The following is a 72,089-nucleotide window of genomic DNA, read 5'->3' as shown; positions in this document are numbered from 1 at the left end:
TAAATATGAACATGATTATGAATACATGAAATAAATACGAATACAAGGGAATATTAGGACAGGAATGGAAGGCATGATGGTGCGCTTATGCACGCCCCTTAAAGACCTCTTAGGAATGAGATGAGGTTGACAGTAGACAGTCTAAGGTTAAAGTTTTGGTGGTTTGGGGAAGAAACCACAGAGTCAGGTAGTGCATTCCAGGCATTGACCACTCTGTTACTGAAGTCGTATTTTCTGCAATCAAGTTTGGAACGGGTCACTATAAGTTTGTATCTATTGTGTGCTCCTGTGTTGTTGTGGTTGAAGCTGAAGTATTCATTGACAAGCTGTCTAAGCCCAAAATTTAGGACAAACTTTTTGTTTGTCCTAAATTGCATTTCATTTATTTCTTCAGTAGAGCAGCATTGACCAGTTGGGGTAAATCTCCCATGCATATTATGATTTGTGATTTTGATTATCAGAAAAAAAAATGGCTAAAGAAAAAACTGAGCTTTTTAAAATCATACAGTAAGAGATAATTTTTTAAACTGCATTTAAATTTGCTGCGGAAAAAAATTGAAAGCTTCTTTTTTTTTACTTTTTTCTTTCTGTACTTTGCCTTTTCTTTTCTTCTTTTTCTTCTTTTACTTTTCATTAGTTTATGTTGGTTTTTTATGCTCTTTGTAAAACCTTTAACAAAAAATCATAAAAAAGATAGATGATGTTTATATCTCACCTGTACAAAGGTGAGATATAAAACTAATGAATAAATAGCAAATTAAAATTCATCAAGCTTTGCTCTAAAATTCAGCAGAAATGGGACCTTTAAAAATGTCAGCATAAGAGTGCCATTTTATTTCAGATAAATTATAATAGGATAGAAATGATATATCTAAAGTTAGGAGACCTGAATAAAATGTTTATTAGCAGCCGCCGCCTTTAGCTTCTTCTGAGAGTTAAGGCGTTTTTATTTATCAACCATATATAGTTGCTCATTTCATGAGTGTGATTTTAGGTGATATACAATACAAACAGAACAATTAAAAACAAAACTTTAAAAATCATTGAACAAATAAAACATAAATAAAAATAAAACACAGGAGAATGCCTTCAATAACTTACATATGTTTTATAACTATTTCATGGGCTCCCCATTTCCATGACATTCCCAACCAAATTTTAAGGGATTTCTGGAAAATCAGGATGGTTGGGGTCAATCTCCCCTTGGAAAGTTATAGTTCTACAGGGTGGATGCCACAGAGAATATTCGCCTCCTGAGTCCCATCAGATGGAACCATCCCAGTGGTGGGATTCAAATAATTTAACAACCGGTTCTCTGCCCTAATGACCAGCTGGGTAGGTGGGGCTCGGTGGTCAGGTGACTGGTTGGACATGGCCAACTCAATGTCAAGGTGCTTCGCTTTAGCTGTTACAATGTAAAAAGGGTTAACTGGAGAGGCAGTTTCTGTAAACAGGGCAATAAAGATTTAGCCTAGAAACAGCACCAGAATGTTACTTTCTGCCTTCCTTACAGGATTAGTAAAGTGGAAATGAGATTTCTTCCAACAACCAGTTCTCCAAACTGCTTAGAAAGTTAACAACCAGTTCTCCTGAATAGGTGCGAACTGGCTGAATCCTACCACTTGATGGAACCCATCACTTTCTTCTCCTGCCAGAACTGATGGGATAGGTAGATATAATTGGGAAAACGTGGTTCCTCAAATTTTGGAGATAGATAGGAAGAGAAAAATGGGTTTTAGAAGGTAGGGATGAAATATATTGTGGAATGATTAAATGCCATATATTTCTTTTTGCATTGCTTCCAAAAAAACCACTATTTCTACAGGGATACGTACTTTAGATCTATGTCATGGAGAAGGCAAAATTATAAGAAATACATAATCTAATATTTCTCCCCAAAACCCAATCTGCGTTTCTTAAGTGCATTGTTGAACATCAGTGAATTCCAAGCAATATTCTGAAGTATCATCTTGCTTCGGCTCTATTATTAAATGGGAAGTTTGCTAGAACTCAAGCTGATAATATTTATATTATGGCAAAAACAGGGGAGGGAGAAAATAGTATTCTCATGGCACTGTTGAGGCATAAGAGCAAGACACTTCGTGCATAATGTGCTGCCATGAATTCTGCATGCTCCAATACTTGAGCAAAACCAAACATGTGAATACATTATCATGTTCATGTCTGCTCTAGTGATAGACTGAAAAAGAGAGCATTATGGGAGTAGTAGTGGCTTGGAGACTAATCCAGAAAGCTTAAAAATTAAGTTTGCTTTCTTCAAAATTTGATGTACTGTACATGAGGCAGATCATGAGTGACTCAGTTTTGGGAGAGTCATTTATTAAACATCTGATTGGGGTATATTCTTTCTTCTGTATGTACGAAATTAGCACCCACCCCTCTCCTAGAAAAAGGAAATATTTTAGAAAATATTAAAATGACAGAATATTTCTTCTAAAAGGGGAGGCAGAAACTCATCCCCCCACCTTTGTCAATGGACCATTAAGGCCTGAACCAGTCTATTCTACATAACAAAGATCTACCTCCTTCGGGCAGAGCCATACTAGGAATCCCAAAGCCCTTTCATTACATCATCACCCAGCAAAGGCTCAACCAAGCTTGGGACTCAAAAGACAACTTACAGAGTTGCCCCTGCATGGCCCCATGGGAGTTTGACAACCAATCAGAATACAAGCTCAAATTCAAAAGCCCAGAGAGGGCATAAAACCCAGGGACTCTCAGCCTATCTGCCCTTTTTTTCTTCAAGATCTTCAAGGCATGTGATCCCCTTCCCCCCCCCAGGACCTCAAACCATGTAGTCCTGTCCACCATTAAAAACCATCCTTCCAATCAGCCTCCATGTTTCCAGTGTCTTTTTCCCCATTTGGAACTGAACCCAGAAGGACATTTCTTCGAACCTACAAATCAAGACTTTGTACCTATGAACTCCAAGACGAGCTGTTCACAATAGGAATCTGATAACGCTGCCAACATTTTTGGAGATGTGATGGTCACGTCAGAGAGTTTCAGAGTGCAATCCTTGTATTCAGGCATGCCACTGTTGCTATGAAGAAAAGGCTGCAAAAAAACCAACAACCTTTATTTTCTCATAGACATTGACAAAATTGAACTACTGTTTTTCCTGGGTGATAGTCTCACTGTATCCTCTCAAAAGCAGAAGAATCTTCTATTTGTCTTAGGTCTCATCCTCATAGCCAAATTTCCTGAACTTTCCTCCAACCCATCTCCTATTCCACAGAATTCTATGCTTCCTACAATACACCTTTACTATATTATCTGGAACAGATCCATGCTATGCTGCTGTTAATACAGATTTACCACATGACACTGTGAAGATGGTGATTGGTAGTTTCCCTAGCCGAAATTCAATTATTAGTGAAAGGTAATTATTTGTTGGCATTGATCTATTGGTTGTCAGAATTTGTGCAGCTGAAATTCAGCCATTGGATAAGTGAGTGAGTTTGAGAAAATGGTTTTGTTGGACAAGTGTAGTAGATGTATTGTCGTAGTCTGCAAAACGTAAGAAATAAACTTGCTGTGGAAACCAAGGTTCCAGTTTTTCCCATAGCCACAGCCATAATAAACTCAACTCAATTTCTATCCAAATGCCTACATAAAATCCTCTGGATCACCTACTCCATAAAGGTAAAGGTTCCCCTCACACACATATGCTAGTCATTCCTGACTCTAGGGGGCAATGTTCATCTTTGTTTCAAAGCCAAAGCACCAGCGCTGACTGAAGACGTCTCTGTGGTCATGTGGCTGGCAGGACCAAATGCCGAAGGTGCACAGAACGCTGTTACCTTCCCACCAAAGATGCTCCCTATTTTTCTACTTGCATTTCTACATGCTTTCAAACCGCTAGGTTGGCAGAAGCTGGGACAAGTAACGGGGGCTCACTCCATTATGCAGTGCTAGGGATTCCAACTGCCGACCTTTCTGATTGACAAGCTCAGCATCTTAGCCACTGAGCCACCTGCTCTATAGCAGAGTACAAATGAAATTGATTTGTGTATGCAGTGTCATCTGTCATGTGTTTTTAGGTCACTTGGTCAACATACCCACATAGGGGGGAAAAGTAAACATAAATGACGTGACTGCAGAGCTTCGGGTTCTGGTGTCCCTTGCAGCCAGAAAAACCACAACAAAAAACCTAGAGCTCTGTAAAAGATGGAAGGAAAACCATGTCATAATAGACCTGCCAGTTCAACTGGAGCTGAGCAGATTACTACACTCTTACCAAATAACTGATTTTGTCTTCTCCATGCATTCTAAATTGTTCATATGGTACATCATGTGATGAGATTTCAGGGAAAATATTTGGACAGCTTTATAGTACCACTTATATTACCGCATTATAAAGCTTTAGTAAGGCCATACTTGGAATACTTGGAATACTGCATCCTATTTTGCTCAGCAAATTACAAAAAAGATGTTGAGACATTGAGAAAAGTACAAAGAAGAGCAACTAAGATGATTAAAGGCTGGAGACAAAAATATATGAAGAAGGGTCACAGAAATTGGGTATAGCCAGTCTAGACAAAGAAGGACTAGGGGTGACATGATAGCTGTCAGAGTTCCAGGTATCATGTAGAATTAAATCAGAGTCCAAGACAAGACGATCCTTAAAGTTCCAATTTAATAAATCAGACATCTTAGCACATCTGTGAAATCCCAATTCTGGAAGTTACATCCGATTCCCACCCACTTGAAAGTTCATGATCTTGTCCCCACACCCACAAATCCATCACATGGTCCAATCTGCTTCTTCCACTCTGGCATCTCCACCCAGCTGGTTCCGGTCAGGTGCAAACGTGCGGAGACAAAAGATGATCTTGGGCTTCTAGAAAAGAATGACAACAACATTTTCCACAATTCTACTCCTTTCTATTTCCCCCTCCCAATTACTATACTAATGAAACAGCATAATGAAATAAGAGAGAGTGTGGCAGGCCAAAGATCCTAAAAGGGATATAACTGCAGGCCTGACAATAGCATTATTACAATATTTGAGAAGCTGTCACAAAGAGGAGGGGAGCCAGCTTATTTTCCAAAGCTCCAGAAGGCAAGGCAAGAAACAATGAATGAAAACTAATCAAAGAGAGAAGCAACCTGGAATTAAGGAGAAACTTCCTAACAGTGGGACAGATTGCCACCAGAAGTTGTAGGTGTTTCATCACTAGAGGTCTTTAAGAAGAGACTGGACAGTCACTTATCTGAAATGGTATAGGGTCTCCTTGGAATAGAAGACCTCTAAAGTCCATTCCAGCTCTATTCTGATTGATTGATTGATTGATTGATTGATTGATTGATTGATGAATGCCTACTCTCTCTGACCTATTGGGACAGGCAGATATTCTTAGGAAGAAATGATTCTGTAAATAACCAAAATCACCAGGATTATGGGAGAAGAAAGGGGGCCCAATGGCTCAGTGATTAAATATGCTGAGCTTGTCAGCTGAAGACCTGTCAGACCAAGTTTGAGACCTGAGTTCCGTGCAAGAGGTTGAGCTGCAGTTACTTGCCCCAGCTCCTGTCCACTTAGCAGTTTCAAAAGCATGCAAATGTGAGTAGATTAATAGGTACCACTTTGATGGGAAGGTAACAGTGTTCCATGTGCCTTTTTCATATAGTTATGCTGGCCATATCACCACAAAAAATGTCTTCGGACAATTGTGGCTCCACAAATGGAGATGAGCACCATGCCCTAGAGTCGGACATGATTGATAGGGAAATCTTTACTTTTACTTATGGGAGAAGTGGTAAAAGTGAGCCCATGTCCATCTTGGACTATAGTACAGTTAGGTGTCAATTTCAATCCATACGTTATCCAAAAATATCTGAGAAATTCTGAACATCTTGTTCCCCAATCCCATTTTTAGATCTGTAAAACCTCCTTGCAGCATGTTATACTGCCTCTGCACTTCTCATCCACCATTATAATTCTCATCATTCTCAATCATAGCTGAGGTGTGCGGATTAATTGAGCAAGCTTGGATGTGATTTCTTCCCCGCCCCCATGTACCCCATAGCCTGATAATTAACCTTTGGCCAGGATTAGAGACATGAGAAATGTTGTGCTCCATGATCTTTCTGCTAGTATCATTTGTTATGTGGAGTTTTTGCAAGGTTTCAGAACTGCAACTTGAATTCTAATAACAGTTGCAATCATATCTGCTGTACACAATATTATGTGCTATATTTCAACCTTACAGATGGCACAACAGCAGCATGTATTCCTTTCTTTCTTCCTTTCTTCCTTTCTTCCTTCCTTCCTTCCTTCCTTCCTTCCTTCCTTCCTTCCTTCCTTCCTTTCTTTCTTTCTTTCTTTCTTTCTTTCTCTCTTACACATGCTGTCATTTTTTTATCAAAGCTGAAGCAAGCCAGATCATAAGAAACAGGAAATAATGTACTTTGAAAGTTCTTCTTCAAAACCTGAAATCCAAATTCATGTTGGATGGAAACTAATCAAGGAGAGGAGCAACCTAGAACTAAGGAGAAAATTCCTGACAGTTAGAACAATTAATCAATGGAACAACTCCAGAATTTGTGAATGCTCCATTTTTGGAAATTTTTAAGAAGATGTTGAATATCCATTTGTCTGTAGGGTTTCTTGCCTGAGCAGGGGGTTGGACTAGAAGACCTCCAAGGTCCCTTCCAACTCTGTTATTCTATTCTAAGTTGATATCCTAAATTGGAAATATGCAGAAGAGATCTTCATTCTTTAGTGGATAGACAATGGCTTAAAATAATGATGATGATCTTAAGTTAAGCAAAATATGTGCATGTGTGTATTAATGATAATGATAAAATTAGAGCATCTTATTCAATAATATGCATATGTGAGTACAATGAAATCAACAACAGCTTCTCAAGAATGAAGGCCACTTTACTCATGTTGGCAAAGGTCAGACAAAACTCTGTTATTATGCTCTGTTATTGTGTAAATTCTCCAATCTATACAAAGCAACGTGTTCCTTTTTCACACTCAACTAATCAGTTTTTGGTGCCTCATCCACTTTATGTGCATCTGCTTTATTTAGAGATGGTTTATATTGTTTACTAGTAATTGGAATACCAGCCTTGTTTTCTGGTCCATAAATTCAGCCATTACTTCCAGTTATTGCTTGAAATCCTTTAAGTACCAGTGTAAATGAGAACGAGTCTATAGTTTCTGCAATGTAGTGTTTAAATTTTTAGACCAGATTATGGACATTTTAGCAGTTTACCATATGGCAGTTATGCTATCTTCTGCAATAGCAAAGCCCATTTAAAAGGGTGGAATTATGGATTGTGTTATTGAAGTAGCATTTAGCGGGAGAAATGTGTAAGTAACTATTGAAATTGATTCTGATTCAGCACTTTCCACAATACAGGTCATCCTCTCCTCCGTAGGACTAATTGAGTCCAGAATTACAGTAGTAAGCTGTTGAGGTCTGAAGCTGAAGCTTCATGTGACTGGACCTGATCTTTCAGCAATTTTGGGGGCAGGAGTCTATTAAGGAAATAAAGCTTTGTCAATGTGTGTTTTTTGTCCTATACCAGAATCCAGCAAAAAATGTTGCAAATTGCAGTCAAATGACTATATGTCAGAATATTCATGAACTGGAATAGGACATGGTAACAAAGGTCAGCCAATGTATAGGCATAGCAACTAAGTCAGCCAAGGAGGGTGTTTGGCAGCTGAGACAACAAGGAGCCTGGGCGTGGCATAGGCTTAGCTTAACTGCCCTGTATAGAACAAACTTTTGGGTTGCCTGTTGGGCTGTTTTTCTCCCTCCAGAGGCTTCATGAGACTTTCCTGAAAAGCCGTGGAGGCAAAAAACAGTCCAACAAGCCTCCCAGAAGTCCAGAGGCTTCAGTGAGGCCTGTGAGCATGCGCAGGGGGGGGGGGGTTCATCCACAGGGGATTATTAATATATGTAGTAAATAATGTTACTCTATACAGTAAAAAGGTAAAAGTTTCCTGTGTCTTATTTTCCTGTGTCAATTGTCACCCATGTAAAACAGCACACCTCCAATTCAAATGGTACTGTGATATGTTTCCCTGTCCCTGATTAAAAAGGGAGACCAAGATTAAAAGAAACATTTGCCATACAAAATTGTCTATGATTAGTTGAAAGAAATACAAGTGCAAACAAAGTGAAAGCATAAATGATCTTAAAAGCATGTTTTTTAAAAAATATATATAAAAGGAAGAAAGGTATGAAAAGCAACAGAGTGGAAACACAGCATAAACAGTGCTATCTTCTGGTAAAATATAAAATAAAAGTAAGTTGCCTTCTGATTATACTCTTCTGTCTCACTGGAGAAATTTCAATTCATTTGAATAAACGAATGTCATTGTTATTCTTTTCTTCTGCTTTGTTACACATACTATTGGAAGGTGTTTTCTCCTTCCTGAAGCTTCAAGATGGTGTACTTACCATTCTGTATGGCTTAAACCAACCAGGGGTGTCAAACTCGATTTCATTAAGGGCCGCATCAGGGTTATGTTTGATCACAGGGGGCCGGGTGGTGGTAGCCGGAGGTGGGCATGACCAGAGTGGGCATTTGATCCAGGCTCAAGATGCCCCTTTTTCCCTTCTCTTCTTTGTTTTCATAGTACTCCCTGGCCTCCAGCAGCACTCCTCTGGCCAAAAATGGGCTACACAGATCCTGTGAAGCCCCCGCATGTCGCATTTTCAGCCAACCTGGCCTCCAGAAGCACTCTTTTGACCAAAATCAGGCCAAGAAGAGACCCCGTGAGGCACATTTGTGGCCTCCCCAGCCTCCAGAAGCACTCTGCTGGCAAAAAAATGCCTTACAGAGGCCCCATGAGGCCTCCACACAGCCCATTTTTGACTGGCAGAGTCCTGCTGGAAGTCGTTGAGGCCAAAATGGGCCATGCGGGAGTCACACATGCCACCCCCATGGCCTGTTTTGGCTGGCAGAGGCACCATGGGCCTTTCCTTTGATATTTCCAGGCTGGCCCTGTGGGCCAGATTTAAGCACCCTACAGGCCAGATCCGGCCCACAGGCCTTGAGTTTGACACCCCTTACTTAAACTTTAAATCTTAATTAAATGAGCTGGTTCAATAAGTTATCTCTCTGCAGTTCTTGAGATTCATTGAACTGTACCATTCAAGGATATTATTACACAGCCTTGTTCCTTGTACCTTTAAAAAGAGATCAGCAACCTTTTCAATTTCCAGGTACCCATCTTCCACTGAATGAATGAATGAGCCACAATAGCAGAATGTTTCCATATTTCCTGAAATTTTGCCAGCCTCACTGCCAAGCTCAAAACTGCAAAATCTTATGCATGCTCATTTGTGGTTTTTGAGTTTAGGGCAAACTCACAAGAAAATTCAGGAAATGCGAGGATATGCAAACTGCCCAGAGTAACATAGGACAGTGAGATGGGCAACATATACATTTGATAAATAAAACAAGCAAATAAATAAAATATTACCATTGAAAGTGATTAGTTTATCTCATAAGGTTACAACATCTTTGATATTTTTACAATAGATGTTTAATTTTAATGTTTAGCAGAAGTGATAGAGCATTCATTAAGATAAAGGTTCCCCTCACACATACATGTTAGTCGTTCCCGACTCTAGGGAGCAGTGCTCATCTCTGTTTCAAAGCTGAACAGCCAGTGCTGCCCGAAGACATCTCCGTGGTCATGTGGCCAGCATGACTAAATGCCAAATGCACATGGAATGCTGTTACCTTCCCACCAAAGATGGTTCCTACTTTTTCTACTTGCATTTTTACATGCTTTTCAATTGCTAGGTTGGCAGAAGCTGGGATAAGTAATGGGAGCTCACTCCGTTACACGGCACTAGGGATTTGAACCGCCGAACTGCTGACCTTTCGAATTGGCAAGCTCAGCATCTTAGCCACCAAGCCACTGCGGCCCTCGCTACTACGGACCTAAAATAATGTCTCTGATCTAAAGCAATGTTCAATTATCAGGCAAACGCTAATCAGCTTCTTAGTGTGTGAAACATTGCTATAAAACTGATTCCTAATAAAACATCTGTATTCAGCATGTTCAAGCATTTCACTTGACAAAGAAATGCTGCTAGTCCAGTGGTGGGTTCCGGATCCCGTTGCATCTGGTATGGTGCAATGGGGCCCGGCGTCCACCACATGAACGCACGCAGCACGGGCATGCGTACTTACCACCTGCGACGCTCCATGTCGCCTCCGTGATGCTGTAGCTGCTTGTCAGAGTGTCGCACAGAGTGTCGCACAGGTGCCATATGCTCATGCGTGGAAGTCCCGAAGAGTTCAAATACAGGTAAGGAGTGCAGGCTGGCGGGCGGGCCCTCCTGAGCACCATACTGGAACAGTACCTGGTGCTCCTGGCGGCACCGGTACGCCCGTACCGTGGCATACCGGTCATAACCCACCACTGTGCTAGCCTCATGGTAATGTCTATTTGAGGCCTATGGAAACTTTTTTTGGCACCCAAATCACACATTTTTACCTTGGGCACACATTTACCACAGAGACTAGATAGCCGTTTGGATATCTAGACTGAGCAGGAAACAACGGCTTAAAAAGCCTTGTGTCTATAATTCCACATAAATTTGATTTAAAGTAAAGTAATTTAATATATACCCAGTTCAATAATTAATTGTATACATTAAAATTAAGTAATGATTAAGTAGTATATATCATATATTTACCATGTATTCACAGAGAGAGAGAGAGAGAGATACAAACACACACACACACATACAAATACACAAAGGAGAAAGGAAAAAAAATTCAAAGTGAACAAGTGGTTTGTTTACCACATATTTTTTCTTGATTTAGGTATTGTCTATTCTTTCCAAATGTTTTCTTTTTCTGCTCCTACTGTCTCAGTCGCACACAAAAGGTAGCAGCTCTTTATGTAACCAAGCTGCAGGCTTCACAGAAGTGCAATGACCTTCAAATCTCCACAGATATTATATTTATATTTTTCATCCTAGCTCTTTTCCCCAAACTTGTTTTGTGTTCTCATATGACTCTTTCATGTTCACAGCATGGCCAAAGACACAGAGAGTGTTTTGTTTGGATTATGAAGAAGGACAGCTTTCAAGTTCATTTCTGAGGCGTCAACAAACAAGTGCCACTCATTTACATGGTGTTTATGGCCAAAAATCTCCATAATCAAACAAGCATCTCTACTGTAAACTCTGGCACCAGACTGACAAGGAATTGTTCCCCACATGTCCAGACCTGATGTAACCTGTCCCTGCCTTCTATATTTCTATCTTTTGTGATACCTTCTATATTTACCCTGAGGTTATTTTTCTAGAGAACAATAACAACTAGATTTTAGTTAATGATTCTAACAAATACACTACTACCATTGTTAAAATATAATACATCAATGTCATTAATTCAACAGAATGAAGAAGATAGAGCCACATGAAAACTAGTGAGCCAATTTGATCTAATTAATAAAGCACCAGGCTGGAAACTATGAGATTGTAAGTTTTAATGACACTTTAAACATGAAAAGCTATTTTTATGCCATCTCTACCCATTTCTTTACCCTGGATTTACCTACTTTGAAGTATAACTCACCCAGGATTCTTTTCAAAGACTAAGTAGCCTACAGCCTAAACATTGGTATGTCCTTGCTGTGGTTGTCTATGGAGATTCTCAGTCATCCAGGTCAGGGTTGTACCAAAGGTGATTTTTCAAGAGGCAATTGGACTTTCTTTTTTCTTTGATGATGTTTCATGGTTGAATTGAATGCATTAGTATTCAATCAGTCTATAAATGCTCCAAAGTAACGGCATCATGGAGGCAAGGTGCCTCCTGCCCAGTGATGGGATTTAGCTGGTTCGCACCTATTTGGGAGAACTGGTTTGTAACTTTCTAAGCAGTTCAGAGAACTGGTTGTTGGAAGAAATCTCATTTTGTTTTTTTCCACTTTACAGGGTTAATCCTATAAGGAAGGCAGGAAGGAAACATTCTAGTATTGTTTCTAGTCTAATCTTTATTGCCCTGCTTACAGAAACTGCCTCTCTGGTTAACCCTTATTACATTGTAACAGCTAAGCGAAGTGCCCATCGACGTGAGTTGGCCATGGCCACATTGACATATGACCATCGAGCTTTGCCTACCCAGCTGGTCATTATGGCAGAGAATCAGTTGTTAAATTGTTTGAATCCCACCACTGCTCTTGCCTCATCCCGTCTTCCATTAGAATTTCACTGATCACATGTAATAATAGAACCTCATTATATGATGACCTCTAATGCAGTGTTTCCCAACATGGGGGCTATGCCCACAGGGGGGCAATTTGATTTTTAATGAGGGCAATTTGAACCTTGTTTAAACCAAGTTAATGGCCTTTTAGGCTTCCTCCGCATGAATAGAGTTCACTTTTTGAGTAAAGTAAGAATTATATGTCATGGGGGGAGGGCAATCAGGATTTTAGCAATGCTTAGGTGGGGCATGGCCAAAAAAAGGTTTGGGAACCGATGCTCTAATGAAAGGAAGCAATAATAGCAGTTAGACTTATATACCGCTTCATAGGGCTTTCAGCCCTCTCTAAGCGGTTTACAGAGTCAGCATATTGCCCCCAACAACAATCCGGGTCCTCATTTTACCCACCTCGGAAGGATGGAAGGCTGAGTCAACCATGAGCCGGTGAGATTTGAACAGCCGAACTGTAGAACTGCAGTCAGCTGAAGTAGCTTGCAGTGCTGCATTTAACCACTGCGCCACCTTGGCTCTATCTGCGATGCAGATAGATATAGACTAAAAAAGAATGTGAAAAGTTTAAAAAAAGACAGTGAAGAATTGAGGATTCATCTTTGATTTTTGAAGCGAGATGTACTACATTTCCACTTCATAAATGTCAGTCAATATTATGTTCATTATTGTTATTATGTTATTATTATTACTATGGAGATCGTTTTTACGCTACCAATTAATGCTTACTTGTGCAAACAATGCCAAATTAAATGAATGCTGAAGATTGGATAAGGGCTGTATTTTGAGTAGTGCAATTTGGATTGACAGAGAGGGGAGCATATTAGCGTGAATTTCCATTTCTAATAGATATACAGGAGGTAAATTAGTAGCTTCTGAGACAATGCCAAATAAATACTAGGTTGTCCAAAAGAACAGCAAAAATAATCTGCAGACAATTCCATAATATGTTCAATCAAATATACAACATGCGGCACTCATGTATTAAGCTGTGGAAATTATTCTTTGTGAATTGCTGCTTTCTCAGTGATGTATAGAAAGAGACAGGCCTGAGCAAGTTGTCGGCATGATGAAGTACAACTTGCAGGTTGCACAATTTTGAAATTCTTTCTTTTGTTTTCCCCTTACATGCACAATTAGCCTTACAAATGGAAAGGTCATTAGAGAGATTTTTATATATGTGGCTTTCATTTTAAACTAAAAAACAAAAACAAAAAACAAACCTAGAGTGAAATCCATGTATTTTGGCAATCCAATTATTTTAAATGTAAAAGAATAAATACTTAGTGAAAAAATAGTTTTTCATGCCGAAGAAGATTATGATATGCAAACTGACCAAACATATCATTAGGTCAGAATATTTATTCATTCATTCATTCACTCAATCACTCACTCACTTATTTATTTATTTATTGGCCTATTTGCACATGGCAATTCAAGGTGGTTTACGGAATATAAAACCTCATATAAAACAGTAAACTAATAAAGGAAGAGTAATATAATACATTAATATAGTAAAAACATCCCCACCCACCGCTCCAGCGACAGCACCTCACATGAGCCATTTAATGGGCTTGATCCTGCTCTGGGTTCCCCAGGTCCGTAGAACCAGGTTTTCAACACCTTCCAGAAGAGGGTTAGAGTGGGGGGCATTTTAATCCCTGGAGGAATGTTCCAGAGAGAGGGAGCCACCATGGAGAAGGCTCTTCTTCTGGGTCACACCGGGTGTATCTCCCTAGGTTATGGGGCCAGCAACATTCCCTGCCTCCTAGCTCTGAGGGGTCAGGTAGATGTGACCAGCAAGAGATAGTCCCTCAGATAACCTGGACACAAACCATGAAGGGCTTTAAAGGTGACAACCAGCACCTTGAATTGCATGGAAGCAAATCCGCAGCCAGTGCAGCTCCTGCAGGAGAGATGATACACGTGCACACTGGGGTCTGGACAAAATGATGTGGGTTGCTGCATTTTGCGGATGCTCTTCAAGGACAGCCCCATGTAGAGCACATTACAATAGTCAAGATGGGAAGTGATAGGGCATAAGTGTCTGTTAGTAGGAACTGTTGGTCCAGGCGTAACTGGCACAGGTAAAGGGCCTAATTGGCACACAAATCACAGTTGCGCAAAGGCCCTCCTGGCCACGACCACCACCTGCTCTTCAGGCAGGAGTTGTGAGTCCAGGAGAACCCACAGATTATGCACAGGGTCTGTTTGTGATAGTGCCACTCCATCCAAGACCAGAGGTGGCAATTCTCCCTAAGCCAACAAACTCACCAAAACAGGGAGCTACTTCCTCCCCTCCCCCACCAGCTATCACCCAGGTCGGAGGGACCAACATACTCACCCAACTTTCCCTTCCAGCCCCAGGATTCTTCAAGCAGCCTTCCCAGGCCCAATTACAGAACATTCAGAAGATTGTAGAAGACATTCCGAAAAGTAGTCAGAAGGCCTGCTATGCTGCATTAGAAATCGTAGCAGCAGTCCTATGAGTCCTCCTGAAGTTTAATACAGTTCCAAGCTCCTACTCGCCAGTTAAACCTCAAGAAATCCCAACAGCAGTCTGCCATTCTCCACAGTGTGATTAACCACATGAGTTGGCCCAGCTGCTGACAAAGGCCAGTGAAGCCTGTTTCTTCTGTCAGCTTCTGTTAGAAGACCCACACCATCATTCAAAGCTGCAGCTGCTGGCTCTTGGGCTCTCAAACCACGGTTTAGCTTCATCTGATTACTGCACCTTAAGACAGCTCAAAGAGATCCAAGGGAATTCAGGGGGGGGTCCATTGGGAGTCCAGGGAAGCCATGTAATCAAAAACCATCCACCTCCTCTGCTCCGTCTCTTCCTCTCACTTTCCAACTGCCCCTTTTCGACCTCACCACTCTTCAAGCTTTCGGCCGTTCTGTTTCTCTACCTCTCCATTTCTTCAACAGATCTCCAGCCTCTCAATCCAGCTTATCATCTCCTTTTTGCCTTTCTCTAAACACTCCCCCACTTCCACATACCAATCTCTACATTCCGAACTTTCCAAAAAACCCTCTGCACAATACTTTGGAGCACCATCTAGAAACACATGCAGCTGCTGTCGCCATCTTAAAAAAAGTGTGTTTGATTGTGTGTGTGTCTGTGTCTGTGTGTGTGTGTGTGTGTGTGTGTGTGTGTGTGTGTGAGAGAGAGAGAGAGAGAGAGAGAGAGAGAGAGAGAGGATTTTTCTTCTTCCCTGCAGTAAAACATTCAGATTTTTTTTCATTGTTCATCAGAAAATCTATTTAAAACAAACAGCCCTTCAGATAGACACTTTGCAGGAAATACGCAGTTACATTAATGAAGGCAGAAACTTATGGTGACTGAAAGAAGTATGCAATAGATTAATTTTTTTTTAAAGATGATTAGGCCAACTCTATACATTTTCCCATAGTGCTGTTAGGTATACGAGGGAGGATATAACTAGGTTGCCTAGGGAACATTCAGTGCCTTAATACACAAGAGAGTAATAGTAGTGCCTTGAAGAGAATAGTAATGCAGCATTTCTTGGAAAACCCTTCCTCAGAATTTGGCTTCCCATCTGTTGAGAATATTCCCTTCTCAGGCATCACAGTAGAAAAGATGGTAACTTATCTAGATTCTTTTCAGTGTGACAGTAGATATAACACAGAAACTGACTGGGTTGCCTTGATCAATTGCCTCTTCTAATAGAAATTTGGGGACGGTTAGTACATTGATTCTCCTCAATGTACTAAGGATATTGCTTATCCTTACTACATTGTATCTCTTAGGAGCTTTTGACATTACAATATTACTAGAAGAACCCAACATGTTGCAAATTGGAGATTCCATTCCTTGATCTGACAGCAGCCGCCACCAAAGTGTGGGTTCTTTTTTGGTCCCATAGTATCTCAGTTTGGAATCCTACATAATTATTTATTTTTTACTCTCCTGATCAGTGTCTATAGGAAACCTCTTAGGAAAGTGAACAGAAAATTGGTGGTTTCCTGGAATACACTCCCTCCCTTCTGGGAATCAGGACTATCTGCCACATCCTTATATTCTTAGACAAAGTAAGGGAACCTCTCAGAGCCACAAACCATTCCTTGTTTCCCAGTTTTTCCTTTCTGTTAAAGAAAAAGGAGGTTTTTTTTCTGATGGTTGAGTTGAGGTGCTGTCCATCTGACTTTGAATCATCAGAAAATTATATCAACATAAATTCTGCTGTTTCCATTGGCAATTCCCCTCCTACCTCCATTGCCTGTAACTATTGACTGCCCTTCAAAGCCAAAACCTAATAGATTTTACACACTTTGAGGCTGCTGTTGGATGCTGCTAAGAGTAAAGTAGAAAACTGAAATTTTAACTTCTGCATAACTAAGGATGTGGTGGTTCAGTGGCTAAGGCACTGAGCTTGTCAATTAGAAAGGTCGGCAGTTTGGCGGTTCAAATACCTAGTGCTGCGTAATGGAGTGAGCTCCCGATACTTGTCCCAGTTTCTGCCTAGCAGTTTGAAAGCATATAAAAAATGCAAGTAGAAAAATAGGGACCACTTTGGTGAAAAGTAAGGTGACCAGACATCCCGCTTTTGGCGGGACGGTCCTGATTATTAATAATTTGTCCCGCGTCCCACATCGTTTAAAAAAAGTCCCAATTTTTCGCACAGCTGTGCACATGGCAAGAAAACACCACGCAGCAGTTTGCAACTGTCGTGCAATGATATCTACTGTCAGAGGTTCCAGAAGCTGGGGAGGTCATTTGCAGGCGGCTAGAACTGGCCGCCCGCAAAGGATCTCCCTGGACTTGTTTTGATGAGCGTGGGGCGACTGACGGTAGTTTGTGCCATCCGCGCCCGCTCAAACTATCATTAGTCTCTCTGTGTTCAGCAAAGCAAGCCCGGGGAGGTCCTTTATTATATACCGAATTGAGGAGCATATTGCACTGTTATTTTATGGCTTTCCTATTGCTGTTGAGGCTGCTGTCTCTAGTAGTTCCTGCAAGCACCGTAGGAAAGGAATCGTCTCACCTGAACCAATGTTACTCTAATTGTAAGCATTGAAGCTTTTCTATTTTATTTTAAGGAAATAAACTGGGTGAATAGAACTTACTTCCGAGTAAGCACGGATAACCGTGTTTCACATCAAATACCTCCTGAAGAAATTCGCTTCAATTCACCCCGCCACTCACCCACCCCACTTTTCACCCGCTTTCCTCTTTTCAAAGCACACATAAAGTAATTAGCAAAGGGCGCAGGACATTTTTCCCTGTTGCACAGCGGAACAATCCTTCCCCTCACAGGAGAGCCAGATGGATGCTTTTAAAGGGCGGACACCGTGTTTCTGGAGTGAGGGTGGTGGCGGCTCCGGTGGCAAATTTAGTAGGAAGATTCTCGCCATGGATGACCAAGGTTGCCCCCGGTGCAAGACCATCAAATACAGGAACCCTTCCCTCAAGCTGATGGTCAATGTTTGCGGACACACTTTGTAAGTGTCTCTGGCTTGCAGAGGAGCGGTGGGAGAAAGGCAGGAGGCTCCGCTGTTAGGGCTTGGAGTCTCCGCAGAGACTGAGGATGGGAAAGCCTGTTTCAAAAGCTAACATAGCTCTGAAACAGAGGTCTTCAACTTTGGCAACTTTAAGACTTGTGGACTTCAACTTCCAGAATTCTTCAGCCTGGCTGGAGAATTCTGGGAGTTGAAGTCCACAAGTTTTTTTTTAATTATTTTTTTTTTAATTTTTGATTTAAAACAAATACAACATACATGCTGTAGAAAGTGTATCAGTTGGTTACAAATAGACTTTTGTGCATCTCTTCCACAGTCAACAAACAAATGAATTATGTTTGTTGAAGTCCACAAGTTTTAAAGTTGCCAAGTTTGGGGATCCCTGCTCTAAAAGTTACACATTGAGCATCTCCTTTATTATCTAGAGATGATGGAGATAGGCTGCAGTGAGAGAAATGCAATTTTGCAGATGTTTAAAGGTGCCCTTGTTTACATGCTAGGAGACCATGTCATAAGCCCTAGAGGAGTTTTCAACAATACAGAGGATTTCAGAGATCTCTGCAATAAAAACATTGAAAGGTGAAGCCGCCAAGCTCCCGCCGGCGTCCCCACCCGTGGCAGCGGCGCCTCCCCTTCTGCTCAGAGCACCTGAGCTGGGCACCGCAATACCCCTGCCCCATCTCCTCCTCTGTGCTTTTGAGGAGCCATGAGGTCACGGGAGCCAGCAGGAAGGTGGTGGAGGGGGTGGGAGCAGGAATAAAAAGGCCCCATGGCTTCTCAAAAGCTTGGCAGAGGAGAAAGAGGCGGTGGCAGGGGTAATGCGGTGCCCAGCTCAGGTGCTCCAAGCAGAGGGGGAGGTTGCACCACCGCTGCCATGGGCTGGGGCGCCAGCGGGAGCTTTAGTGGCTTCACCTCAGCTGCAGCGCCAGGAGACAAAATTTTTAATCAAGAAAACACCACCACCGTCCCCCCCCCGGTCAATGGTGTCCCGCTTTACCAATTTTAAAATCTGGACACCTTAGTGAAAAGGTAACAGCACTCCATATGCCTTCAGCATTTAATCATGCCGGTCACATGACCATGGAGACGTCTTCAGACAGCGCTGGCTCTTCAGCTTTGAAAAAGAGATGAGCACTTCCCCCTAGGGTTAGGAACAACTAGCACGTATGTCCTATGGGAACCTTTACCTTTACCTTATAGCTAAGGAAGACATGCATCTGCTTCATTTGTGAGCTGGGAATGAGGTTTATTTGTATGGTTGTTTATTTATTTAACAAACCTCTCCATTGCTGCAATCAAAATGACTCTTGGTGGTTTACAGTACATATACAACAAGAATGAAAATGTCCACCATCAAGGGAAAACAATCTCAATCACCATAATGATAATCACATACAACCACATAATGCAAAAGCACTAAGAAAACAGGATACAAAGATAACAGAAGAGAAATACAGAGGGCAACAAGAAAACAAGAGTGTATTTAGTATAAACTTAAGAAAAAGGCCTACAAAATAGAGTTCTGTAGGTCTCGGTTTTCTTTCTTTCTTTCCTGGAAAGCCAATAAGAAGCGGGCCAACTTGAGCTCTGCCAGGAAGCTGTTTCAAACCAGATGCCCAGTTTCCCACTGAAAACACTGAAAATATGGAACATTAACTAGTTTGTTCCTAGATATTCTAACGGGTCAGGGTGATCCTAGTTGGTGCAGGAAGTTGTGTAGGAATGAAAAGATAAAGTCATGAGGATATAGCCAAAATAAGAGAGATGTTGCCAGGCAATAGGTACAATAGGTACGAAATTGGATTTAAAAACAAAACAAAACAAAACATTCATTTGTTGTTTTTGCTATTCCCCAAAGAAATTACATGAATACTTTAGTTATGCATGTTTGGTGTGTATTAATAATTAAAAATTCATTTTAATTGTGTGAGTTTATTGTCTATGTGTAATTGGAGTACCCTTCGCACAATGTACTTTGGCTACTGTTTGAAGATCTCTTACTGAGTCTTTATTTAATATTTATTTATTTACTGCAATCCCGAAAGACATCTGAGTTGTTTAAAAATGCTTTTACAACAAAGAGGTTAGAAAACAATCCGCCACATAATTGTAACTAAATTATAAATATGCATTAGGAGGTGATTTAAAATTTGAAGCATGTTTCTGAACATATCTATTCATAACAGCAAAACTGGCAAAATGATATTAGAAACAGGATTTCTGGTAAAAATGTTTGTTTGGGCTAAAGATTAAAAAAAAATCCTGCTGGGAGCAGATTTGTTCTTTTTCAAAGATAGTGTATTCATACTATTAAAAATGCTACCAGGAGGGGAAAAAGAAATCCAGTTCATTTTGAAAATTACATCTTTTTTCTTTTCCTACTAAAATGTAGAACTATTTCCATGAAATGCTGCAAAGGAAGAGCAATGTCTGTAAATATTATATTTATCAATAGCAGTAGCACTTAGACTTATATATTGCTCCCTGGTGCTTTTACAGCCCTCTCTATGCAGTTTACAGAGTCAGCGTATTGCCTCCAACAATCTGGATCCTCATTTTACCAACTTTGTAAGGATGGAAGGCTGAGTCAACATTGAACTGGTCAGGATCGAACTGCTGGCTGTATGCAGAGTTAGCCTGAAATCCTGCATTCTAACCACTGAGCTGTCTTAGTTCTTTACAGACACAATGGCCCAACACTTGAATTGGACTCACTCAGATTAAGATGAAATATTATCTTCAAATTTAAGGATCAGATTATTTCCAAGTCAATCTATAAAGATTCTGTAAAGTTTCCTAAAAATGCCCTAATTAATTCATGAGTATCGAGTCAAGTTTCAATACAAAACTAGTCATTTATTAGGAGCATCATAGGCAAGATCTTTTCAGTCAAGTCTAAGCTTTGTTGGAGTTATATCTGAACTTTAACCCTGTTCCTTCCCTCCCCTCAGTCTGTATCATAAATCACATTCCCAAATGAGGTGCACCCCTCCCAAGCTTGCTGCCGTAATCTGAGATCCGACTTCTGCTGACAGTATGCGTGGAATGCGCTCCCCCATTTCTCTCATTATGACAATGTTGGGAGTTGACAGATTCCTGATGTCAGAGTTCCAAGTAATAGATCCATTGCAAGCAGAAACTTAGAGGCGGGTGAATTCCTCAAAGAATAGCTTTATTGGAAATATCATACTGGCACATATCTGGTGAAAACCAACTCTGAAGGGACCTTTGGTTTTCACCTAATGAAAAGAAAACCCCTTGCAGGGTAGGGCTGAAGACTATGCCCAGTTCTTGGCGGACAAAGTTGCTCGGTTTCGGTCGGATTTGGACTCCACTTTTGCAGATCCAGCCGAGGCACGAGTGGACGATTTGGTAGACCATTGCTGGGTTGAGTTTCAGGATGTTACCCCCGGGGACGTGGACAAGGCCATGAGGGCTGTGAGTGCCTCCACCTGTATACTGGACCCGTGTCCCTCCTGGCTGGTTGCTAACAGCAGGGAGGTGACACGGGGCTGGATCTAAGCGGTTATTACCGCCTCGCTTCAGGAGGGGCACTTCCCCGCCGCACTTAAAACGGCGGTGGTGAGACCCCTCCTGAAGAAACCATCTTTGGATCCAGACGTACTTAACAATTACCGTCCAGTCTCCAACCTCCCCTTTATTGGGAAGGTTGTTGAGAAGGTGGTGGCCTACCAGCTTCAGCGGTCCTTGGAGGAAGCCGATTACCTTGACCCCTTCCAGTCCGGCTTCAGACCTGGTTACAGCACAGAAACCGCTTTGGTCGCATTGACCGATGATCTCTGGAGAGCCAGGGATGGAGGCCACGCCTCCATCTTGGTTCTTCCTGACCTCTTGGCGGCTTTCGATACCATCGACCATGGTATCCTTCTGCGACGACTGCGGGAGGTGGGGGTGGGAGGCATTGTCTTGCAGTGGTTCTCCTCCTACCTCTCGGACAGGTCGCAGTTGGTGTTGGTTGGGGGACAGAGATCGACCACGAGGCCCCTAACATATGGGGTGCCGCAGGGGTCGGTCCTGTCCCCCGTACTATTTAACATCTACATGAAACCGCTGGGTGAGATCATTCGGAGGCACGGGATAAGATACCATCAATATGCGGACGATATGCAGCTGTATCTGTCCGCCCCGTGCCAACTCAATGAAGCGGTGGACGTGATGAACCAGGGTCTTGAGGCCGTTAGGGACTGGATGAGGGCTAACAAGCTTGTACTCAACCCGGAAAAGACCGAGTGGCTGTTGTGTTTCCCTCCCAATAATTTGGTTAGTGTTCCATCGCTCAGGCTGGGGGGCCAAACTTTACACCTCTCAGACAGGGTTCGCAACTTGGGAGTCCTCCTGGACCCACAGCTGACCTTTGATTACCACCTATCGGCTGTGATCAGGGGGGCATTTGCCCAGGTTCGCCTGGTGCGCCAGTTGCGACCCTACCTGAACCGGGAGGCTCTCACAACAGTCACTTGCGCCCTCATGACCTCTAGGCTGGAATACTGCAACGTGCTCTACATGGGGCTGCCCTTGAAGAGCATCCGGCGGCTTCAGCTAGTCCAGAATGCGGCCGCGCGAGTGATTGTGGGTGCACCTCGGTTCGCCCACATAACACCTATCCTCCGCGAGCTGCACTGGCTACCTGTTGATCTCCGTGTGCGCTTCAAGGTGCTTCTTACCACCCACAAAGCCCTTCATGGTAGTGGATCTGGGTACTTGAGAGACCGCTTCCTGCCAATTACCTCCTCGAGACCTATAAGATCTCACAGATTAGGCCTCCTCCGAGTGCCATCCGCCAGCCAGTGCCGGCTGGCCACTACGCGGAGGAGAGCCTTTTCAGTAGCAGCTCCGACCCTTTGGAACGATCTCCCCGTGGAGATTCGTACCCTCACCACCCTTCAGACCTTCCGCGCAGCCCTCAAGAGCTGGCTATCCCATCAGGCCTGGGGGTAAAGATTATAATTCACCCCCACCCGAATGCTGAATGAATGTTGTTTATTCTTTTAATTACGTGTTATGTTATATGTTATTGTATGTATCCCCTCCCATATAAGTTGTTAGCTGCCCTGAGTCCCCTCAGGGAAAAGGGCGGCCTATAAATAAACTTATTCTAATTCTAAAAAAAAAAAACGTTTTTCCCTCAATTCCAAACAATCAGTCACATGGCCCAATCAATGCAGCGTCTGCTGATCTGGTTACATCATTCCTCTTTCCTCTGACAAGGTGTGAGAATGTCCTTGGTTCCCTGACAAAATAATTTTATTTTGACTACACAACCCCAGCTATGTCTAATCCGCGCCCCCCCCCCCCTCTATCCATTGGTCCTGTGCGGCAAAACTGAAGCTCCAGGATAGCTTCAGCCAGATCAGCTTCAGGGTTGACATCTGATGCTTCAGTTCTCCTTTTTAGCAAATAGATAAATCTGTACACCTGCTGGTAGAAAAGCCTTCTGAGGAATGAACATTTATGGAACAAAGCAAAAATGTCTGAGTAGAACTGTACGCTTCTCCTCACTCTGTTGTAGGGGTATGAGTTGGTTAGGTATGTGAGGAGACGTATTTTTAAAAAAGTTGAATGTGATCAGAATGGGATATTTTAAAAATATCTGTGATCAAATGAAAAGAGACAGAGCCAAACAGAAAGAGTAGAGAGGAAAAAAGGAAAAGGGTATCCAAAAAAAAAAAAAAAAGAAAGAAAGAAAGAAAGAAAGAAAGAAAGAAAGAAAGAAAGAAAGAAAGAAAGAAATTAGCCAAAAATAAAGAGAGAAGCAATAGGAAGTGAAAAAGAAAAATTATGGGGAGAGACATCCAAACAATCTATCAAAAAGTGATATAAAAAAGTCAGGAGAAAATATATAAGACATACAAAAAGAATAAAAAGGGGGGGGGGAATCTAGGAACAGGGGACTAGTAAAATGAAAAGAAATATTTTAATCATGGCAACAGTATATATCTAATGTGAATAAAAGTATTAGTATAGTTCATGTGAATGAACTACACTAATACTTTTAAGTGTGTAATTTAATTATGTTAAATGTTTATTAAATAAAAAAAATGAATTTGAGGATACATGTTATTTAAAGAAAGCAGATGGAAAGGGAATGATAAATTTGTTTTATTTTTAAAAGGAAGAAAAAAGGGCACTGTTTTATGTATATAATAAAAATTATAAGTTGGAAAATATGAGAAGAAAAGAAACACTGCTAAAATTGGAAATGGAAATATAATGTGAAATGAATTATGTATATGTGAAAATGTTAAAGGGTAACACAGGACAATACTCTGTCTAGAAAAGAATTTTAATTATGTAACAAAAAATAAAAATAAAAAAGCTTTGTTTGGAAGAGACAGAGCCAAGAATGGATACGGTTTGAATGTAGAAGTAAATGTTCAAGATGAATTTTTTTAAGCTGGTCATACAAAGGCAATGAATTGGACTGAAACACAAAACAATAAATGAAGAGTGAATGGATTGAGAGGAAGGAATACTGAGAAGTCATGGTTGGATTCAACCGAAGCCTTGAAAAAGAGATAGATATGAAGCTTGTAGAAAAGACTTTTTTATAGGTATATAGGCATGGTAGAAACAAGGTTAGTTTACAACTGTTTCTTTTTTTTCAAACAGAAACTTTAAGATATATAGATTTCAACTTCCAAAATATTCCAGTCAGAGTTTAGAATCTAAAAAAAAAGAGGAAATAAGAGTTTGATTCAGTGCAGAGGTGGGTTCCTACCAGTTCGCACCTATTCGGTAGAACCAGTTCGTCAAATCTACCGAACCGGTTAGAAGAGGTTCCACCAATGGACCCGGAAAGCAGGCCACACCTACAGAAGAGGTTCCAAACTTTTTTGAAACCCACCACTGGTCTTTGGATATGATTATCCTACACTATCATGCTCATATTTATAAAACTCAGTGCCTCTGTGAAAGGTAAGGATGACTACTGCGTTTGTGGTGCAATCAGAACATTGCATGTGTTGAAGTTGTTTTAACGCAAACCAAAGATGCCTTTTAAAAAACAAGTTTACATCATATTCTTATGCATGCCAGTGCTGTGTGTGACATAATTTAAGGTGGTTCTGACAAGTGTCGTCCTCATCTTCATATCCGGTCACATGGGCGGCAAGCCACTCCCATCTGGTCACATGGGCAGCAAGCCACTCCCACAAAGGAGGCCACACCCACAGAGTAGGTTCAAACAATTTTTGAAACCCACCACTAATTCAGTGTATGTGTGAACTTGTTGTGTATGAAATGGAATGGAATTTCCCCAAAGAGACTAAAGTTTGAAATACCTACAGACTGAAGCCAAGTTGGCCTATTGAGCCTTATGGGCTTGAAATAGAATGAAAATATTGATAGGATTTATTGCAATGCACCTTTAAAACAAAGGCATTCTTCATAACTCAATCATACCATCTTCGAAACCCAGTTCTTCAAATTTATAATAGAAAAAAAAAACAAGAAAAAGGTGAATGGAAAACATACAGACACTACTATCTTTGATAACTATTAAATATGCCCCCTCATACCACTCACTTTCCCTTCCTTTGACATTTCTGTATTTTGTGCATTCAATCATTCTAGTCCCCTGTAAAAGAGAGATCAATGTAATTTACAGATACAATAGTTTAAACATTATATTTGAAGTTAAAAAGTTCCAGACAACCCTGTGACCCATTGGGTCATCCTTTGAGACAAAAGTAGGACACTCTGATGTGACCAGAATGAACACTAAATTTTAGACTGATCATATTTTTCTCCCCTGATCAGCCAAGAAGAATATATATCATAAATAGAAAAATAATTATCGTGGCATATGAACTTCAAAAATAAGTTGACTTACCTAAATTCCATTTTCTTGCCTAAACTGATAAATAGAATTGATCACGGGGTTTGCAAAAAATAAATAAATAGTGGAAGCAGGAGAGATTTCCAACTTTCTGGAAGTTTTTCTGACACAATGAATGAATGCAATATTGAAGGATAATTCTGCCGACGGCTAGCAGTTCAATCCTAACTGGCTGAAAAAAGATCGAACAAGGTCAGTAAAATGAGGACTGTTGGGAGCAATATGCTGACTCTGTAAGCCACTCAGGGAGGACTGTAAAGCACTATGAAGTGTTATATAAGTCTAAGTGCTATTGTTGTTGCTATTTCTGTCTCCTTTCCCACTGACTTTACTTGTAGGAAAGTTGCAGGGACTGTCAGAAATTAGGATTGTATGAGTATGGAGTTGCTTAAAAGGCTTCAACTTTATGAATAAAATTAGTCTGAATATCATGGAAATTTAAATTCCATAGGAGTAATGGGTCCCATATTTTTTATGCATTCTTTAAGTTAGAGGATTTTAGTACTTTGATTCAAAACTTGTTGACCTGTAATAAGTTTGAGCTAGCTTTGAGGTACAAAGAGATAAAAGGATAAATACAACGACAGTTTTAGTAGTCTCTAGATAGGTTAAGCCAATTACAAAAAGCATATGTTAGCATATGTTCATAAACAGAATACAAAATACAAATAAAACCTGGAAAATAGATATTAATAGAAAATAAAAGAAAAACTAGTTAACAATCACACCATAATTAATGCCATACAAAAGATGTAAATATATCAATTCTCTGGCTCTGAAAAAAATGCAATAAGGATTGTGTCAATCACACCACAATGAAGAGAGCATTTCAAATTTGAGAAATTACAACTGGATGGATGGACTAGCAGTGCTTCTGTCTTGTACAGATTGATATTTAGGTTTTTTAATCCTCATCCAATCCCTCAACTGAATCAGATGATACACCTTGCTTGGGAAAGGAATACTGACTCTCAGGCAGCACTTATTAGATCACCTTGGTCCATATTTTTTTGTTTTTGTTTCTGGGGTGGCCTTGCTGAAGCTCCTTTAAATGAGACTAGAACCACTCCTCAAAAAAAGGAATTATCTTAAATCCAGCTGAACACCTACTTCCTATATATAACAACCCCAGAAGAGTGAAATATTTAAAAAGGCAGAATATTATATTTCCCTAAATGGGAAAGTGTTTTTAGAGGCAGGAAGCAGCCCCCAAGTCTTTCTTACTAGCCTACAACAGAAGCCAGCACTTAAGAGATAAAGGGCTTATTGAAAGAGGTAGGCAAGTATGGAGATAGCTCTATTCATAAGCAAAGCAAATACTGCAGGCAGAAATCCATTCAAGACAGGATATTTTGAAGCTCCTTGGCAGAAAGGTAGGATTAGAAAGCAGCCCCTCACCCAAGATCCAACACAGGATGAAAGCCATTAGTCACAATAGGAATTGCCCAGCCCCTTCATTGCATCACCCCCAGAACAGTTCAAAGTCACAGAACCCTATAAAGATCCACCCACTCATTCAACTTTTTGTTTATCTGACCCAGAACCACACACAGCCTTTGTGGTTCTGTTCAATAAATCGATCTTCCAATTAGCCTCCATGTTTTTTTCCCCAGCTACTTTCTCCCAGCTTGGAACTGAACCAGATGGGTTTTCCTTCCAACAAGGGGTAAAGGGCTAGCAACTAAGTGGTTGGGAAAAATCAGCCAAGCATCATCAAGTCTTAAAAATGAGAAGTCATCGGAAAATCAGACTAGGCCAGGTCCTGCAGACTCCTTCAGACTGAACTAACAAAGCTGTAAAGTACCGTAAGTGGTTATGGATTTGATCAATATTGCCTTCAGAATGTTTACTCACATGCTTCAATGACCTATTAAATGTTCTATATGAGTTCTAGGCAAGACATATCCCAGAAGGCCACTCAGCAAAGCTCCACTGGTTGATGAGAGCAGAAGCAATGGTAGAAGAGAAAAAATAATTTTGCCTCCATCACCTTCACCAACTAAGTTTATTAATACACTCTAAGTAGACTTCAATCAAAGTTGAGATGAAGCATCTCTTATCTGCATTCCAGTAATCACTCAACTTGCTTCATAGCCTTTAAATGAATTGTCTACAAAAGATGTGTCAGTAACATCCACGAGAAAAAGCTGAGAAGATCATTCAAAGCTATAACACAAACGGATTGATTTGCCAGCCATTTACAACCCACTGTAAAACTGACTTTCCTTTCCTCCACTTTATCCTCTTTAATTGAATTTGCAAACAAGCTTTTCAAGAGCTTGTTACCGCTGGCTGGCTGGGTGTGAAATGACAGCTGGAAGGTGATGGAGTATAATGGGTGGTTAGTCTCTCCAATACAACCCAAAGCTCAAGTGAAAAATACTGGATTGCCTTTTCCACCTGATACAGAGGGAGGGGAAAGCAGAAAAATTCTGGTCCTCCAAATGCAAAGTGATAATTTTGGGGTCCTTGCATGACATTAGTGATGTTTTGTATCTGCTGCCATATAATTGATTTTCTAAATGCAATTTTATTATGCAAACTAATAAAGCAATATAATTTCAGCTGATGGAATTATATCCTGCAGCAAACATGAATTACAGCCTTATGTAATGGACTTCAGCGTGAAACCCTGGGGAATGCTGTCTGTTTTCAGGGAAGGTTGTAATAGTACCATATTTTTCAGAGTATAAGACACACCTTTTTCCCCTCAAAAAGAGGGTGAAAATCTGGGTGCATCTTATACACTGAATACAACATTTTTGGCCTCCAGAAACCATACCTCCTTTGCAAAAATGGCCATGCATCGCCATTAGGAGGCTTCCAGAGTGCTCCTGGGGGCTGAAGAGGGCAAAAATGAGCAAAAAATAGACCATTTTTTTTGCTCATTTGTGCCCCACCAGCCCCCAGGAGCACTCTATAAGCCTCCTAAAGGCTATGCATGCCCCTTCTTTGACAAAAAATGGGCCAATTTTCATGAAAAATGGGCTATTTTGGGAGGTCTGCAGAGTGCAAAACATTTTTTTTAATTTGTCTCTTCAAAATCTTGGTGCGTCTTATACTCCAATGCGTCTTATACTCTGAAAAATATGGTAACTCTTAGTAAGACAGGCTTTGCGTGAAAAAGGCTTTGGGGGAAAAAAAGATCAGTAGGCTGTAATACATTAACGGGGCTTGCAAAGAGCTCCTTGAGTTTCCAGAAATCTATCGCTTGTAAGAGTGGAACCTAAAAATACTCAAGAAATCAATTGTCTGACTCAAAGTAAGGCAGCTACAAACTTGTACATCAGCAATCTCTCACGTTAAATCGGTGTTTTTCATAGCTACCAATTTTATGGCCCTCAAGGAGTTGGATGCTTTGGCCAAGCATTTGTGTTTTGATATTTCTAAAATGAAATCCCATTTCTGTCTCTGCAGGAATTCTTGCTTCAGTTCATTATCTTGAAGATTAATTCAGCCACTGAAGTCTTAACTCAAGAACACTTATTGTTACTTCAATAGCACTTACCGTAACTCTCTACCTTTGGGGGGGGAAAAACAACTCTAGAATATCTACAACTAGAAGCTCTATTAGGGCAACAGCGTATTTATAACAAAATAGCCAGTGGTAATACATAAACTACATTTTAGAGAAAAGCCGAAGTATTTTTAGGATGAATACAGTCAGCACACAATTAAATTATTAGCACTATGTTTCCAACACACCTGTAAAAAATATCCATAAAATGTTAAACAAATTTTAATAGAAGGTCAAGGTTTTCTCAAGGCAATTGGTTATTCTCTGTGATTAATATCCCTCAAAGTAACCTTCTGTGTCCATTTTGAAGAGTAGCATTATCATGCTAATCTGATTTGTTATGGTCCACAGGCCTGATAACTTTATTATGATCAAAAAATAAATCATAGTCATGGCTACTAACATTGAGGCATATTCACTGAATAGTTCAAATCCACAAAACCATAAAGCACTTTGCTTTATTTTGGATAAAGACTTGCAATAGATTTACGAGTTGTTCTTATCCCTTCGGAGTCTGACACAATGGCAACACGGGTTACTCCAGGCATTCATTTGGGCCCCCAGCAATTTGGTCTCGCTATGACCTCTGCTATGGAAAATCAAGTCTTGGTAGAAAGCCCTTTTGCACATGTACAGGAGCTCCTTTCTCTGCCTGGATCAAAGTAGGGCAGCTGTTCTAATTCAGCACTTCAAAGGCAAGCGCTCCTTTCGTTTCAAGTGGCCATTCAGTAAGAGTGTTGCCAAAACTGCTGTATTCCTTTGAAGCTCTGCATGATCCCTATATCTGCTCTGAATATATATACGCAGCAATCAGCAAATACGAGTATCTTCACGTCCCTTGAGAAATGCTATTTCCCCCACCCCACAAACAGGTGAAAGTCTTCAGAGGTTCAGCACTGATGTGATTTACCTTGGTGCTTCACAGAAAGTGCTAGACACAATGGGCTCCGCCTTGTGAAAACATCAAGGGATCGCAAGTGGTTTCAGTGCCTACACCGTGCCTACCCACGGACCACTGAAGCACAGAGAAGTAGCTGAAGCAAAGCAGCAGGACGCTTCAGATGTGCCATGTCAATACCCAGCGGTGCTTTTCCATGGGGTGATGCAATGAATCATCTCCAAATTAAATCACCCCAGGGAAAGCTTTGCACGGACCTCCTCCATAGGACATTTTAAACATTCTGTTTGGAGGTTTCAAAGTCAAAAAGCTTGTGCATACTGCAGCCGAGTGAAGGAGGAGAGGTGCACCAAAGCATTTTTTAAAAGCTGGGTGAGCTAGCAATGGGATTGAAAAAAATGTGCAAACAATGTTCTTTCTGGTAGCTACTGAAAATAGTACTAAGGCAATAGTAATTCAGGAACTATAGGTGTGATCAGACACTATTATTTTTTTAAAAAAAATTATGCATCAGCTGAAAGCACCGAGTGTGACATTCTCCTCAATAGCACCTATAAGCAAAGATCACAAACATTTGGGATTGAATATAAGTTAGTTGTTAGCTAACATTGACAAAGTAACACTTCCCAGAAATGTGACCTCAAATTCCCACATGCCAAAGGTAATTTTCGGTTGACATCATATGTTTTTTTGGAAAAAGAGAGAGGGAGAAAGAATCCATGTATACTGTTCTGATCTAGGCTTCCTAATACAGTAATAAGCACATACTTTAGTCCCCAAAACCCTCTTTTTATTTCAAAGGCTGTGAATTATGTTCATTCAGAGCCCGTAATAATCGGGATAAGGCTGATAAGCACCCATCTTTATCTTCCTTGAAATGCTGCCAAAGACTTAATAGGCAATTAGCTTGGCCAAGGCCACATGGAGCAAAGAATCAACACAGAGCTTCAGAAGGTGAACTGACTAGCATGAACCAAGTTGCTTCTTGCAAAGACTCACGTGCCTTTGCTCCTTCTTTATGTCCTATGGGAGGGTCCAATGTAGAGAATCCCTTCTCTCTTAACTGTTCTTTCCTTCTGGCAGCTCTGCGCATGCACGCACTGGGAACAAGGGGAGCGTGTTCCTCTGCCTCACTGTTGTCCAACTCTGGAGGCTCCGTAGGCAGCACATAACTCCCAGATGGTCCTGGCCCCCTCTCTGCCTCTGATGCAGAGCCCTTGTCCGAGCCTTCCCCAGACTCCTGGACTGGCCCATGTTCCTCCCCAACCTCCTCATTGTCCAACTCTGCTGCCAGCACCACAGGCCGCCAGCGGACCACAACATATACAATTGAAACAAGGGAGCAAAAACCTTAATAGCGAGCTGTGAGCCTTTCCTCAGGCATATGGTGCTATCAGCCATTCTTGAGTTGGCAAAAAAAACACCTCTTCTTGCAAGATATTTGTCCCATGTTGACAGCCTATTACCCTGTACACTCTGTTGCCTCTGTTTCAAAGAGGGGGTCAACCTTTTCTCCAAAGCACCTGAAGGCAGGATAAGAAGCAATGGATGGGAGCTAATCAAAGAGAGAAGCAACCTAGAACTAAGGAGAAATTTTCTGAGAGTTAAAACAATTAATCAGTGAAACTGCTTGCCTCCAGAAGTTGTGGGCGCTCCATCATTGGAGGCTTTTAAGAAGACACTGGACATTCACTTGTCTGGAATGGCATAGGATGTCCTGCTTGAGCTGGGGATTGGAGTAGAAGAGTTCCAAGGTCCCTTCCAACTCTGGTATTCTGTTCTGTTAACTTGCTTTGCTATTCTTAAGCAGTGTCAAATGGGGAAAAAATTACTTAAATTCCAGGATTTTTAATGATAACTTAAGGTTCTCACGCTTGAGAACTGAGGATGAGATGAAAGGCAATGCCATGAGGGCACGGCAGAAAAAAAGTTGACAGGGCATGCTTTGGTTATCGTTTGATTTCGTTAGGAAGCCTAAATGTGCCAAAGAAAATGTTAAACCTAGTGCAACCTTTCTCTCTCTTTTTTTTTTCATTTCTTCTCTCAATGAGCAGATTTAGTCTATGGCACAGAAATATTATCTATCAGTCCAGGAGCTGGTTTGGGAGGGTGCTACCTACATTTCCAATTGCTATTCTGCCAGGCAATGAAGAAAAATAGGGGCTGAGTTGCAAGAGAAGCAGAAGAAGGAGAGCTGGGCAGAAAATACATTTTTGGGAGTAAGTGACCTGCAGTTCTTCTGTGATCAGCTCTCTGACCCTGCATTTAATAGGGTGCAGGTCTATTGGGAAATGTGGCAGCTCAAAATAAGTTTCTTTTTCCCGTGGAAAAAGGAAGTGTAGTGGGGAGAGATTCTTTAGCTACTGTGTTTCTTCTAAAACACAACCCACCCCAAAAAGAGGACCGTTGCTTCATGAGTGGCCTTGGCTCCCTTTGTGCTTCTGGGTGCAGAAGTGATGGTGCGTGGGTAAAACCTTGTGAAGAAAAAATGAAGAGAAGCTGCTAAGTCAGAAAAGAAAGAGTATAATCTATAGCTGGATAGTAGGTGAGCCACAGGCTCAGAAGGCTAAATTCCCCCTAGTTCCCCAGGCTGTAAGAGAAAAAGTGGAAGAATTTTACTTGCATACTTGCAAGATAATTTAGCTTGATCAAAAATAAGAATTAGTTTATCTGGTCTTGTTTCTTGTCTTGTCTATCTAGGAAGCCTGTCATCAATTCAAGGTGCTGGTAATCACCTTTAAAGGACATTATGGGACCAGGCTACTTATGGGACCTTCTCTTGCCAATTATTTCTACCCATCCCACCCATTCCAGCAGGAATTGCATAATGTGATGCCATCAGTTAAGGAGTGTCTGTTGGTGGGACCCAGAAGGAGTGCTGTTTTTACCATGGTGCTAGTCCTGTGGATTATCATTTCCTCTGGGATGAGATTAATTCCAACCCTGCTAGCATTGACTACACCTTTGCCCCAAATGACAGACCCCTTCTCTAGGTTTTATATGTGATTATTTTACTTTAGGATGCTTGACATCTACATGTTTTTATTTCTACATTAGGCATGCATCTGCTTTATTTTTTATTGTAAGCCAACCAGACTCATGTATGTGTGCTGTTCAAGAGAGCTCATGAGGCAAGAAAACCCAGAGTCTACAATCCACGAATTAATTCCAATCATGGTATCCATTCAGAATGAAGCAGGAAACAAGACAACCAAAACACACAGATAGAAAACAAACATGTTGTTCCCAGCAATGCCTCCCTCTATCTGGTATGATAAATAGCTAGGTTTCTGGTGCATGCCATCAAGCGGCGCCTTCTGCTCTCAAGTAGTCTTGCTGATCTCCATTGCTCTTGTCTTTTCTCTGCCCCACATGTTTTTGGATCAGATAGAGAAGGCAGTTCCTCCTCTTCTTCGCTGGATGTCTGCCACTGCAAGCTTTCCCCAACTGAAGCCTCCTCCTAATGCTTCTGGTCAGCCATTCAGAGCCATCAATCAACTCAGTTCCTGATGCATCAGGAATGGGCTCATCCTCCCCTGAGCTAACATCTGAGAAATCTGGGGAGCCATCCAGGGGAGACATCACAGTTTGTGAGATGGACATCTATATAAGTCAAATCAATATCTAAAGGAGATGTGGTGTTGAATAGCTTCTTTGACACCACCAATTCCATGGAGCAAGCACTTAGTAGGGTAATCAAAAGATTGGTTTTAAAGGATTCCTGGTTCTAGTTCTCTTCCCTCTTGCCATTTTGTCCAAATCACCAGCAAAAAAAGAGTGAAAAAGTAGAGGAGGAGGATTAGAGAAGTGAACAGGCAAAACTTATTCCCCCTTTGTTGCTCTGATTCACATCAGATGCTGAACCTAATTGGCAGATAAGGATAGTTTTGACGTATGTCTAGTCATTTTCCAAGAAGATCAATGAATTGGCTTGTAACTGTTCCACTGGGGCTACATAGACAGATTTATCATGAATGGTGGCAGCTAAGAGCCACTTCCCCCTATTTCTTCTTCTTCAACAGTACCTATGGGATAGGAAAACTAGTAGCAGAAAATTGCCTCCATTAACACTACACAGAGACACACATTTCTTATCATCCCACTAGCAGCGCGGGAATCTCCTTTCAGAATATCTTGACTTTTGCTCTACTGAAATGCAATGAACTTAAATGGTCTAATTGAAAAACAAAATGGTTTGAAGCTATTTCTTTCCCCCTGAGCTCAAATCCAAAAGTATTTTTTCTTTCTTCTTCCATACACAGGGCAATTATTTATTTATTTATTTATTTTGTCAACCATGTATAAGGTAACAGATATAAGTGTAAACATGATTATGAATACAGAAAATGGATATGAAAAAGTGGGGACAGTTGGACAGGAATGGTAGGCACGTTGGTGTGCTTATGCATGCTCCTTATAGACCTCTTAGGAATGGGGTGAGGTCAACAGTAGACAGTCTAAGGTTAAAGTTATGGGGATTTGGGGATGAAACCAGAGAGTCGCGTAGAGCATTCTAGGCATTGACCACTCTGTGGCTGAAGTTGTATTTTCTGCAATTGAGTTTGAAGTGGTTTACTTTGAGTTTGTATCCATTGTTTGCCTGTGTATTATTGAGGTTGAAGTTGAAGTTGTCATTGACAGGTAGGACAATGTAGCCGACAATTTTGTGTACTAAGCTTAGGTTAGACTATAAGCAGCATAGTTCTAGGTTGTCCAGGTCCAAAAGTTCAAGTCTAATGGCAGAAGGTATTCTTTTGCGAGCAGAGGAGTGGAGGACTCTTCTCGTGAAATACCTCTGGACTTGCTCAATTGCATTAATGTCCGTTATACAGTGTGGATTCCAGGCAGATGAGCTGTATTGGAGAATTGGTCTAGCAAAGGTTTTGTATGCCCTGGTTTGCAGTACAATATTATCGGAGAAGAAGCTTTGCAAGATTAGGTTAACAACTCTTAATGCCTTTTTAGCAATGCTGTTACAGTGGGCTCTGGCACTTAGATAATTAGAAATGAGTACTCCAAGATCCTTGACAGAGTGAGGATCATCCACAAAGTTATGGATTCAGGATGAATTTTATATGATGTTGAACATAGAATAAAGCAGTTGGAAGGGACCTTGTAGGTCATCTACTCCAACCCACTTCTCGAGCAGGAGACCCTATACCATTTCAGATAAATGGTTGTCCAGTCTCTTTTTAAAAGCCTCCAGTGAGGAACCTTCCACAATTTCTGAAAGCAAGTTATTCCATTGGTTGATTCCTTGCACCATTAGGAAATATGTCCTTCATTCTACATTGCTTCTCTCCTTGATTAGTTTCCATCCATTGTTTCTCCTTTGCCTTTTGGTGCTTTGACCCACTGAACTTTTTGGAACCCCTCAAATATTTGAGCACTGTTAGCAGTGGTTAATGTGTGCCATATGTATGTATAATCTTTGTTCACTTCTAAATAGTTAACAAGCCTACTTTTCTTTTTCATGTTCAAGTGATGGTTGCAAGGTTTTTCTACATAATGCTTCCACAGTACTTAATATTTGAGGAATTAGAAAAGAAATTAAACGGGGAGTTATGTTGAACTGCTCTCTATTGTGTGCTCAGGCTGCAAGGTCATTTCTTCACAGTCATAGAGTAAGAACAAAATATTTGAAAGCAAGGAAAATGTCCAGCAATTCCCCCTCCCCTTTTAATTAATTATACATTTTTAAAAATAATTATGGAAGCAAAGAATGAGGAAAGACATAATACTGATTTTGGAAGAAATGCTCAACTTTTCAGTGAACTAAAAAGCTAAAACACATGATTGTTTACCGTATGCATAATCCTAATCAGAATTTTTTTCAATGAATAAAAATGAAAGGTATAATAAATAAAAATTATTTGCAGAAAGAGACCTGATTTTGTAAGGAGAGACTTATAAGAAGGTAGATTTTTCTAGGATAAAATTTGCTCCAGACCACATTGCCTGGATGATGTCAATATTTCTAAAGGTAAAGGTAAAGGTTCCCCTCACACATATGTGCTAAGATTCCCAACTCTAGGGGGCAGTGCTCATCTCTGTTTTGGAGCTGAGGAGCCAGCGCTGTCCGAAGATGTCTCCATGGTCATGTGAAGCATGACTAAAGACCGAAGGTGCACGGAATGCTGTTGCCTTTCCACCAAAGGTGGTCACTATTTTACTACTTGCAGTTTTACATGTTTTCGGACTGCTAGTTTGGCAGAAGCTGGGACAAGTAATGGGAGTTCACTCTGTTACCTGATGCTAGGGATTTGAATAGCCAAACTGCCAACCTTTGTGATCGACAAACTCAGCATCTTAGTCACTGAGCCACCACGACCCTTCAATACTTATATTCTCATTATATTATTGTTTTATGTCTTCGTTGTTTGTGAACAGTTTGTTTTTAATTGTTTTTTGTACTGTACTGTGAGAAAAACAGTAGAGCAGTAAGAAGGAGAGGGGAAAGAAAGGAGAAGGAGAAGGCTTTAAAATAAAATCTAAACAGAAATAATGCATTTATGAGCCAAGATGGCGCAGTGGTTAAATGCAGCACTGCAGGCTACTGCTAGATCAGCAGTTCAGCGGTTCAAATCCCACCGGCTCAGGGTTGACTCAGCCTTCCATCCTTCCGAGGTGGGTAAAATGAGGACCCAGATTGTTGGGGGCAATATGCTGACTCTCTGTAAACCGCTTAGAGAGGGCTGAAAGCCCTATGAAGCGGTATATAAGTCTACTGCTATTGCTATTTAAGAAACCAACACTTAGATTGTCCCTGCAATATAATCCACAGAAACTATTGTAGACTAGATACAAGTAGATACTTTAGACCACAAAAACTTTCCAGAACTCATCAATTACACTCACCCATCCCCCCCAAAAAAAACCCAATTAATTTGCATTTACCAAGGAGAATTAGTGGTCATAGATTGTTGTCAAAACAACTGAAAAAAATGAGGGTTGTTTGCTCTCACATTTTGCTTGAGGCTATAGAGATATGATAGAGATATAATTCTTAAGCTTTGGGATACAGATTAAATTGATTAAATTGATCCTAAATCATCACCATTTGATCATCAGCATGATTAATTAATTAATAATCTTGTTGACCCCAGGGGGTGGTGAATTATTGAGATGGCTCCTCTATTATTAGCATCTCTTTTACTATGTTTTTTTTTGTTTTAATTTGGTGTTTTATAGCTTTTTCAATGTTTTATAATGATAATTGATTTAGTAATTATTAGTTTAAATGTTTTTCAGCTTTGCTGTATGCCACCCAGAATCACATTTTTTGTGAGATGGGTGGCTGTGTGTGTGTGTGTGTGTGTAATTCAAATATATAAAATAGCCTTTTGTTTTATTTTTTCAAATATCTCATGATTACAAACCATATTGCTTTTCAACACTGAAGCACTTTCTTAATCCTGATTAAAATGTAACATGACTTAATATTTGGAAATTTTGTTAGCCAGTAGCATCACATTAGAAATTGCTTCTGGCAGTCACCTCTGTTTGGTTAATTTAAGTTTCATGATTAAAAATCATTTATTTTCTTCAAACATTTTCTTTCAATGCTCATTGAAACATTTTTATTTACAGTTAGTTCCAAAGTTTTCACCTGTGGAAACAAAATTATTAATTGTTCATAGCCTCTTCTATTTTTATGAGTGATAGTTCTGCTTGAATTTTGGGGAATGTGTTTAAAGTGTTAAATGTTGTAGGGTTCACACCAAAGTTATTTCCTAGTGTTAGAAGTTATTTTTGAACTGAGAATAGAAACATACTCTATTTATTGTAAATTAAAAATATCTATCTAACACCATGCGGAACTCATAGAACAACAGAAATAGGATCTATGCTTTAAGGGCATATTTGCAATTCTGAAACTTTATTCAACTTTGTGAATTGTTTAAATTAGCCATTGATAGGTATAAGCAGAGAAGGCATTGTAGAAATTGCTCACCCATTGTCCTGTTGGAAGAAATGTCCATCTGGGTTCAGTTCCAAGTGGGGAGAAAGAGACTGGAAACATGGAGGCTGCTTGGGAAGATGGTTTAATGGTGGACAGGATCACATAGTTTGAGGTCCTGGGCAAAACAACAACAACAACAACAACAACAACAACAACAACAACGGGAAGAGATGCTGAGAGTGCTTTGGGTTTTATGCCCTCTCTGGGCTTTTGAATTTGAGCTTGTATTCTGATTGGTTGTCAGAGTCCCATGGGGCCATGCAGGGCCAACTTTGTAGGTTGTCTGTGTCCCAGGCCTGGTTGAGCCTTGCTGGGTGATGATATAATGAAGGGGTTTGGGGCAATTCCTTCTATTGCTCTGCCTGAAGGAGGTAGATCTTTGTTATGCAGAATAGACTAGTCCAGGCCTTAATGGCCCATTAACAAAGTTGGCGGAGCTGAGTTTCTACCTCCCTTTTAGGGGAAATATTCTGTCCTTTTAATATTTCCTAAAATATCTCATTTTCCTAGGAGAGGGGTGGGTGCTAACTTTCTACAGTCCAACATGGTATCACAATGATATTGAGATGGTTAAATAACATATTTGAAGACATAAAAACAGCAGAGACTTTGTACATGTCATCTAAGGATGGCAACTGTTATCAATTCAGTACAAAAACTAGGTAGATGTGAATATGGGTTTTTGTGCGCAAGGAAACAGTGACAAGAATAGAAGTCCTAATTTGAATGGATCTATTTGAATAATATTAATTTGGAGATTCCTTCTTTCAATCAAAACCTTCCTTCCGTAACCTAACTCCATTATTCTGTAGCCTGGACTTTAGGAGGCTTGATAACATTTAGATCGTTCATCTCTGTTATGCTTATAAGACTCAGTCAGGTAATATTAAGACTTTTGTACTTTGAGGTGAAAGAAACAATTTAACCCCAACAAAAAGGTAATTACTTCTTTGAAAGTTATATTTTTAAAGATGATTCTTTTGAAAGCATCTTGTGTCAATATATTGCATATACCTCCTAATTAGTAAGATGGAGACAAAAGTGTGTCTCTAGATTTTAGATCCAAACTTGCATGGAGTAGTATGACTGATGTGACCTGTTTATGTTTCTGCCCATTATTGGATTGTATTTTAGCAGGATTTGTTTTCATTTCTATTACTTCCATTTCTAGTACTGTTATTTCTATTAATACTTCTAAAGAGCCGAGGTGGCGCAGTGGTTAGGGTGCAGTACTGCAGGCCACTTCAGCTGACTGTTATCTGCAGTTCAGCAGTTCTAATCTCACCGGCTCAAGGTTGACTCAGCCTTCCATCCTTCCGAGGTGGGTGAAATGAGGACCCAGACTGTGGGGGCAATATGCTGACTCTGTAAACCGCTTAGAGAGGGCTGAAAGCCCTATGAAGCGGAATATAAGTCCAACTGCTATTGCTATTGCTAATCAAGAAGAGAAGCAATCTAGAACTAAGGAGAAATTTCCTGACATTGGAACAATTAATCAGTGGAACAACTTGCTTCCAGAAGTTGTAAATGCTCCAACACTGGATATTTTTAAGAGAAGATTGGACAGCCATTTGTCTGAGATGGTATAGGGCTTCCTGCAGTGGTTGGATTAGAAGACCTCCAATGTCCTTTCCAACTCTGCCATTCTGTTCTGTTAAAATCTGTCCTCCTATTATTAATCAGGTATTTCTATTCTTGGGCATTAGTGTACACTAGGATTGATTTGTGATTGAGAAATGAATAAATGAAATCAACCAAGAGGGGGAAAAATACTTTTACTGTGTTTCTGACATATTGGCTGTAATGTCATCATTATTGTTAGCAGGGAATGGTGCATGATGCATGGATATCAGAGGTGGGTTCCTATCGGTTCGGCCCGGTTTGGGCGAAGCAGTTAGTGGTATGGTGGCGTGGGTCGCTGGAACTGGCAGCAACCCATGCCTGCCACGCCCCTGAACAGGTTCCCCAGTCGGTGTCATCTTGTTTTTAAGTTATGTGCATGCGCAGAACAATTTTAATTGAACTGTGCATGCACACACAGCACATATCCATTGCACGCATGTGCACAAAGCACGCACACAAGCAAACTGGCAGTAAAGCCGTCCGGAACCCATGCTTGATGGATACTACTAAATTTTATATTTTACTCTGCTCTTTGTCTAACTTTGTCTAAAGAAGCATTTTGTGAGAGACAAAACTGAGCACAACTGTAATGTCTGGAGAGATCAATATGTATGGGAACATCTGCTGATGACCATGGCCTATAGATTGAAGATTGAATTTAAGAGCCTAAGTATACTGTGCAAATCTGATCTTTGCTCTTTAGCAAGTCATTGAGAAATCTATGAATATTGTATGAGAATTGAAGTTCATTGTATACTTGTTGAATTACAGAAAGGATAATTTGAACTTTCTCAAAAAAGAAAATACTGGAAGTAAACCTGTGTATCATTCCAATGAGAAGAAGAAAAAGGAAGTGTGGCTTAGGAGACCACAGGGGGCTTTTGACTGAACTAAGAGTTAAAAGAGACCTACTTAAGAAATGGAAGATGAGTGTAATCCCCAAGGAAGCATATGAGGAAGAAGCTAATGTCTGCAGAAAAACGATCAGAAAAGCTAAATCACAAAAGGAAGTCAGGCTTGCAATTAAAGCTAAAAACAGCAAAAATATCATTCCTAAGAGAAAGATAATCCTGCTGCTTAGGGAAAATGGCAGGATGGTACTAAGTGATCAGAAAAGGACAGTACTTAAGTCCTCCTTTGCTTTAGATGTCAGTGGTATCCAAACAATCAAAGATTTGGGATTCCATGAACTGTACCAGATTTGAAATCAATGCAATTTCATTAAGCAAAGAAATAGAGATATTGACAGTGTGGTGGCTTATGTAGTTAGGATGCTGGACTGACAATCAGCAGGCTTGTGTTTGAAACCCAATTGCCCGGTTGTGATGGCGTGAGATCCCATCATTCACTACAGCTCCTGATCCAGCAGTATGAAAGTGGGTGACTGCAGATAGATAGAAGGATACAACTTCATGGGCAACTAATAGGGACATGAAAGGAATCCCCAAGTAGTTGTCCCCCAAGCAATGGTGGTGTCATTAGCTAATCCTCTCAACCTAGAAAAGCTTTGTTCCTTCCAACATGAATGTATGTATCAGAGGTGGTATTCAGCAGGTTCTGACCAGTTCTGGAGAACCGGTAGTGGAAATTTTGAGTAGTTTGGAGAACTGGTAAATACCACCTGTGACTGGCCCTGCCCAATCTATTCTCTGCCTCCTGAGTCCCAGCTGATCAGGAGGGAATGGGGATTTTGCAGTAACCTTCCCCTGGAGTGGGGAGGGAATGGAGATTGTACAATATCCTTCCCCTGCCATGTCCACTAAGCCATGTCACGCCCACCAAGGCATGCCATGCCCACTAAGCCATACCATGCCCACTAAGCCCTACCACTCCCACCAAGACATACCACGCCCACCAAGCCATGCCACACCCACCAAGCCATACCACGCCCACCAAGTGACACTCACAGAACCGATAGTAAAAACCTTTGAATCCCCACCACTGCTTTGTATATATTTATTTGTACAATGTCACACTGCAACACTTCAAAAAAAAAAAAAAGAAAAAGAAACCATTAGAAGATGTTTGGATTAAAAGTTAGCACAGAATATGAGCTTTTAAGTGAAAATATGTTGAAGGTCTTGATATGCTTCCTTTGACTCGTCCTTGTGCAAATGGATTTTCAGCACTCATTACTACAAAGACTAAATATTGAAACAGGCTGAATATTATGCTGACTTTAAGATTTCTTTAACAAACTTATCTCCAGACATTGATGAAATATGAAAGCTCATACATCCCATTAAGATTTATAATCGATATATTAGCTGTAGAGGAAAATACGGGGTTATTATTAAAACTTGCTTGACTTCAATATTCCTTTTTTCCCCTTCTTCCTCTTTTTTAATTCTGTCCAACCTCACAAAAATGCTAAAAATAAATTATGTACATGGAACTAAGTCTTTGTCCATGAGGGATACAACTCTCCAAACAATGGAGTAAGATCTAATGAATGGAGTAAGACCAAATTTAGGTTGCTAGCAGGAAAAAAAAGTTCAAAAATGGACAAATCTGGCTTGGGGCTGTTGGAAGAAAGAATTCATGAAATTATATCTTACTGAAATATTATGATGAAGAGAGCTGGGCAGCCATTTGGAAAGTATCCCATTGCTCCATTCATATCCCCCATTCTCTTTACAAATTACATGATCCAGAGCAGGGACGTGCAGTCACTAGAGACAGGGGAGGCGGGGCCTCACCAGTCTCCTCAGGAAAAGGATAGAATTTTAAAGACTTTTTAAAAAATAATTAAAGCCAAGGTAGTTGCAACCAGATTCCAAGTCACAGTGGCTTGGTGTCTGCTTAGTGTTAACTATAGGAGGAGGCGAGAGAACTCGGGGCCTCCTTTGCATAAGGAATTTTTCGCCTTTTAAAAGTTAAGAAAGGGTTAAAAAGCAAAAAAAATTGTATGCAAAGGAGGCACTGATTCTCCCGCCTCCTGATCTGGGAGCAGCTTGGGTGTCCCGGATCCATCCAAGCTGCTTCTCGCCGCCGTCGCGCTCCGCCGCCTTGCCCCCCCCGCCTCCTCCAACAAACAATCCTCCGCTGTCTTCAGCTCGGACAGTGCCAGGACATCCAAGCTGCTTTCGGCAGCAGTGGGGGCCACCTGAGCGGCCATGATCCCCCCTCCCAAGCCAGCCAGCCCACCCACCCCCCACCTGACCTACTCCCCGTGTCTCGTGTCTATGGTGGAGACAGTGCCGGAGGGGCCAAAAGCCTCTTTCTTTGCCTGCTGTGAAGAAAGAGGCTTTTGGCCGCTCCAGTGCTATGTCCGACATGCCTCACCAGCCATAAACCTCAACGCACATCACTGATCCAGAGGTACCTAGAAACATGAAACCTGTTTCATCAAGTACTTCCCACTCTACAGGTACACTAACCTTCCCTATTGGTTCACAAATGTGAGCATTCGCGCGCATGAACCTTTGGCAAAAAAAAGGGCCTAAATGGGATGCCATAGAACGGGCCATGGGTGGGCAGAACCACCTGCAATTTCCACTACCGGTTCAGGTAATCCAGTCCAAACCGGTAGATTACCACCTCTGCCACTATATAAATACACCTGATACCCCCAGATACACCAGGGAAATGGGGAAAGCAGAAACATACTTAAAAAACAATATTTGTAGCTCAGGGTTGGAATGAGGGATCCTTGGTGCTCTCTGAGCTTCCTTGTTTTCTTGCAAGATGTTTCATTACCCAAACTAAGTAACTTCATCAGGTTTACTTCATTTCAAGAAATATTTGCTACAAGCAGAAAGTTCTAATATCTTGCCCTGTCAGTGTTGGTGACAGGGTAAGACACTGGAATATAAACTGAGAACAACCCTACTCCTTACCAGCACTGATGATATTACCTAGTTTGAGTAATGAACCATCTGCAAGAAAACAGGCTAATTCAGAGAGCACCAAGGATCCATCAGAAAGACACTTTAGATGCAAGCAGGGGTGGCATCCTACCGGTTTAACAACAGGTTCGCTGAGCGTGCACTTCACCTGACATGCCTGATGCACACTGCACCTGCATGCACAGTTCACAGGAAAACAACTGAGCCACCGCAATCCAATCTGCCGCACCAATCAGATGGGCTAAAAAACAAGGAAATATAGGTGAGTATAACCTGATGGCGGGCAAATAGGCCCACCTGAAGGTCAGAGCGAACCAGTTCCCTCTCAGCTGATCTTCAGAGCTACCGGTTCACCTGAACCAGGCTGAACCAGTAGAATCCAGTGGTGGGATATGACCAGTACGCCCCGGTACCAGTGCCTGCTGGGAGCACCAGGTACCGTTCCAATATAGTGCTCCAGAAGGCCCACCGGCCTGCCTGCTCTCCTTACCTCTATTTGAGCTGACCAGGGCATTTGTGCATGTGTGAGGGGCGTACAGTGCCTGTGCGATGCTCCGCCGAGCAGCTGGAGTGTTGCGGGCGGTGGGTACACATGCACAAGCTTCACGCATGCACATGGTGGATGCCCGGCCCCATTGCAGTGTAGTGGTTGCAACGGGAGCCAGAACCCACCACTGGTAGAATCCCACCCCTGGATACAACATACTACTTTGTTACACTGAAGAAAATACCAACCAATATCTTCTCTTGCGATTAGGACTTGGAAGAATTCAGAAACCAATTCTGTACAGTCTTCCTAAATTGTTTAAAAAGAAATAGACATGGATATGTGTGATTGACTGTGATCTTAGAAAGTTTAAGGAGTACTCATATTTCTCATATGAACGTGTGTCCCCCCTACTCCTGAATCAGCGTCCTCTCTTACAAAAGGCTGACCTTTGTTCATGCTGTCAGTAATATTAAAACTATTTTTAAATTTTTAAAAAAATGTACACTCAACTTTGCTTCTTCAAACCTGGATACCAGCCAAAGCAAGGCACGATGAATAAACAATATTTTTCAGGTTATTTTGAAATGTTCCTCTCTTACAAAAGGAAAAGAAATTTTCTATACTTGGTCTGAGAAAAGTACATGGAAAAATTATGCAATTGTGGTGCTTCTCCTGATTACATAGGACAATTAAACTTAATGGAGGCCAAATCAATAGTAAAGCAATGAATTAGGAGATATTTATTGTCAGAACGATCTCAATGCTTTTCCTGAATTTTATCACCAAATGTGAGAATCCTGCAAGCCCTCTTTTGCAGGGTATTTTATTACCCTCTAACCCTGACTAAATAGAGATGTTATTTTTTTTCTACAGCTGGCTTGAATGGTTTCCTTTCCATACTATTGGTAAATAGATTTGGTGAGACTCCTTTTATGAGACTTTGCCTTGGTGTTTCTAGCAATATAGAAACTCTTGTTCACATCTGCTGATGGTGATCCTTATATAATATCCCAACACACTCTTTGCTTTCCCAATTATTTGCACATTTGAGAGTTATACAGATATTCATTATTTTAAAACAATGTTAAGTCCTCCATCACAATCCAATTGCGAAATACCGTACCAGGCTATAATCTGGTTTCACTGCAGGATTCTACTTTCTTCCTTTTATTTGTAGCTAGCTGATAACCTGGTGTTGCCCAGGTATTTAATTATAGGGGGAAATGTCTGGACCCAACCTAATGTCTAATGTTGGATTTTCCCCCTTGTGGAGTACTATGAAGCCATTAGTATGGCAACTCCACTGGGCTGTACAGTAGAAGCCATTTTATGGCAGTACAGTAGAAGCCATTTTAAGCCACAAGAAGCTGTATCTTAAAAGAACACACATGCCGAGGGGTGTTAGGTGTGTCTTTCCCCCTACAGTATTTTTCTCCAGAGAGGAAGACATCTGTGTGCCAAGTTTGGTTGACATTGTTCAAGGCGTTCCATAGTTATGGTGGAACACACACACACACACACACACACAAAGAGAGAGAGAGAGAGCTGTTGATAGATAGATAGATAGATAGATAGATAGATAGATAGATAGATAGATAGATAGATAGATAGATAGATAGATAGATAGATAGATGTTGGTAAAAGACCGTAACACAGAAATGTTACTTCATTTCAAAAAATATTCGCGACACTCAGGAAGTTAGTCTATCAGGAAAAACTTCATAATTTAGATCATAAGCCTATTCTACCTCTGAGAGAGAACCTCCATTCTATAATACCAAGATTTTAAAAATATTATTTTTAAAAATGTTATGAGTTTTCTTCTTTTCTGTTGGGTTTGGCTTATGGCAATAATATAGCAAGTGAAGGAGCTTTTACAGCCATTTCAGATCTCTCTGTCTGCCCTTGAAATTTGTCCAAGTCCCGGAGCATTTATTACCTCTACCAAATGGTTTTTTTTGCAGAGAAAATATCTGGCAGATTTATCAACAGCCTGTAAAGCAAAGAGCAAAGTTGCCTCATTGGTCCTCTTGAAACTTTACTCCTGTGATTTGTAACCATACTGTCTTTTCTCACTTAGATAGCTGTAAGCTACATAAACAATTACACTGGAAGTAGATGAAAAGGCTTTATCTTCCATCAAGAAAGAGTGACTCTGTTTATCTTAAGCCATAAAATGGTCAGTAGTTGTTGTAAGTTGTGAAGTCATGTCCGACCTATTGTGACCCCATGGACAATGTTCCTCCAGGCCTTCCTGTCCTCTACCATCCTCTGGAGTCCATTTAAGCTCACACCAACTACTTTGGTGACTCCATCCAGCCACCTCATTCTCTATCCTCCCCTTCTTCTGTTGTCCTCAATCTTTCCCAGCATTAGGCTCTTTTCCAGTGAGTCCTTCCTTCTCAGGGTTGATCAGATCTCCTTTAGGACTGATCACCTTGCTGTCCAAGGGACTCACAGGAGTCTTCTCCAGCAGCATAGTCCAAAGGCCACAATTCTTTGGTGCTCAGCCTTTCTTATGTTCAGTAGGTAACGTTAAATATGTATGCAATATGTAATATAGAAAATATATTCTAAGATTCAAAACAGGATTTCTGCTGACTTTCTGAGTTACCTCATGGATATTTCTGATTGGTAATCAGAAAAGAGCTGGAAGAGACCTTGGAGGTCTTCTAGTCCAGTCCATTGCTCAAGCAGGAGATCTTACAGCATTTCAGAGAAGTGACTGTCCAGTCTTATTCTTAAAAGCCTCCAGTGTTGGAGCATCCACAACTTCTGAAGGCAAGCTGTTCCACTGGTTAATTGTCCTCATTGTTAAGAAGTTTCTCCTCATATATGAGTTTGATCGTCAACACTGGGGGAAAAGAACCCTTTGGTAGGGCAACATTTCAGGGTTTCTTTTGGTGGGCTGTTGAGGAAATGTAAAGATTAAACACTGCAGTTCAAGAATATGTTGTGTCTGTTGGGAGAGCAGGGAAAGGCTGTGCCATGTTTGTATTTGCAATGTCAAAATAATGAATAATCCTTCAGGAAATAAGTACTGGATTTTTTTTAAAAAAGGAATCCCTCTGATGTGAATGGTAAATAGACTAAAGGTGAAAATGCAGAGAAATTAGACAGTATGTGTGTATGTGTATGTGGGTGCGCACAACAGCAATTCTGTGGTGTAGAATAACAGAATAACAGAGTTGGAAGGACCTTGGAGATCTTCTAGTCCAACCTCTATTAGAATACCCTATACCGTTTCATACAAATGGTTGTCCAAACTCTTCTTTAAAACCTCCAGTATTGGAGCATCCACAATTTCTGGAGTCAAACCATTCTACTGATTAATTGTTCTGTCGGGACATTTCTCCTTAGTTCCAGGTTGCTTCTCTCCTTGATTGGTTTCAATCGATTTTTACGCTGGCAGTGATGAAGAAAATAAGTAATCAAAAGAAAAGAAAACATACAACCAGAAAGCTTAGTCAATGAAGCACACATACTTGCTCACTGAAGCTAAAGAGGAGATAGATGACAGGCACACATATATTGTGTAATTTGGCCTTTACTTTGTATATTGTGAAGCAATGGTGGGATTCAAATATTTTAACAACCGGTTCTCTGTCCTAATGATCAGGTGGGTAGGTGGGGCTTAGTGGTCATGTGACTATATGGGCGTGGCCAACTCAACATTACTCAGGTCAATGGGCACTTTGCCTTAGCTGTTACAATGTAATAAGGGTTAACCGGAGAGGCAGTTTCTGTAAGCAGGGCAATAAAGATTAGGCTAGAAACAACACTAGAATGTTAACACTAGAATGTTTCCTTCCTGCCTTCCTTACAGGATTAGCCCTGTAAAGTGGAAAAAAACCAAAAGGTGATTTCTTCCAACAACCGTTTCTCTGAACTGCTTAGAAAGTTAAAAACTGGTTCTTCCGAATAAGTGCGAACTGGCTGAATCCCACCACTGTTGTGAAGTAAATGCCTTCCTTTTACAGAAATCTTACTTATTCAACCTGAATTTTAAAGTCAATATGTACAAACAAACTATTATGATGGGAAGTGGGACAAGGGCTACAGAAGTAGGTTTTGATGCTCTTGGAATCTAAAAATAATCCAAATGAATGCTGAAGATTGGAAAAAAAATGTGTCAATGAAAGGATTCAAAATATAGATGGTCAAATATACCATATTAAGCTGCATTTCACTTTTCACAGTCATATTTCCTGTGGAGATTTCAGACTCTTTTCTTGCCCTTGGTAGCAGATTTGCAGCTATGAAAAGCTCAGTCTGATAAAGTACAGTTGAAAAAAAGTATTTAGCAAAAATTATCAGCTCGTTTTAGCTGATTTAACTCAAATGCTCAAATGCCTTTGCTTTCTTCTTCTCCGAAGAGAAATCATGTTAGGATCAGATTAAAGCAGAGGTGGGTTGCCAATTCTTTTACTATTGGTTTGGGCGTGCTCCTGCGCATGTGCAGAAGCGTCCGGATGTGTGTGCGGAGCCTCCTGCCACCGCTACTACCGATCTGGCAGTAACCCACCTCTGGATTAGAGTTTCTGAAGACATATGAATGAATCCTGATGGACAAAATGTCCAATCCCTTGGAAATGGATGTCCATTTCCCTTGGCATGGCAGGCCTTGGTCGTTGCCAGTTCCAGTGACCCAGGCCACCAAACTGAGGCAGGAACCAGTCTGAACCAGTAGGAACTCACCACTGCTGTGAACCCTCATCACAAATCTACACCTTTTCAATTTTGCCCAGGAAAGCCAAAGATCATACTCTAGGAAATGGAAATTGGATTGTGTGTTAGATAGACAGTTGTTGGAAGCACGTAAAAAAAATAGGTGAATGACAATACATTTAGAAAACTATATTTTTTCTACAATCATAAATGTATTGTGAATGCATGTTCTTTTTCTGACAAATACTCTACTATTTATATTGGTAATTTTTCAAACACTCACCATTTGGTAGAAAACTACATAATACTTACATCAACAGGATTCTGTTGATATAGTAATAAATAGAAAGTTCCAGTACTGGTAATTAATTTGGATCTGTTGCTTATTAACATTTTAGTTAATTTTTATTTTGTATTGATTCAAATCAGCTATTTTTTGATACTTCACAGCCCTTTTTTTTTTTGTGCTTCCTGGCAGGAGATTTCAGACTTCAAAGTAAATTTCAAATTAGGTTTTGTGGCTTGTCTGCTTTCCTTGCCTTTTCAGTTCCTCTAGGCTATTTACTACAAAAGCGAGTTGATTTTTTTTTTTTGTAGTGAATAATTTATTTGACAAATTTTCTCTTTTATCTGTCTGGAACAGAAGAGTAAACAGATTTTGCTTTTTGTGAATTGGATCATGATTCCGGAGTCTCCACCGCCTACAAAATCCTGAGCTCTGTGTAAGAGAAACATCCACTAATCATTTCAACAAGTCTTTGCCTCTTTGCTCACTGATTCTACTGTGAAAAATTATTGGCTTGTCAAAGGCTGACAAGCTGGTTTAGATTTTGATAAGTAAGATTTATTTCTATATTATTTGTTTGTTTGTTGGATTTATAGGGCTACCCAATTCACAAAAGGCAACTCTGGGCAACATAATGTAAACTACGATAAATAGACCAGAGAACAATAGAATAACAGAGAACAACTTCAAATCCTTCGTTCTATGTGACCATATCCTGCTTGCTGGCCTAAAACCAAGAGGAAGGACCAAGCTTTCCAAGACTTTATGGAAGAACAGAACAGTAGAGCCATTGATTCATGCAGCTCACATAGGATTAAAAAATAAAATAAAATAACTAATGAACATAAAATCCACAGAAGCACAATACAATTTCTCTCTGTGTCTCTCTGTGTCTGTCTGTCTGTCTGTCTCTGTCTCTCTGTCTCTATTTGTCTGTCTGTCTGTCTGTCTGTCTGTCTGTCTGTCTGTCTGTCTATCTATCTATCTATCTATCTATCTATCTATCTATCTATCTATCTATCTATCCATCCATCCATCCATCCATCCATCCATCCATCCATCCATCCATCCATCCATCCATCCATATAGTTCCGGAGGGAATTCCTGTGGTGGATTGGATCATCTCAGGGTCTTAGTTCAGCTTTTCATCCGAGCACCAATGGGGCAGCAGAGAGACTGAATACGATGGTGGAGCAGTACCTGAGGTGCTACGTGAACTATCAGCAGTCCAATTGGGAAGACCTTTTATCTTTTGCTGAGGTGGCGTACAATAATGCTGTTCACAGTAGCACAGGACTCATGCCATTCAAAATAGTGAGTGGTATGGACTTTGTCCCAATGCCTGAGTATCCAAGGGATCCCCCCTCCTCAGTCAGCTTGGCTGATTGGATGTCGATGCTGAAAGCGACCTGGGAAAATGTCAAAAGGCACTCCAATATATATATATATTGTCTCTCTCTGTGTGTGTTCCAGAATAACCCTGGAATGCCTCGAGCAATTTCAACCAAATTTTGTACACAGATTACTTACTCTCTGGAACCAAATACTGTGGGGCTAACACACCCCTAACATCCCTCAGGATATGTGGTCTGTTAAGATACAACCTGTTGTGCCTTAAAATGGATTCTGCCATACTACTGTAAAATGGCTTCTACTGTACAGCGCAGTGGAGTTGCCATGGTAACAGCTTCACAGTAGTCCACAAGAGGGCTCCCTCTGGTAAGGGGGGAAAAGCCAACATTAGAAATTATGTTTGGTTCAGGATTATTTTTGAGGACAAATATATGAATTAAGATAAATAAATACCTGGGCAATGCCATATTATCAGCTAGTCAAGAATAAATCACATAAATTCATTTCCAAAAAAACATTTGCCAATGTTGGCTCCTAACCCAATGCCTATGGAAATAACCAGGTGCTTAAAGTCCAAAAGTATTAGAAGTCATATGACTCTGTATGGCTAAGTACAAAAAGGGAAGTCCTCCAGCCTATCTTAACCCAGATGTAAGGCCTAAAGCCATCAAGATATGATACAGCTGTTCCAAATGTCAACTGCATATAAAGAGAATGTGTATAAGATGTTTTACAGATGGCATCTACCACTGGCAAGGTTGGCAAAATTGTTTAAAGACATCTCAGTTAAACGTTGGAAGTGCCATCAAATATCTGGATCTTACTAACATACGTGATGGACACGTGGAAAGGCAAAGAAATATTGAAAAAAAATTAAGACATTGTTGGAAGAGATGATACAGCAATGTATTGAGCTGAAGCCAGAAACCTTTCTGCTAGGAATACTACCTGAAATTTATAATAAAGAGAACATATATTTAATCATTCATGTATTAACCACAGCTAGAATTGTATTTGCCCAACATTGGAAAAGTGTAGAGATTCCTATTGATGAGGAGGTAATAAGGAAAATATTAGAATATGCAGAAATGAACTGATTAACATTAGCAATTAAGAAGAAAGAGCAAAATGAATGTTATGTGATTTGGGAAGTATTTTACCAATGGTTGGAGAATAAAAAAGGAGTTTGGAAATGAAGAAGGCTAAAAAATCTGTTTCTGTTTCTGTTTCTGTTTATTTATTTGTATGCCGCCCTTTTCCCTGGGGGGACTCAGGGAAAATAAGTAGACAATATATTTAGATACAGATATAAATAAGATGAAAACTGTTAGTATGTGTATGATGAGAATAATGATGTTTAGTGTTAATATGATATCATCACTAGAAGATATTAAGAAGAAAAATTGAGAGTTTTATAAATGTTTAGCAATTTATAATACTAAGCTTAGGGAAATAATGTTAATATGAATGCGAAAGATGTGGTAAATGAGGAACAATGTTGCATAGAGATGTTTGTACCCAGATGACACGCTGCATAAGGAAATATGGAATATTTATTTTTGTAATTGAAAAATAATAAAACTCTTTATATTTATAAAAAAAGATATGATACAGCTGTTCCTGTGCTAGAGCTCACTATTATGTAAACATATCTCAGCCACCCACAACAACCAAGTATCCATTAATTCAGGAAGAAAGAAGGACTTGAGTTTGAACATACTGTAGATATACACGGACTCTGAATTATTTCCTATGCAGTGGGTACTCGACTGCTTTAATACTTCTTTCTTGTCTGCAATAAAGATTCTAATCTAGCTGAATCTCAGCCCAAGTGCTGAATAAGGACTTAAATACCTGAAGAGCTGTGATTTACTAACACGTCCTATTTAGAAGCCACCATTCCCAGTTTAAATCTAGGTTAATGGTGATATGTGGATATCAATTGATATTGCAAGTGGAACAGATGCTTTAATAAAGCAAAAAGGAGTGATTTTATCATGCTTCCTGTCGACCCTTAAGACAGATCTGACAATGATAATATATGATTTCAAGTAGTTGTTTTCCAATTACTGTTACCTGTTCCCTTGGCCTGTAACGGCAGTCTTCTCATTCTGGTAATGAGGTATTGTTTATAAAACATTTATCTACTATTTTGCAAGTTCCACATTCTAGATTTTCATTACATTTCCTGACAGTTAACCTTGATTTGATCTCCACTGGCAGCAGATGTAATTTTTAATGTATTGTTTTATGAACGTCCCTGTGTTATAGGTTATGTATGCCTTTTTCTTGATGTTATGTTCAAAACTAATGCATGATGTTTCATCCTGCCACATCACAAGCAGATGCTGGGTGTTGAAGCCATTTCCATGAGCAATTAAATAGTAAAAGTCCAGAAAAAAAGATGTGGAAACTCTAGAGAGTGCAGAGAAGAGCAACAAAGATGATTAGGGGACAAAACATATGAAGAATGGTTTCTGGAACTGGGTATGTCTAGTCTGATGAAAAGAAGGACCAGGGGTGACATGATAGTAATGTTTCAATAACTCAGGGGTTGCCACAAAGGAGAGGGAATTAAGCTATTCTACAAAGCGCCTGACGGCTAGACAAGAAGCAATTGGTAGAAACTAATCAAGGAGAAAAGCAATTTAGAACTAAGGAGAAATGTCCTGCTAGTTAGAACAATTAATCGTGAAAGAACTTGCCTCCACAAGTTGTGGAGGCACCAATACTGGAAGTTTTTAAGAAGAGATTGAACAACCATTTGTCTGAAGTGGTATAGGGTTTCCTGCCTAAGTAGAGGGTTGGACTAGAAGACCCTCAAGGAATCTCCCATCTCTGTTATTCTATTCTATTCTATTCTATTCTATTCTATTCTATTCTAAGCAAACTGCTTGAGTTGGCTAATCATAAATGGCAACTCGTATGTGAAAACAGTCACTACAAAACAAACCTCAACAGTATTTCCTAAGCAAAAACATGATCATAATTCCAGAGAATGCAAACCTTCATGCACATTCAGCTATCTTTCACGGTACAGTATGCTGAACAGCTGAGAGCTATATCTAATAAATTAGCATGTGACGTATCTACTGCCAAGTAATACCACTTTAAAATTTGGCAATCGCTGCATCTCCCCAGTGCAGAATAAATCAATCCAACAAATAAAAGGCTTCCTCTTGAGAGAAAACAGTGGAATGTTGTTCCTCACATATTGGTTTTTAGGCAAATTTCAGCCTTCTCTGAATTGTTTTGTCTTTTGGATATGCCATGCTTCAGATGCATCATCAGCAAGACTGGCATTTATGATTATTTGGAATGTAAAAATTTTAACATCAGGAGGAATCTGATCCAGAGAAGGCTTGTGTGTCAATAGGTTTTTAAGCTGTCCTCTGAATTTTAGGATGGATCTATCCAGCAACAGATGCCCAAATCAGAGGCTTTGGCTTTCTTACTTGAAGCTTAAATATTGAACTATGGAGTGAACTTATGCATGTATAATGTGTATATTAATTTGTGACCTTTCTGGCTGTTTTTGCACAAAATACTTAACCCTGATTAGCTGTACGATGGATGATGTAATGGATGTTTTGTTTTCACACGGCACATCTGAGCCAAGAATGAATCACATGGACTATAATGTGAGCCTAGCCAAAAGACTGAGAAGCAAGGACCTAATTTGTCTCAATATATAACCAAAATAATTTGCTTTTTATTCCCAGTGCATGGTGATCTGCGATTCAGTCCCTAATGTTTCCTAAATGTGATGAATAATAGTCAAAAATACACCTATCTTGTATAAACTCAGCTTTTCAAGATGTCATTTCTGCTAATGGACACTATATGTCTTGTGGCAATGAATTCCATACATTAATTATGCAGGAAGAAGTACTTTGTTTTGTCAATATTGAAGATCCAATTAGATAATAGCTCCTGGGATGAAGCAATCAGCTGAATTTTTAATCCTTAGTCAGTAAAATAAGCTTAAGTGAAAATATATCATGCAAAATCAGCGTTTTAAGAAAAGAGAAGAGAATGTTTGACAGATTCACATTATATTTAAAACTAGCTGATAATCCGGCATTGCCCTTGGGTCCACTGAAAAATCACGGCTGGCTTTCCAGAGGAAACTACAAAGGAGCTGACATCACAAACAATTGCCACTCTAGGACGCTGCACTTGGTCTCCTTAATGGCCCCAGCCCTCCCTTCTCTCTTCCATGACATCACAAATAGTTGCCACTCTAGGATTCTGCACTCACTCTCCTTAATAGGCCAGGCGTTCCAGAGTTATGCTGGGACACACACACACACACACACACACACACACACACACACACAGACACACAAAAACACACCATGGGTGTTTTACCCCCCTCCCTCAGTATTTGTTCCCAGAGGGTAAGTCATCTATGTACCAAGTTTGGTTGAAATTGCTTGAGGCACTCTAGAGTTATGCTGGAAGATAGATAGCTAGATAGCTAGATAGCTAGATGGCTAGACGGCTAGACGGCTAGACGGCTAGACGGCTAGACGGCTAGACGGCTAGACGGCTAGACGGCTAGACGGACAGACAGACAGACAGACAGACAGACAGACAGACAGACAGACAGACAGACAGACAGACGATGATAGATAGATAGATAGATAGATAGATAGATAGATAGATAGATAGATAGATGATAGAGATAGATAGATGATAGATAGATAAATAGATGATGATAGATAGATAGATAGATAGATAGATAGATAGATAGATAGAGATAGCTAGATAGATAGATGCATGCATGCATACATACATACATCGTATGTATGTATGTATGTATTTATGTATGTAAAATATTTGAGACAACAGCATGTAGACAACAGCAGGGACAAAAGCTGATAATTCAACTTGATTTATGTCGTATTTCACCATTGAAAAACAAATTCTCTTTGTTGTTGTTAGTTGCGAAGTCATATCTGACCCATTACAACCCCATGTACAATGTTCCTCCAGGCCTTCTTGTCCTCTACCATCCTCTGGAGTCCATTTAAGCCGAGCCGAGGTGGCGCAGTGGGTAAATGCAGCACTGCAGGCTACTTCAGCTGACTGCAGTTCTGCAATTCGGCTGTTCAAATCTCACCGGCTCAGGGTTGACTCAGCCTTCCATCCTTCCGAGGTGGGTAAAATGAGGACCCGGATTGTTGTTGGGGGCGATATGCTGACTCTGTAAACTGCTTAGAGAGGGCTGAAAGCCCTATGAAGCGGTATATAAGTCTAACTGCTATTGCTATTGCTATTAAGCTCACGCCTACTGCTTTGGTGAGTCCATCCAGCCACCTCATTCTATGTTGTCCCCTTCTTCTTTTGCCCTCAATCTTTCCCAGCATTAGGCTCTTCTCCAGGGAGTCCCTTTGGGAGTTTGCAATAGTGGAAAATGTCAATGGAGATTCTCAGTCCCAATACAGGAGAATATTTGTAACTCTGCGTTGAAATGAAGGGTCCTTGGTGCTCTCAGAGCTTGCTTGTTTTCTTGAAGGCATTTCATTACCCAAACTAGGTAACATCATCAGTACTGAGGACTGATGATTTACAACACAGTCATTTGTAAATCAAATGACTGTTCCCCATGCAATATTACAGGAAGAGAAAAATATAACATTGGCATTAAATTAATTTGTGCATAATATACATAGTAGTTTCTCTGAATGGGTCAATCCCTGCTTTTCAGGGTTTTTCAAACTTTTTCAGGCACCCAATTCTGTTAGCTAATGTCCAAGAGCCCCTGATCAAGAAGCAAAACCTCTAGGGATGCAAAATTGGCTGTACTTGAATTAACTCTTTTGCCCTTAAGTCACTCACAGAGCTACATCAATTTCTTGTGGAGCTTTGAGTTAAAGTTTAATTTCTGTTCTTGACATCAAGTGACCACTGACATGGCCCTATTGAATGGATAATGCAACGTGTCTTTCAAATTCTTCCCTTTAGGTTTCAAATCCTAATCCCACTTTAAGCTTTATTATGATGAAAGCTTTGCTACTATAAACTGTAGCTGAGATGCTTTTGGGTCAAAGTAAAAATATAAATATGAATGCATATTCTTATGAACCATCTTTTTCTCTATTTCTTTAAAGCAACGGTCATAATTATTTCCTCGGCGATTGTAAGGAATCTAAAAACTGTTACGTATATTGATTTAATCTGAAACAGGCTTTTTTTGATGTAGCTTTGATGTAGTACATGAAAGTCTATTAGAACCTTGACTACTTAACTAGATGTTAATGACTTCAGGTCATTAAAAGTAAACTTTACTTGTTAAGTAAATGAAGCAAAGTAATTTCCTCTTATGTCCTGCATATGCTGTTATTGATATTATGATGGTTTGCTTAATCGTTAGTTTCATCATTTATCACTAGGCCATTGGGACAGATAAGTAAAGATCTGTTCTTGTTATGAGTCAGTGAATTTATGCCTCCCTCTATAATATAGTGCCTCCAATTAAGCGTCTGTGTAACCTGTCCTTCAAAGCAACTCCCAAGGAGTGAATTTGAAGCACATTTCTAGTTTGGCCAAAGCCTAACAGAAATAAAAGGACTTAATCTGAACTTTCAAGTACCAATAGGAAGGTTTTGATATGACATTCAGGATCAGTTTCTCAGTTTTGACAACAGTTCATTAGAAAGGGCTATCTTTGATAAATTGCCTTGACTAATTGGTGTAGCGTGGAAAATATTATTTGGTGTGAATTTGATAGAAGGTTATGATGACTGAAATAATGTGTCTTTCATCAAGAAATAGGTTCACTTCACCAGGATATGGTTTCCTAAGAGGTCAGAAACACATCAGGAATGTTTAAGATTATTTCTGACTCATTATTTGGAAGTTGATAGAAGCTGAAAGCTTCCTAAGAGTTAAGCAAACATCAATTTCTCCTTCCCCAAGCTAATTATGGCAGCTCCAAGAGAGTAGAGGAAAATATTGAAAACTGGTATAGAGGAAGCGTGGAACATAACTAAGAAAAGAGTGCATTTCTTTCCAGATGTGATTGCAGGAAAAGCTGGAGAAGCATTATTTCAATAATGTGGTTCATCTTCAGGCTTAATCTGGCAAGATTCTGTCTGTCAGATATAAGCAAATAAATAACTGAATTCTGAATGAATTGAGTTAGAGTTAGAGTTAGAGTTTTATTGATTTGTATGCCGCCCACTCCCGAAGGACTCCGGGTGGCTTACAATAAAACGAGGGAAGGGGGATAATACACAAACAACATATTAAAATATACAAAAGTCACAATTTCCGAGGGGCTGGATATTTCGAGAGCCCCCCGGCCTGCTGGAGCAGCCAGGACTTAACAGCTTTGCAGAAGGCCGGGAGGGTAGTAAGGGTCCGGATCTCCACGGGGAGATCGTTCCAGAGGGCTGGAGCTGCAACAGAGAAGGCTCTCCCCCGGGGAGTCGCCAGCCGACATTGGCTGGCAGATGGAATCCGGAGGAGACCTAACCTGTGTGATCTAATCGGTCTATGGGAGGTGATCGGAAGGAGGCGGTGTCTCAGGTACAATTGCTCTACATTATCCTTGGGCAGGGGTGTCAAACTAGTGACCTGCGGGCCAGATGCATCACACACTGGCCAGGCCCATCCCCATTTTAGCAAAGGGGGAAAATGTTGAAATATGTCCCTTGAAGACAACATGATGCTGTTCTTGGGCTTAGCTGACATCAATCTTGCTAGACCAAATCTAGCTACTCTTACCGTAATGGCTATACCATGAGATATTCTAGGAAGTAATTATCCTTACCCTCTTCTTGTTTTCTATCCAGTTCTGGGCTGCCTCATTTTACCCACTTTCTAGAATGTTCTCCCTCTTTCCCGGGAAACTACTGTAGTCCATCAGACCAGCTCTCTGTCCATCTCTCACAACAAGCATCTTTTTCCCATATCATTCCTGCAGCCTATGATTTTAAAATTTACTTACAGATCAATTTCAATCTTATTCAGAAAAACGTCTTCCTCTGCCATAACATATTTTAGGCACAGTTTATCTATAGAGACAGACACTCTTAAAATTATCACCTGTTCAGAAATAGCCATCAATATGTCAAGTATTAAAATATTTTGCTTTATTAGTTAATCTTCTTTCATTGTAATCTTTAATTCCTTCTCGTTCCCTCTAGTGTCCAAATTTCAAAGTCCTGTCCTATCCTTTTTAAAAAAAAATAGCAATAGCAATAGCAGTTAGACTTATATACCGCTTCATAGGGCTTTCAGCCCTCTCTAAGCGGTTTACAGAGTCAGCATATTGCCCCCAACAACAATCTGAGTCCTCATTTTACCCACTTCGGAAGGATGGAAGGCTGAGTCAACCCTGAGCCGGTGAGATTTGAACAGCCGAACTGCAGAACTGCAGTCAGCTGAAGTAGCCTGCAGTGCTGCATTTAACCACTGCTCCACCTCGGCTCCTAAGAATTCAAAACAAAAGCAATTTCCATTGGGAAGGATTCTTATAAAAAAAAGTTTCAAAATCTTATTTCAAGTCCCTCTGGACCCTTAATCATTTATAACCACCCAAATCAAAGTTCTAACTGTCCTTTGGTTGTTCATTAAAAATCTCTTTGTATTTATATTTAAACTTCTTTCCTAAGGGAAGAAGGGAATTAATCTTCTCACCTGGGCTGTAAAATATATTGATCCAAATGTTCCTAACAGCTGAAAAATAGTTAACAAGCAATTTCTGAAGATGATTTTGAAAAAAACAACAACCCCACAGTGACTTTTTAAATGCACTGCCTGCAGGTTGAGATGATTAGTGCCTCATCTCCCAGAGGCCTAAACCTAACAGAGACTGCAGTCTTTCGGTCACCTCATGAGGAACAGCTGTCTGAAATACTTGTGGGCCATCACAAATGCTCTCCTTGTCCAGAGAGTAATTGCAAAGAGCTGGTCCACTCACTATCTCTCCATACCACTGCAGTTGTTGGCTCCACTTTTAGCACAACAGTTTTCAGTTCCCCTTTTTTATCCAAAAGTCCAAGAGGAGGGGAATGGACAGGAATATTTTAAAAAGATAGACAGGCTCGTGGCTTGGACTGAAATTGATAGGATTTAATTTACCAGGAAGAAATGTAAAGTTCTGTGTTCAGATAGGGAAAAAAAGTGACCAAATGAATAAGTTGGGAAAGACTAGTTAGGCAGTAATGCAAAGAAAAAGGATCTCTGTGTTCTTGTTGGCTGCAAGTTAAATAAGGGCCAAAATTGTGATGAAGCTGATTATAGCCATCTTATAAGTGAGATGAGTGGCTTATAAATTTAGTAAATAAATAAAAAAACAAGACTATCTAGATTTCAGACTACTGGAAGTAATTGTTCTATTCTATTCTTCTCTGGTAAGACCCATTTGCAGTAATGTATTCAGTTCAGGGCACCACAGATGAACAAGAGTGGTAACAACTTGAACAAGTCCAGAGGAGGCTATCAAGATGGTCAAGGGACTGCATACCAAGCCTACAAGTAATCATTTAAATTGTTTAGACTACTGAAGAGACAGCTGAGCACATAAAAAGTCTTCAATTATCTGAAGGATCATCACATAATATAGTGCCATGATGGCAAACCTATGGCATGCGTGCCAGAGGTGGCATACAGCGCCCTCTCTATGCACATGCGAGCCATCACCCCAGTTCAACTCTGCTGTGCATGTGCATGCATCGTCTGCTGGCCAGCTGGTCTTTGGGTCTCTGCTGCACATGTGGGGGGGGGATGTGCGGGGGGCTGCATGTGCATGCATGCGTGTGGGGCCCATGCATGGGGTGGAGTGCATGCGGGAGGCTGCATGTGCAGGGGGAGTGGCATGCCCTGCACATGCATACACAGAACAGAACTTAATCTCTATTGCTCATAGAGAAGGACCAGAAACATTGACTTAAAGCTATAAAGAAGGAGGATTAAATTCAAGATCAAAAGGGACTTCCTGACTGTATGAATTGTTGTACTGAGCAGGGGGTTGGATTAAATGACCTTTGCAATAGCTTCCAATCCTGTAATTCTAATTATTCATTAAGTAATATGCAATTTCTCTACTTTGTTTTTTCCCAGTATCCAATACGGTAGTTTATAATTGTATCTTTTGACAGATATCTGGTATGTCATGTTTTCCTCTCGTATATAATAAGGTTGCAATTGACAAGAATTAGTGCATTTCTTATTTATAAACTCATCAAGTAATTAGTCTTTATTGGTTCAATAGTGGCCAAGATTAATAGGCATATTGAAATTCACCATTTTTCCAAAACCAGTTAGATTCTTTGAAGTCCATTTTTGCTTTGAGTCTATGATTGAATAACTTTCAAAATCTTTGATCAAGACAAATATTTAATCTACCTCAATAGAACAGCACGAAATAGATTGTAGTGATAATGCAGGAAGAATTTTAAAAAGAGCTGCTTAAACCCTTTTCTTAAATTTTACTAATAGTCTGCTGTGATTGTAGTTCTGAAACTCATTCTAGTTCAATTTTAAATTGTTCCAAAAGAATAGTATTATTATGTCCATCACAGTAGTGGAAATGACAATTCTTAATATATGTAGCCTTAATGTTCTATATTACATGACAAATGGTTGCTAATTATGGATGTCTACCATTCTTTTTTGCTAGTTATAATATTTCCAACTTTTTAAAATGGTTAAAATATGGAATATATGTTATGGAATAAAATTAAACAAGTTAGAACAAGAACATGTAAGATATAAAAAGAACAACTGACTGCAGAGGAATTTAACACATGAGACAACTGTTGAAATCTAATGGTCAATGAACATTTAGTTTAGTTTTAGTTTAGTTTCACTTTATTTGTATGCCGCCCTTTTCCCTGGGGGGACTCAGGGCGGCTCACAGTTCAAAAGGGGGGGGGGGAAGGACAAACAATTTACAACATAAAAGCACTACATCATTTAAGAACTCAACAGTCATACAATTCGAGTAGGGGTTAGAGTCTTTAACCCCAGGCCAGCCGGGATAGCCAGATTTTAAGTGTGGCGTGGAAGGTCTGGAGGGTGGTGAGGGTCCGGATCTCCACGGGGAGTTCGTTCCAGAGGGTGGGAGCAGCCACTGAGAAGGCTCTCCTCCGAGTAGTTGCCAGTCTACACTGGCTGGCTGATGGAATTCGGAGGAGGCCTAATCTATGCGATCTTATCGGTCTAGTGGAGGTGATTGGCAGTAGGCGGTCTCTCAAGTACCCAGATCCAATACCATGAAGGGCTTTGTAGGTGACAAGTAGCACCTTGAAGCGCACCCGGAGATCAACAGGCAGCCAGTGCAGCTCGCGGAGGATAGGTGTTACATGGGTGAATCGAGGCGCACCCACGATCGCTCGCGCGGCTGCATTCTGGACCAGCTGAAGTCGCCGAATACTCTTCAAAGGCAGCCCCATGTAGAGCACATTGCAGTACTCCAGCCTAGAGGTCACAAGGGCATGAGTGACTGTTGTGAGGGCCTCCCGGTTCAGGTAGGGACGCAACTGGTGCACCAGGCGAACCTGGGCAAATGCCCCCCTGGTTACAGCTGACAAATGGTGTTCAAAAGTCAGCTGAGGGTCCAGGAGGACTCCCAAGTTGCGAACCCTATCTGAGGGGCGTACAATTTGACCCCCCAGCCTGAAAGATGGAACACTTGGCCAATTCGAGGGAGGGAAGCACAACAGCCACTCGGTGTTTTCTGGATTGAGCACAAGCTTGTTAACCCCCATCCAGTCTCTAACAGCCTCAAGACCCTGGCTCATCACGTCCATCGCTTCATTGAGTTGGCACGGGGCGGACAGATACAACTGTGTATCGTCCGCATATTGATGGTATTTTATCCCGTGCCGTCGGAATGATCTCACCCAGCGGTTTCATGTAGATGTTGAAAAGAAGGGGGGACAGGACCGAACCCTGCGGCACCCCATGTGTTAGGGGCCTAGGGGTCGATCTCTGCCCTCCGACTAACACCGACTGCGACCTGTCCGAGAGGTAAGAGTAGAACCACTGTAAAACAGTGCCTCCCACCCCCACCTCCCGCAGTCATCGCAGAAGGATACCATGGTTGATGGTATCAAAAGCCGCCGAGAGGTCAAGGAGCACCAGGATGGAGGCATGGCCTCCATCCCTGGCTCTCCAGAGATCATCGGTCAATGCGACCAAGCGGTTTCTGTGCTGTAGCCAGGTCTGAAGCCGGACTGGAATGGATCGAGATAACTGGCTTCCTCCAAGGATCGCTGGAGCTGAAAGGCCACCACCTTCTCAACAACCTTCCCCACAAAGGGGAGGTTGGAGACTGGACGATAGTTGTTTAAAATGGCTGGATCCAAGGATGGTTTCTTCAGGAGGGGTCTCACCACCGCCGCCTTTAAAGCGGGGGGAAAGACCCCCTCCCGAAGGGAGGTGGTAACCACCGCCTGGATCCAGCCTCGTGTCACCTCTCTGCTGTTTACAACCAGCCAGGAGGGGCACGGGTCCAGCACACATGTGGAGGCGCCAACAGCTCTCATCGCCTTGTCCACGTCCTCAGGGGTAACAGCTTGAAAATCAATCCAGCGATGGCTTACCAGATTATCCCTTAGTGCCTCAGCTGGTTCTGCAGGATTGGAGTCCAGGTCCGCCCGGAGCCGAGCAACCTTGTCCGCGAGGAATTGGACGTAATCCTCAGCCCTGCCCTGCAGCGGATCGCCCGTGTCCCTCCTATTTAGGAGGGAACGGGTTATCCTAAACAGGGCGGCTGGGCGTGACTCAGCGGACGCAATCAGAGAGGCAATATGTGATCTCTTAGACGTCCTGATTGCTCGAATGTATTCTCTGATGCAGGTTGTTAAAAGTGCTCGGCTCGATTCAGATTTACTGGACCTCCAATTGTGCTCTAGGCGTCTCTTCCGGCGCTTCATCTCCTGGAGTTCCTCAGTGAACCAAGGAGCCCTCCGGGATCCACTGCCTCAGAGTGGCCGTAGAGGCGCAATCCGGTTAAGGGACTCCGTCGCTGCCGAGTTCCAGGCAGCAGCAAGAGTATCCGCCGAACTGTGGGCGAGGGTATCAGGAATAACCCCAAGCTCCGTCTGGAACCCCAAAGGGTCCATAAGTCGCCTGGGGCGGAACCACCTGGTCGGTTCCTCCTCCCTACAGTGGGGGTTTGGTCTCTGAAAGTCAAGCCTCAATAGGTAGTGGTCCGACCATGACAGGGGCAAGATCTCGCTACCCCTCAGACCAAGATCACAATTCCACTGCTCCAAGAGAAATACGAGGTCAAGCGTGTGACCCGCTGAGTGGGTTGGTCCCCGGATTACTTGGGTCAAGCCCATGGTTGTCATGGAAGCCATGAACTCCTGCGCTCCATCAGAGTGTTCACCGAGCGAAGGCAAGTTGAAATCCCCCAGAACCATAAGTCTGGGGAACTCAACTGCCAGCTCGGCTATTGACTCGAGGAGCGAGGGGAGGGCTGCTGCAATGCAGTTGGGAGGCAGGTACGTTAGCAGCACACCCACTTGACCCTTGAGGTCCAACTTCACCAGCAGGGACTCACACCCGACAAGCTCCGGAGCAGGGATCCTACGAGGTGCTAGAGACTCTCAGATAACAATGGCCACACCCCCACCCCTTCTCTGGGCCCTCGGCTGCTGGAGCACCTGAAAGCCCTCTGGGCACATCTCTACGAGGGGGACTCCTCCCTCCAGGCCCAGCCAGGTTTCAGTAATACATGCCAGGTCTGCCCTCTCGTCTAAAATTAAGTCCCGAACGAGAGGAGCCTTATGAACTACAGACCTGGCATTTAGTGACAGCAGCCTGAGACCAGGGTCCTGATTACTCACGCCATCTGGCCTTGGAGTGGGACTCATAGGGCCGGAAGGAGGGATCTCTGTAACGTAGCGAGCCCTCCTTCCCCGGTAATGGCCAGCCCTAAAGTCCCCGCCATATCTGCCCCTCCCTGTTAAGGCCGTAATGCTCCGGCCCACTCCCATGTCCGTAGTCCCTCCACCCACCCCCATAGTCCCGGCGTTTTCCGACAGGCCCTTCGAATCAGTCATCCTGAGATTGGAGTAGGTCCAGCTCCCCCCACACTTCTGCGAAGCACTCAGTGTGGGGGAACCCGGTTCCCATCCCAGTCTCACTTACATACCCAAACACTCAATCACTCACTCACACCCCCGGAAGAAATTTTAAAAATACAACAATATGATAAAAAGGGAATTACACAAGTCTAAAAGTGGGGTCATTCGCTTACAGTCATACACATCCACACTACTTACAAGGAAAAATTTGTGCAGGTATAAAAAGGTGATAAAAATACGCGAGTAGTCCATACATAGAGATATAAAGTCCAAAGGGCAACAGCACGGTGGTAGACACAGTCCAGGGGGAGAGATGTAAAAGTAAAAGTCCAGCGAGGTAGTTCATAAAGGTGAAAACGTAGTTGGAGAAGCAAGCTAAGGTAGATGGTAAAGATGGTAAGCAGGAAAGCCCCCCCCCCCAGCCACAAAGGAGGGCAAACCGGGGGGGCCTTGCACGCCCAATAAGATGGATTGTAGATTGTAGATTGAAAGGCGCTGGATGGGGGGAGAGTTCAAAAGGGCTGTAATGGTGGTTACAAACTAGCCACTCGATCACATTAAGTCCGTGAGCTGCGCTGGCTACCTGTTGATCTCCGGGTGCGCTTCAAGGTGCTACTTACCATTCATAAAGCCCTCCATGGTAGTGGATCTGACTATTTGAGAGACTGCCTTCTGCCAATTACCTCCCTTCGTCCCATCAGATCGCACAGAGTAGGCCTCCTCCGAATTCCATCCACCAGTCAGTGCCGACTGGCGACTACGCGGAGGAGAGCCTTCTCAGTAGCAGCTCCGACGCTTTGGAACGATCTCCCCGTGGAGATTCGTACCCTCACCACCGTCCAGACCTTCCACACAGCCCTCAAGATCTGGTTATCCTGTCAGGCCTGGGGATAAGACCCTAATCTCGCCCCACCCGAATGTTGAATGAATGTTGTTTTTTATTGTTTTATTTTATTATATTCCACATTTTCTTTTTGTGTTTTGTCTTGCACTCCCTTCCTACAAATTGTAAGCCGCCCTGAGTCCCCTCAGGGAAAAGGGCGGCCTATAAATGTCAAATAAATGAAAAAAATGAAAAAAATGAAGTCCTAACCCACCCATCCAGGCTAGCCACCTCTTCACCCGTTCCACGCTGATGAGATAGACCAGGCGGCTGAGCCGGGGGGTTTTCCGGGCGGCTTCGGCGAGCCCATAGAACAGCAAGCCAGCAGCAGCCAACATACCAATAGTCAAAAAAGTCAAGGCGGCAATCATAGCAGCTAGGTCACGGCATTCTCTAAAGCCGGGCTGCGGCGTTTTGAAAAAACGGCCACAGCAATCAGAGACACAGATGCGGCAAACAAGATGGCAGAGGGGGGGGAAATTCTCTCAGCCAGCAGATGGGGGAGAGTCGAGGCTTTCTCAGGCCAGCCGGGTCGCAAAGGAACCCCCCAAGCGGTATTACCCAAAACCTCTCCAATGCCTCCAACCAAGCTGGATCGCGATGCCTCCAAAAGCGGCACCCGGGCGGCGTCTTCAAACGCTCCCCAATCAGCTGGGCTGCGGCGTCTTCTGAATGGCTTTCGGGCGGCTCCCGAACGGCGTCGGCATTTTTTCTAACAGGCAGCCTTGGAGAGCGATATCTCCCCAGTCCGCTGCCAGCACCAAACTCCTCAAGAATCGCTCGTGCCCTAGTCTCTCTCTAGCTTGATTTCTGGGGCCAATTTCTCCTTCTTTGGCCGTTTTCCTGTATGGTCGCCGGAGCTAAGAGCTCGGCAGACATGTTCCTTCGCACATGTGCAGTTCAATCAGTTTGTGTAATGTAAATAATGTACTATTCTGGACCAAGACTGGAAAGATACAGTTTTCAATTCACCTGTGGGAGTGTCCTGGGTGATTTTGGGCCAGTCACTCTCAGTCAGTTAATCTACCTAACAGGTTTTTCCTTATCGGGAATAAAGAAGACAATGTCCTACTGTATATGGCACATTGCAATTCTAGAAGAAATCTAGGAAACAGAATATCATCACAACATGGTCCTCCTATTTTCAAGGTTCCATCTTCTTTTTCTTTCCCTCCCCTCTTTTGTTTTTTAAAGGCTTTGTACAGACCTCATGTAATTAAAAAAAAAGAATAGAGAAACTTCAATTAATCCAAAAGTAGCCTGAAAGGGAACATGGATTTTTGGTAGGTAAGTTCCTCTTGGCTTCTAGGCGCTTGCTAAGAAAGGATTTGTCAAAGTGACCATTAGATAAGATCATTAGTATTTCTTATACAGTACTAAACATGCTCTGATGCTTCTACTCCCCCTCCCCACCTGCAAAGAATTCTGTTCCAACTGCCAGTTGCCTCACATTCCTCTTTCTCAGTTCAAATTGGCAGATGTTTCACTCCTTTACTCAGGAGAAGTCTGGGCCTCTTAAAGTACTAAACATTGATCCCTCACCAAAATGTAAATGCCTTCATGCTTGTGCGAGTTACAAGCACAAACACGAAGTGCTTACTCACACAAGCACGAAGCCGAAAACACCAAAGAAGCAGGGTATTTCATAGACTCCTTGGTTTTCTAGCTGGATTTTGTCTTTACCATGCAAAATCTGCCCTACAACATACATAGGACAAACGAACAGGAGAATAAATGCACGCATCGCAGAACACAAGAATGCAGTAAGAAAAAAAGAAAAAATCTTCCTCCCTTTTCCAGCACCTTAAAGCTACAGGACATGGGACTTCCAGGGGGCGGAGCCTGTCACCGAAGAGGGCTCAACGGAGCTCCTCTCAGAGATCTGGTCTGTATATCTAAATAAGATCATAGATATCACCCCTTTTTGGCTATAAAGGGGCAGGGAGTTTAGCTCTGTGGCTAGGATCTATTCGTAGTTCACAGCCTTCTTTTTTTTTTTTTGGCTGTGGGCAGAGATTAGATCCAGCGTAAGCGGAGCCTTTATCTCCAGCCAGTTCTTCTCAGCTGTTTTTTTTTGCAGCCCTAGACAGGCGACTCCCCCCCCCCAGGACAAAGCAAAGTTGTTTGAAGCTAGGATTAATACGGGCGGGTCCCACCCCTGTGAGATTTTTGCTTTTATTACTATCTTAAACACCAGCCTCAGTCACAGAGGCTTCTTTGTTTAAACGGACTTCAAAATGGCGATTTCTCTCCGTTGCTGATTGATAAGGGACGTACATAGCCGGCTTTATCTTCCTGCAGACTGCTCCTTAACAAAATAATTTTTTTTTCTTTTGGAAACAGAGGGGAGCGAGAGCGCTGTTTATTTGTTTATTTATAATGCCACCCAGGTCAAAAGTGAAGCGTTTTTCTACGAATGTACTTAAAGAATCTATGAATGAATCTAAAGAGTCTACTATGAAATCGTTGCCCTTGTCTCCTACGCCCTCTACTGGAGAATTCTTAACACAGGAATTTCTCTTTCAAATACTTAAGGATTTTAAACAGGAAATCAAGGAATTTGTATTGGAGCTATATGGTAATTTAAAGTCTAAAATTGCCCAACTGAAGGCGAGTACGTTTGTAGCTGTGTCTACCCTGACAGATTATACCGCTGAAATGGAGAATAAATTGGAAAGCTTGGAGGAGGCTAATTCTAAATTGACTACTAATATTCAAACTTTACAACAAAAAATTAGAGATACTCAAGAACAGCTCGTTATGATAAATTTTAACAAGAAGGCATTTGCAATAAGAGTCAGAGGATTGCGCGAAAAGGAGCGAGAGAATCTGAAACAGACCTTTGTTGAGGCCTTCAGCCATGCGGTGGGAAGCCCGGGACTTAATTTTGATTGGCAGATTTGGAAAATCTATCGCCAGAACTCGATGGTAGCGGAACAGCGACAGCTCCCAAGGGACATAATTATATATTTCTCCACAAAAGAATCCAGAAACGCAATTATGCAAAAGTTTCACAATAATAGGTTGCGAGTCGATGGGCAAAATCTGATTGTCTTCAAAGAAATACCATCCCAGATGTTAAAAGCAAGAAGAGACTATACTTTTTTAACTAAGGAGCTTATAAACCACCAGATTCGATATAAATGGGAGGCTCCAGCCGGCATTACGATCACATTTGAGAATCAAAGATTTCATCTCAATTCTGTTTCGGAGGCTCGAGATTTCTACTATAAGACTTTGAAGGCGGGACTTCCTGATTTACTTGGGAAAGAGGAGAGACAAGCCGAAGGAGAAGGCAAGCAGCAGACCACATGGCTGCAAGATGGAGGGGGTAGTTCTCCCTCTCTCGGAGAAGCAGAAGAGCGGAGACCGAGGATTTAGACATTCCAAAATATCCGCCAAAGTTTTGAATTGAATGGGGGTTTACGATCTCTCTCCGGTAGAACTGGATATTGGTGGTGTGATATTGGGACTGAATTATGTGGATGCTGAATGTATACTTCACGGGACTTGTATGTCTGAATTTTAATTTAAACTGTCCAGGACTCTAAAGTGAAGAGAGTGGTGATGGTAACTTTATTGAACTTTAGTTGGGGAGGAGGGAGTCGGGTAACGCGAGATAGGTGGAGGGGGAGCGAAAGCCTGATCAGAGTTCGGAGGGCCTATGGGAAATAGTGGTAAACATCAAAGAAGCAAGGTATGAGAGTAAAATGCACGCGGAATGATTTATGTTGTTTAAATGCAAAGGACGAGGGTAAAATGCACGCGAAATGATTTACGTTGTTTAAATTCTATTAGAAGGGAAAGCTGGATGAGATTATTTTAAAATAGAAAGCAAATTGATTCTTGTGTAAAGTATATGGGGAATGATCCATGCTGCTTAATTTTTATTAGAAGGGAAAGTTTGGTGAGATTATTTTGAGCTAGATTGTATACCGATGTCTGTATAAATTTGTATAAATTTTTATTTGAACATAAGGTTAGCTTGAGGAGAGTATTTTAAGATAGAATGCAAACTGATTTTTGTGTAAAGTATTATTTGAATATGTGGATAGATCCACGTTGCTTAAATCTTATTAGAAGGGTGAGATTATTTTGAGCTAGATCGTAAACTGATGTCTGCACAAATTTGTATAAATCTGTATTTGAAAATAAGGTTAAGGAAGATGAACTGGAGAGTCTATAGGAGGTTGGGGTAAATAACAAAGAAGCAAGAGACGAGAATAGAATACATATAGAATGATTATACTGTCTAAACATAAATAAAGATGGAGGGCTGAGCTTAATACAAAGAGCTCTTTTTTTCTTTCTTTTCTTTCTTTTTTTTTATAATTTGTAATCTTTTTTTTATCTAATTTTTTTTAATATATATTATTTTTATTTTGAACTCATACGATCATAAGATACTGTAGAAGGGGTTTAACAGAAGGCAGTGCCAGGTGTGGGCCCTGGGAAGTCGGGGGGACTAGGGATGGGGATTTATGGGGGGTGGGTGGGTGGGAGTTTATATAGTTTCAATAAGAAGAATGCACTTGTATACGGTTGTTTTTTCTTTTTTTTCTTTTCTTTCTTTATATTTTTTTTTCCTTGGTTTATTTTATTTTTTATTTCTTTATTCTTTATCATATTATAGCTTAATAAGAGTTGAATAAAGGAATACACCAGGGGGAGAGGTAGAGGGAAAGAAGAGGGAAGAGTAAGGAAGGAGTAAGGGGAATGTAAGGAGGGCGTAAGGGGAATGCTAGGAGGAAGGGGAGAAAGGAAGGTTTGAGGGGATAGGGAAGTAGGAGGGGAGTGTTAGAGGGAGGAAAGGAAAGTTGGAGGGGAAAGATGGGGTGTATGGAGGATGGAAGTGTGGGGTTGTGAATGATGAGTTGTGTTTTCCTTTTTATTTTACTTTATTTCTTTTCTTATGGCAAATATCCAGTATATAAGTGATTGTAAAATGGAATCTGAAAAATATATATTTATTGAGAAAAGCTACAGGACATGAAATTAATTTTGAAAGAACCAGGTTAATCTCCAAAACAGAACACTTCAACAAGAGAATAATTATGGAACCTATCGAAATAGAGATACACCCCCATAACATGAATAAATGTGACGATACCTCCCATCTACCAGACATCTGGAAAGCAGCCCTAGTCAACAAATGAACCCCACCCACCACCCAGGCTATTACAACATGAAACAACAATAGACACACAGCCAGCACCAATCAGCACCAATCTACCAATCATGATACAACCACACAACCAATCATTCCACTTACTGAAACAAAGCCAGCACTCCACACACACCCCACCAAGATTTATAGAAAGACGGCAGCTCCAATCATTTCATTTCATTTTTCATTTTGCTTTATTTGTATGCCGCCCTTTTCCCTGAAAGGGACTCAGGGCGGCTCACAACTCAAGGGAGGGGAAAAACAGACAAGTTACAAAACATAAAAACCATACACAATTAAAAAGCACAACAATCATACCATTCGAAGTGGGGCTGCAAGTCTTTAGCCCCAGGCCTGTCGGAACAGCCAGGTTTTAAGGGCTATGCGGAAGGACTGGATGGTGGTGAGGGTACGAATCTCTACGGGGAGTTTGTTCCAGAGGGTCGGAGCAGCCACAGAGAAGGCCGGGTTGTCGCCAGTCGACACTGGCCGGCTGATGGAATTCGGAGGAGGCCTAGTCTGTGGGATCTTATTGGTCTAGTGGAGGTAATTGGCAGGCACACTTTAAGCCCAAAACCCAGCCTGAAGATGGCAAGTGAGACATCGCTGAAACATTGCCAAGACAATCTCAATCTTACATGGGAAAAGACCCGAATATAACAAGACTAGCATATATATATATACATACACACACACACACACACACACACACACAGACAGGGTGGGGACTCAAAAATTTCCAGTAAGCTGAATAGAAGCTGTCAGCCTCTGCTTTGCTGCTGCTTCGGCTGCCATTGAAACGGGGGAGGGAGGCATGGTATTTGGGAGGGGAATACTAATTGTGCTGGAGGAGGATCCTGGAGTTTGCTGCCTCTCTTGCTGCGCATGCGGAGGAGGTTTCCCGCCAAGGCCAACAGCACCGACTTTCCATCTGGGTGATGCCTTTCGAAGTTATCTCACACCTGACACTTGGGAGAATTATGATTGGACTGTAACTGGGATGCCAAGGGGAGGGGAATGGGTTATTCTATATATCAATTGCTTTCGCGCCTAAATAATCAGTCTTTCGCTTTGCTACGCTTCTAATCATTTATAATTAGTAAAAGTACACTTGATTTCTATCAATGGAGTCTCGTGGTTTTCTTTCCTAATTATTCAATGGAGGAGTGCTGACAGAAGCCATATACAACATGAAGCAATGCTAAAATCTTCAATAGTCCTTTTTTAATATCAAGCATATGCTTACTGTTCAGCTTACTGGAAATTTTTGATCCCATGGGACATAATGAGGATTATAGACATTCTGTTTCTTTTCTCTGGAGAGTATTAAGATTTTGGGCCTGCTTTCTATTAATACAGAACAAACAACTCAACATTGAAAGCAGTCACAAACACATTATAACCTGGATTGTGTAACTCACAATAACCTCATGATTCTAAGGCTTAAAATACATATTTACAGATGCTTACACAGTCTTTCCATTTCTACATTTCTTTTCCAAGTGTGAGGTTCCAAACAGCAAGTTGTTTTCTACTTTTCTTTCATTTACAATTTTATGTATTTGCTATATTCTATTTTTGACTCATGTTTGTTGTCTTCCACCACCCCCCCCTCGCCTCACACACTTAGAGCAGTGTTTCTCAAACTTGTCAACTTTTATACATGTGGCTTTAAACTCCCAGATTTTCCCACCAGGACACATCTTAAAATTTCCAGATTTGAGAACTTTAGAAGCTTCAAATGCTCTGAAGTAATGTGATGCTTGTTATTA

The sequence above is a fragment of the Thamnophis elegans genome, chromosome 5 (genome assembly GCF_009769535.1).
Source record: "Thamnophis elegans isolate rThaEle1 chromosome 5, rThaEle1.pri, whole genome shotgun sequence".
NCBI lineage: Eukaryota > Metazoa > Chordata > Lepidosauria > Squamata > Colubridae > Thamnophis > Thamnophis elegans.
This window is presented reverse-complemented; position numbering follows the sequence as displayed.